The 63,210-nt window shown below is 39.4% G+C and overlaps 3 protein-coding genes across 4 annotated transcripts; 2 read left to right on the forward strand and 1 right to left on the reverse strand.

Annotated features, from left to right (window-relative positions):
- The first annotated feature begins 486 nt into the window (after positions 1–486).
- Positions 487–21,449, forward strand: lrsam1 (leucine rich repeat and sterile alpha motif containing 1). The gene is made up of 25 exons (XM_042395838.1): positions 487–980; positions 4,398–4,596; positions 4,820–4,876; positions 5,408–5,452; positions 5,616–5,693; positions 6,990–7,058; positions 7,154–7,238; positions 7,337–7,458; positions 7,566–7,656; positions 9,468–9,577; positions 9,726–9,755; positions 10,729–10,851; positions 11,425–11,564; positions 11,682–11,726; positions 12,565–12,635; positions 12,909–13,008; positions 13,143–13,230; positions 13,339–13,413; positions 14,741–14,821; positions 15,732–15,827; positions 16,828–16,926; positions 17,011–17,142; positions 17,709–17,775; positions 18,514–18,719; positions 19,296–21,449. Exons 2-25 carry the CDS (start codon positions 4,525–4,527, stop codon positions 19,416–19,418), a joined length of 2,205 nt encoding a protein of 734 aa, XP_042251772.1. The 5' UTR covers positions 487–980; positions 4,398–4,524; the 3' UTR covers positions 19,419–21,449.
- Positions 21,450–23,501: 2,052 nt separating this feature from the next.
- On the forward strand, positions 23,502–35,320 carry ndor1 (NADPH dependent diflavin oxidoreductase 1). The gene is made up of 16 exons (XM_042395311.1): positions 23,502–23,775; positions 23,889–24,037; positions 25,022–25,161; positions 25,252–25,329; positions 25,493–25,590; positions 25,688–25,786; positions 27,165–27,266; positions 27,403–27,606; positions 28,079–28,206; positions 29,296–29,507; positions 29,752–29,859; positions 30,024–30,138; positions 31,246–31,392; positions 31,508–31,626; positions 31,885–31,979; positions 33,042–35,320. The coding sequence occupies exons 3-16, from the start codon at positions 25,027–25,029 to the stop codon at positions 33,184–33,186; spliced, it is 1,785 nt and encodes a 594-aa protein (XP_042251245.1). The 5' UTR covers positions 23,502–23,775; positions 23,889–24,037; positions 25,022–25,026; the 3' UTR covers positions 33,187–35,320.
- Positions 35,321–36,988: 1,668 nt separating this feature from the next.
- ntmt1 (N-terminal Xaa-Pro-Lys N-methyltransferase 1) lies at positions 36,989–43,279 on the reverse strand. 2 transcript variants are annotated; one of them, XM_042395314.1, is made up of 5 exons: positions 43,138–43,279; positions 41,280–41,383; positions 40,844–41,003; positions 39,487–39,739; positions 36,989–37,827 (listed from the first exon to the last, which is right to left on the reverse strand). In XM_042395314.1, the coding sequence occupies exons 3-5, from the start codon at positions 41,000–41,002 to the stop codon at positions 37,571–37,573; spliced, it is 669 nt and encodes a 222-aa protein (XP_042251248.1). In that variant the 5' UTR covers position 41,003; positions 41,280–41,383; positions 43,138–43,279; the 3' UTR covers positions 36,989–37,570. The 2 variants fall into 2 exon arrangements, with proteins under 2 accessions (XP_042251248.1, XP_042251246.1); XM_042395312.1 differs by lacking the exon at positions 41,280–41,383 and having other exon boundaries at positions 43,138–43,278.
- Positions 43,280–63,210: the final 19,931 nt, after the last annotated feature.

Here is a 63,210-nt window from a genome sequence, read left to right on the forward strand (position 1 = left end):
ATTAAAAAAATGAAAAACCCTTTTTTCAAGTGGCTGAAATTGATTTCAATCATTTTCCTTGGAACCAGTATCAACTTGTGTAGTCTTTTCAAGGAAATGTCCTATGGATACATTTACATCTTTAACAATTATATATATGAGCCGTAAAATAAAGAGTTAGCTTTATTTATATAAAACAACCAGGAATATGTGTGGACTGATGCTGACGGTAGACGGCAAACTGGATATCATTTTAGTGGACGAGAGCAGGACGGTACAATTAGGTGAGGCAGTGCCGTCAAATGTTAAAATATTTTAACTTCTTGCAGTCCTCCGCGAAACATGGGCGATCTGGACAACGACAAGCTAACAATACCCGGAATTATAGATCAGAGCTTGAAATCCTATCAAGGATTTAGGGGAAGGTTTAAAGGGAATTTAACATGAATTTTAAATTGTTCAATAGAATATTAAGAGAAAGCTGCATTGTAATGCTTCATGAATTACAAGAATAATTACATAAAACAGAGCCTAAAGGACATGAAATAATTAATATATTTTATTCCACAATACGACATTACCATAGCAACATATCGTCATGCGTGTTTCTTGTTACCGTACCGCTGTCCGTAACGCTACATATTGCATCACCTCAATACATTGAAGGTCATGATACTGCACGCTCCGTGCTGTAGAGGGCGATATACAATTCATAGCTAACTGTAATCCGTTAATAACCAAAAGAAGAAGATAACTTGCATTTGTTATGATTTCATTAGAGCAGCCCTCGTATGGAAATCGGCTGGACAGGGATCATATCGGGAATATTGCTCATCTTTTTGAGTCGGGAGAGTAACGTGGGGGATAGTTTTAGTCTCTTTCCTGCTTTTGACGAGTGACTCGATCAATCACTAAGACTTGACATAAGCAAACATCGGAAGTCCCCCTTTAACCAGCTACCCAGCAGCGTGAGGAGCAGCGGTACAGCATCATCACAGCCTGTGAGTATGACACCCAGTGTTAGTTTAACCTTGTTTCTCAGACAAACGTCGGGTTGTGATAGCTGATGGCTTCCTGCTGACATGCTAGCGTTGTTAGCTTATCGTTGCTATACGTAGCCAGAGTGACAAGTTGTCAAGGGGAAGCTGACATTATCTATCAGCCTAATCTGTGGGACAAAATATACTACGACCTAATATATATATATACCTGCACCTATTATGAGGATAGTCATCGAGAGTTATAACGGTTGTTATAAGGCGCAACGTATGTTAGCTACAGTCGTAACCTTGTGCTATGCTATGTAACTTAGCTACGTAAATTACGGGAACCCCACACCCACACCGACAACATTACACATACATGGACATGGGCAGACTAATTGTGTTCTGCTCGCTGCCATTATATATGTTACGGGAACATATATATACAAATAGAGCTGCTAGGACAGGATGTACAGATGACTGGCTGGTGTCAGTGGCTGAGACAGTGTGGACAGATGAAATTGGGTCAGAATTGGGACAGAGGAGTTGAGGTGGGCGTGGCCTCCAGTACATTACGTTCAGAATCAACCAACTGTAAAACATGTGAAAGTCAAAACTCAACGCTAAAATGTATTATTTCTGTTCAGTTCATGAAGTCAATTGTCTGTCATTAGGAAAAAGAAACACATTAACTGTGTTGTATGTGACTGTGTGTAAATCATTATCTGTTACATAAAATTTATGTTATTTTATTCGTTTCATCAGTGCGGTGTCTCTCACATCTGTGTGTCAGATCCATGGCTGCCTGCAGCTACACTTCCCCTGTCCTCGCGACTGCAACTTCTGTTTCATTTTTTAAAAAGAACAAATTCACAACAGGATTGCAAGTATTATATATTTCAAGAATAACTGTATATTGTATCTAGAGCAGCAATAATGTTTACCTCAGACAGACATTATATAAGCTCAATAATACCTCACTGGAAACTAATTCCTGAGTTCAGTTGACTCATGTTTATATCTGGTTCACTTCAATTTTACAGCAGTTACATTTTCTTGTTGAAACAACTGAACCAATGATTCAAACAGGTGGCTTAATTTTTGAATGTCAGAAGGATTAAAATGTATAGAATAACTCAGAGTGACATCAGACTCTAACTCTAATCATTTGTTATTAATATTATGAAGATCAGTTTGTACAGATGGATCAAATAGAGAGATAGATGGGTGGCTCTGAAGATGAGATGAAGTGCAGTGTCAGTGCAATAGACAAGTGAAAACACATCAGTAATACTCTTACAAACAGGACATTTTTTAATAACTAAAACAAGGAATTATAGCCTATAAAAGTGATTGGATCAGAAGATTTTCACAGATTTCAGAGAGTAAAAAAAACAACTATTGAGCCAATAATTCATGTAGACTGATAATTTGATGAAAGGCTTCTCTCATTTGAATTTAGGGTCCTCCACATGTTAATCTGGTGACAGCAGCAGCTTGTTATGTTATTAATTATTCATGACAATCTGGCAGCTTCAAAGGACACAATAGTTCAGTGCAGTATTTCTCAATATTAGTGTATCACTAAATCAGATCTCCTCAGCATTTTTGCCTTCAAGCCTCAAGTCAAGCTGAGTCTCACAGCTCTCATTTTAGCGTGTTCATATTATCTATTACCATTATTTTAATGGTTAATTTTCAGGACAAAAAGGATAAGGAGTCCAAATTCGGCACAACAGCTCTGAACTTGGGACTGTCCCACATTTTTTCGTCTGGTTACCCTGCTGAGACATCTGCTGTCAATCAAGCAAACAACATATTTTTAAAGATCCCCTCCAGACATTTAAAAATACTCCGCTTGGAATAATAACGTTGGTTGGTTTTTCCACTAAAAAAAACTTTATCCTACTTCACTTTAAAGTCCATTCTCAGTGTTTGTGCACTGGAGGCTTCAAGTTTCAACATCACACTTATGTACATTGAATATTGGACCACAAACCTCTCCTAAAAATCATTCCGCTGTGATGGTTGCCTATTGCATGGGAGCTGTAATGGATGTTCATTTCTGTTTTATAATATAAAGATAATATTACATTTAGAATGAGCACATTCTGAAGCCTCTTTTAACGAAAACCTTCAACTGGTTCAAGGGCATCTCTGTTGTTGGTTTTTATTCTTGCACTGGATGGAGTCCAGCACCAACTATTTGATTTGCTGCGCCGGCTTTTAGTCCTGGATGGAGGCTATTAGCTGTGTCAGTGGTCAAAACCTTTTACAAGTAGATTATGTCACCACACAGTTTGTGCTGCTTTGTGAAACGCTTCTGCTTGGTTCATTCTGCATTTTGAAGAGGAAGGGTTCAACAGTGTTGTGTTACACACCCTGCCTGCGAGGGCTGTTTTTGAGGTGGTTTGTTGCTGTACAATACAGATAAAACTAATTCATATGCTGAGCTGCCGGATGTGTTGACTACCATGAACAGCATAGCCACAAAGGACAAACTCTGCACTCAATAAAAGCTGGCCTATATGTAGGTTGCATGTTATATATTACCACTCCTGTTTTCAGTAAAGCAAGTTGAACCATAGTGAAATATTCAGCTTCAGAGAGCAGGGAGAGCAGTAAAACACTGTGGAAAAGCCTCAAAGCAATTCTTCTACAGAGACCCTTGTCTCTGCTGCAACTATAGCTCATGCATTATAGACACACCCTTCTATTATCATATTAGAGAGATGGAAGATGCTGCATGAGGAAGAGAAACAAGTTGATTTAAAGATGGTAGAGCTGAGCAAAAAGAAAATAAAGACAGCCAGTAAATAATAAATGAGAGAGTTAGGTACATTAATATATCATGTGAACAATTAACAGTTTTGGACGTAAATTGAATAATTGAGTTTAATTTGTTTTTTAAAATACATTTAAAGCTACACTAATCAATCAATTATTTAAAGCTACACTAATCAATACTTTTTTATATTTAAACAATGACTCACTTGTATTGACACTTGTATAAGACACCAACTTATCACCAACTATGTTTCCCTCAGCTCTGATAAAGCCACTCCACACTATCTGCCCTGCTCTGAACAGCAGACAGACAATGTTAGCCGCTAGCTGGAGATTAGCAGAGTTACTGGAGACCAAAACAGCTAAAAGCAAACTGATTATTGGTCTTTCATTCATCAGGTGGCCAGAGATTCAATTCTATATACATTAATGCTAATGTCACTATATAATTATAATGCTGTATGTCAGTGTTGTGTTTTCAGCTTGTTCCACTGTTCCCAAGTGGCCAAAAAATCTATTAAATCTGCTTTTAACTGTATAGTCCCTGGATTTAGTTATTGTTTTGACTCATACAGCAACATTACAATATGAGCTAAACTCACATCTGATTAATATCACAATTAATATCTCACTTTCCATATTTTTCAGAGTGCAGGCAGTGTCTTGAGTGTTTTCCAACCTGTCCATCGGTCCTCTGGAGCAGCTATTGTTTGACTTTGCGGGGCGGGAGGGAAACCCAGCAGGCAGAGAGACAGCAGGACAGGCAGGACGCAGAATGCCTCTGTTCTTCAGAAGGAGGAAACCCAGCGATGACTCCCAGAAGAGACTGGAGTATCAGCTGTGCCGGGTATGTATGTTACAGTGCGTACCAGCTAACCTCCAGCCACCACCTCACAGCTTGGAAAAAAGCCTTACTGCTGGTGCTGAAGGTCACAACAACAACAACAACCTGTTTGATATTGCTGAGACAACCTGTAGCCATTTTTATGGGATTATGATCATGCGTCACTTCTGTCTAAAATAGAGAATATCTTTCCCATACAACTTTTTGACTGTCTCTTGTTCTTCAGTCTAAGGAGGCAGGTGCTGATGACACCCTGGACATCTCAGCATGTGAGCTCTCAGAGGTGAGAAAGTTACTTTGAACAGATGTGAGGGAAGCTTCACTGATGCCTAGTTGTGAAATTAGATCTATTACTTGTATAATAGATTTTTGAAATCATTCACTCTGTTTTAGAACAGGTTTAGTTCCACCAAAGTGTACTATTAAGTTAAGTTAATAATTAAACAAATCTGGAGGTGTGGAGTTAGAAAGAAGTGAGGTTACCAGACCTCTGTAAAAAAACACAACATCTCTGGTTCTGCTACATCAATTTTTACCCTTTTTAAGAAGGGTTTATCAGTAATCAGTGTTCTCTTTTAAAGGGATAGTTCAAAATTTTGGGAAATTTGTGTATTCTCTTTTTTTCTGTCAGTGAGAGAAGATCAAACTCATGTTTCTTTTTCTGGATTTGGTTAGCCTAGCTTAGCATAATGACTAGTAGCAAGGGCAGTCATGGGAAACAATTGTTTGAAAAAACAACTAGTAACTAACCAGTAAGTATTGTATGGGTAGTAATGTAGATGCTGAAGCTTTGGTCTGGTCTGTTATGCCACAGGTTCCCTCGAGTGTCTTTTCCATTTGCAAGGTGCTACAGAAGAAGGTAAGAATGCAGCATGGAGCTGAATAGTGAATGAAGCATATTCAAATTCAGTGTGTGTAATAAATACTGTATTAGCAATATGTGTAGAACTCACTAGTATTAGCATGTCCTTGCTTGCACAGTCAGCAGTTAGACAGCAGTTTTGTCTGTGTCTCTCCTACAGGTCTTTATCCTCCATAACAATGAGCTGAAGTCACTGCTGCCAAAAGGATGTGAAATCAGCTCTCTCGCCACTTTAAAGGTAAAGTAAAACAGACTTTACTGGGCTCACTGAATGGTTTAATGAGTATGAAAATAATGAGAATCATATGTCACGGCCTTCACAGTTTCCAGATCTCAACCTCACTGAACACCTTCTGGAGAATGCGTTAGACAGCGTTCTCCACCTCCATCATCAAAACACCAAATTAGAGAAAAATTTTTGAAAGAAAAGTGTTCATCCCTCCAGTAGAGTAGAGACTTTGACAATCTATGCCAAGAAGCATTGAAGCTGTTCTGGAGACTCATGGTAGAACCACACCTTACTTGGAACAGTTCACTTTCATTTATCAAAAAAGGTTATAGAGGTCATTATGAGGTGCTAGTGGTAACTGAAGAGAAACTAGTGGTCCTTTAGAAGGCTCTAGAGGTCTGTTGGGTGGTTCTGGTGGTCCTAGTGGAGGTTCTAGATTTCCATTCAGTGGTTCTAGTGGCCTTTTGGGAGGTTCTAGATGACCATTCGGTGGTTCTAGTGGTCATTTAGGAGGTTCTAGTGATCTAGTGAGGTTCTAGAGGTCTGTTAGGTGGGTCTAGTGGTCTAGTGGTCATTGAGGGGTTGTTTAGGTGGTACAATTGGTCCTACAGGAGGTTCTAGAGGTCCATTAGATGGTAATTGTAGTCACTGAGGAGGTTCTAGTGATCTAGTGAGGTTCTAGAGGTCTGTTGGGTGGTTCTAGTGGTCTAGTGGTCATTGAGGGGTTGTTTAGGTGGTACAATTGGTCCTATAGGAGGTTCTAGAGGTCCATTAGATGGTAATTGTAGTCACTGAGGAGGTTCTAGTGATCTAGTGAGGGACAAAGGGAGCCCTCCTATCTTATAGTTAACCTGTGATTTACAAGCACTCCCCTCTGTTGATAATAATTGACACTGGCTCAAAGCACCATATTTAACATTAGTTGAATTGTGTACTAGTTTTATTTTGTTTCTGTCTTTTTAGCACCCACAGTTATCTAACCCACAAACCTCGTTAGTGTTAGTTCCATGCTACATTTGACCACACAGCTGCCAATATAAGTTTAAAATCATCTTTCCCCTCATGTTTTGCTCTCAGTTGTCACTACATGTAGCAAAAGCTCAAACTATCAGTCAGTCCCAGAGAGAGCTAAAAGAGGCTAAAGGGTTTCTCCTCAGTGTTTAAGACAGAATAACTTGAATTCAAACCTGTGAAAGAGCTGAAAGAAGGATTTGTCTCTGATAATATTGCCTCTTGAAGCCTGCATACATATTTGAACTTTCACATCACTCAAATAAGCATGACTGAGCCTGTCTGACTCCTTAGGTTTTGGATCTGCATGAGAATAAGCTCACCTCACTCCCAGAAGACATTGGGAAGCTGGCGTCACTGCAGGTAATGCTATTCTGAACTCGACTCCTGGTACAGAGGAAATGAGTGTGAATTGATTTAACTCATCATCCATGTGTGGCCATGTTGTGTCCTGTCAGATTCTGAATGTGGAGAAGAACCGTTTGAAGGACCTGCCAGACTCCATCGGGGATCTGCGGCTTCTGCAAACACTCAATTTGAAGGGTACGCTGCTTACTGCCCGCTCGCCGGTGAGTGAGAGGACATGAACAAGTCAAACTGAATTAACTGTCTTTTTTTCCTCATCACTGTGTGTCTAATAGGTAACTGTCTCAGCGAGCTGCCATCCTCAGTCGGCTCTTTGAGCAGCTTGCGCACCCTGGACCTGAGTGACAACAACATCGTCCAGCTTCCCAAAAATATAGCCTACATCCGCACCCTGGAGGTGTGTGTGTGTGTGTGTGTTTTGGGTTTAAAATTTACAGTACAGCTAAAACCCTAAGATATGATATGACAGAAACCCTGTGTATGTGTGTGTTTGTGCTGTGACAGAGCTTTACACTCGATGCTGCCACAATGTCCTATCCACCTGCATCCGTGTGTGCAGAAGGAACAGAGAGCATCCAACGCTTCCTATGCACCGGTGAGGGTTTACTCAATGACTCACATGTATCTCCTCCACTCATACCCATCTGTTTCTGTGCACTTTTTTGGCTTAAAATAGTTTTCCATGTAGGTATTTTATTTGTCTTCTATGTGTCTGTAATTGATTTGATTGAATTCAGCAGCTGATAACAGGATTATAATCTGTTTTTCTCCAAGTTAACAACTGCACAGGAGCAAGTTTTCCACTTTATCAACAGAGTTTTATATGGTTTGATATCACTGGGACTGAGTTGCATCAACAGAGTTTAGAGATAATAGATTTTTTTTTAAATTCAAGATAATAATAATAATAATAATGTTTTGCACAATTCAATCTGATTAACAAACCTAAGAGTACTAATTAATTTATAATAATTCATGTCATTTTGTCACCATATTGAATTATAAGATTAGATCAGATCTGTGCAGACTGGAGTCAAAAAAAGTTATGATATAATATAATTATTATAGTAAAGATGTAGGAAATTTGAAATCCACAATCTGATGAATTCCATGCAGCTGATTCATATAATGTTAATGGCTAAGTCTGGTGTTATATAATCCTATTAACCACAAATCTCATGAAAGGACCAAAACCAGCGATGAGATGTATCTTTATAATAAATACTCGGGTTAGCCACAGGCTGATATTTGTCTGATAGGACTATTATCATTAAAACACACTAAAAATACTGACACTGACCTCTACTGATGTACTGAGTGACATTTTCCTTCATTGCATTGAATACGGTCGACCACTGCAGTTTAAAAAAGAAGAAGACACTGTGTCTGTGAGCATGCTGAGTAATGTCTGCACCACACAGATTTTGTTCTAAAGATTGAAAAGTGAGTTGTGTGGAGTTTCAGAAAAAATACGCTAGATGTGATCATAGGAATTGTGAAAAGGTTGCTTCTCTGGCTTTTCATTCGGCCTTGTTCCCAACATTACTAGTATTTTTGTTATAAATCGCAAATTTCAGTCCAATGTTTCTGTTCATTTATCATGTTACACAAACAATGGAATATGACTTTCAGTTGAGTAGCACAAAGTTATATTTTGTTGAAGAGCTTCAGTCTGGTTCTGTCTGAGAGTGGTGATGGTCGGGAAGATCATCTGCTCAATCAGTGACTACGTTTACACGCACAAAATATTCCAGTTTTTGCCCTTATTCCGAAAAAGTGGAATATTCCTACTAAGCTGCTTACATGACTAATGAACATGAATATTCCAGTCATATTCCCGTTTACACACAGAGGTTTTTCAGGGTTTCTCTCTGCACCAGTGGGAACAGGAATCACAAGATCTCTGCAGGCAGTGAAGTAAACCAGCGAGGGATTCACAGGAAATGATGGAGGCATGTTTTGGATGTGATACAGAAAACAGAACCCACTGCTCCTCTTTAGGCTTCTTTAATAAACCGATGTGAAGCGATGAATCTCCTCAGCCCACTGTGTGTTTGGTTGCACTCTATAAACAGCTGTTCTTCTTCTGTGGCTGATAAATGTGTCATCTTGAATGGAACTGGCACCTGTATTAATAGATCACACTTGGTGCATCAGTACTGAAATCTTAAGGGTTATAACTTAAATCCAGGTTTACAGCTGTGTGCAACAGGTTTTAGGAAATAATAATCCTTGTTGGTGCGACCCAGCCTCAGAGTTGTAGGATTTCACACAGACTGGTAAAGTGGCATGTAATCCTTCAGTGGAAGTGAGAAAATGAAAATCAGGGTGTGAGGTATTCACATGACATTATATCAGACTGTATATGAGGACATTGTTGGACTCTTTGGATTATCTGGTTTTCAGAGCTGGGAGAGGAGTACTGCCCTCCGTCCCAGTACCTCTTGCCAGTGCTGGAGAGTGACTGTGGCAAACAGAACTCAGACTGTGTGGATGGCTTAGAGGAGGCCTGGCAGGTAGGTGACACACAAACCCACGTACAGTAATAGAAATCTGCACATGTATACAGTATGTAGCGCTGTTAACTCGTTAATTTACTTGTATTTACTGGTTTCTGTCAATGATTTATTCATTCATTCAGTCTTTCCTCACTTTTTGTTGCAGAACAAATTCAGCGACTACGAGAAGAGAAAGGTGTGTTACTCCAGCCGACACAATCGCTGTCAGATCCAGCCTTGTCTACTGTGGCACATTTTACTTTCCTCAAAACATCCACAGTTTTTAATTCAACTCATGACGCACTTCAGTAGGTTTGCTTGTAGCCTCACAGTCACTTGGGAAGTAGGTTTTAGAATAAATGTAACGGGTGAATCTGTACTGAATTACATGGGGCATAAAACTACTGCAGAATGATAAAAAAAAAAGACGCACATGATGAGTGCACTTCTGTTAATGCTGTTAATTGCTTTTCTATATGTTTGTTCCTTAAAGGCCACCATACCAGACCCAATCAGTGATGTCACAGCAGGTATTCTTCCTTTGACACCTGCAGTGACATCACTGATTGGAGTGAAACTCAAGAGTAAAACATTGTTGAATGTAATTTTCAGTCAAAGCATGTGATAATCCAGACTGATGCTGAACACTCTTCTGTCAGTGATTTCACTTCCTGACTCAGATTCCCATGAAGATGGTTAATGCTAATGCTAATAGCGTTTGTCAGCTCACAACATTAATAGTGATGATGATGCATGATGATACTGAAATTGAGACTAAGCTGATTTACTGTCCTTAAAAACATTTTACAGGTTTCTTAGTGTAAAGCTTGTCGCTTATTGCGTTCTCATACGAACACAAGCACAGATGCTGCACAGTTTAACAGTGCAAGGACAGACAGTTCTTGTCAGAGGGTTGTGGTTGTGTGTGAATCTGCAGAAAGGGTATGAAGCCATAAAGATAATTTGCTCGGAGGCATTGGCTTATTTTACTTCCTATTGGTTAATTTCTATTCACAGATTTTTAGTTTTTTTTTATTTTACTAGCTGAAACTTTTGATGTGGCAGCTGCAGGAAAGGCTCGTGTTATTCTAAACACAGACACACTGTACAGTATTCACATGTACACACACACACATTTAAACTTGCCCCCTCACCCCCCCCTACCTCAGATGAAGAAGCAGGAGGAGAAGCTGGCCTTCGAGCGGCACCTGGAGGAGAAGCAAAGGGAGCACGCGCAGCTTCTATTCATGAACAACTCCCGCAAGGAAAAAATCCTCAACTCAGTCCGTGAGGTACACAACTCCCTGATTTTCTCACACGATTTTTGCTGACTTTTGTAAGTTTGAAAGGTGGCTCTGAAATGTTTGTAGCTTGCTCCTTCATCTTTAGACAGCAGCTGTAGTCTGTTGGATTCACAGCAATTACAGCGGATTCTTACAACAGATTCACAGCAAGAGGAAAATATCAACAACAACACTCACACAAACTTCTTAAAGCACTCCTGCAGAATAATCCAGTTGTTGTCTGTTGATCTGTATGTTCATTGTGTTCCAAACATGCATCGTTTCTCCACAACGGAGCTAAATAGATTGTCTCTGTATCACCTTTTCATAGCACTGAAGCTCGCCCGTTGTATTTAGCTTGGAACTTACTGAACATCCAGATCAACAGCAGAGAGATGGATGATGCTGCAGGAGCGACATGAGAGGTTTCTGTGGATGTTAAGCCCGCTAATTTATCAGAAATTGGGTTCAAAATGTAAAGTTTTGAAATTGGAAATTGAATTCCTCACTCCTCTTATCCGTGTATTTTATAAGCTACTTCTAGATGTGTTTAAGTTTTGATCTGTGTGCACTGATGTTTAGGAGCAGGAGCGTGTGGAGCTGGGGCTCTCCCAGCAGCAGAGGGCCCTGGAGGCTGAGAGGCTGATGGTGCTGGAGAGAGTGCGACTCGCTGAAGACGGCATTAGCAGTCGCATCAGCAACATGCTGATGGACAATAAGAGGTAGGACCTGAAAGGGACAGGCTGTCTGTGGTGGTGAAGAGTTGGGGTGTTGGTCTGTGTCACAGATTAGATGCTTGACCCCCGCTAAAAGCAGCATATTTATTTTTATCTCTCCAGGAAGAAAAAGAGCGCAGAATTTCTCCAATCCATGGAGGAAGATCGGTGAGTGACATAACAGATCTGTTACAGCAAAGAGATATGAGGCACTCAACACATGGCCGCACTTATCTGGTTGTTCTCCACTTACCAGACTGAGCCTATTTATAGAACACTTTCCAAATAAATGCTTCCCAGAGGAAGGACAATAAAAACACAAGAACAGGACATAGAAGGCTTTACTACAATTGTGCATCTTTTTAGTGTATAAGTTCCTCTTTTATCATTGAAGATGAGATATTAAAACAGAGCTGGTGCTAGTCAGCATGATCTCTAAGTGGAAGGCTGTACCAGAGATGCAGAGCCACCATTAGCTTTAAAGGATAGGTTAGGTTTTTTCAAGTCTTTCGGAATAAAATAGGGTAAATAGAAAAGGTCCCAAGATTGATCCTTGTGGTACTCCATGTTTAGCCTCAGCAGTTTGTGAGGTAAATTCACCAACAGAAACAAAAAAGATCCTGTTGGCTAAATAAGAGGAAAACCAGTCCAGAGCAGTTCCAGTAGTACATGCCCACTGTTTTAGCCTGTTTATAAGGACGGAATGGTCGATGGTATTAAATGCTGCACTGAGGTTAACCAATAGTAACACAGAACATGCACTAGAGTCTGCAGCCATCAGTAAATCATTTGTAACTCTAGGAAGAGCAGTTTCAGTGCTGTGTAGCTTACAGTGAAGTGATTGTCATTTACAGTATATAAACTGAACTGAATTATATGACAATTTTGACATTTTTCCAGGTTTTTATATTTTACCATGCATTTCAGCTGTCTGGCAATATGGTTACTGTTTAATGTCAGACATGACTATGAAAATATTGTTGTTAACAGTTTATTTCCCCAACAGGATCCGTATGGAGCATCTGACCGCCATCACACAGGAAGAAGCCAATTCGCTGAGGAAGAGGGAGGTGGCCGGTAAGCAGCTCAGTTGATACTTAAACTTTACTTGCTTTATTAAAGCAGTGGTTGTTGTCCATACACCGAAACATCTTTATTGTTACAGATGTGATAGGAATATATTTTTCCTTCTCTAATTTGATTTCTTTACCAAAGTATCAAATGCCAGAGATATGTTTGTGTCTCCAGATTTTTGTGCTCTCCAATATCCCCCCCCCCTCTGCTTGTGGACTTAAAATGATATTTCCTTGTTGTCTTCATCACATTTTTTCCTCCTCTGTGTGTTTGTAGCGGCCATGCAGAAGATGCTGTCAGACAGCTGTGCTGTGAGCCTCCTGCAGGAGGCCAGTGACTTTCGCAGACAGAGCCTGGTCTCTGAGACCTGCAGAAGGTTCAACACACACACACACAAACAACCAGACACCACATCTGAAAGGAAGGATGTTAATGTTGCAAATGTGTTTTTAGTAGCCAATCGACACTGTATAAAACCTCGTGTGGTCTCTCTTCCCCGTCTTTGAACAGTATGGAGAATTTGGACAGGCAGTTTGATAAGATGATGTCCCTCCAAGTCTTGGACAAATCTAAAGCCATCGCCCACATCTTACAGGAGGTTTGTGTTCTGTGTCTAAAGCGTTCGTTTCTCCTTGACTTCACTGTACTCATTTAAAAGAGAAATCTATCTCAGTGATCAGTCATGTCCTCTGATTGTACTCTGCAGGAGGAGATGCAGAAAGCAGCGTTCCAGGCCCTGCAGCTGCAGAAGGATGCTGTACACGGATACATCCGCAACCAGGTCTGTGTGGACTGGTGGAGATGGGTTGGATGAAGGTCAAACCCGTCACTGATCTCTGTTTTTCATGACACTGGTAAAAAGCTGCATAGTAGAAGATGTGGACTGGTGTTTTAGTTCAGACTAAAGCCAGTTGAACAGCCTTCACATGAAAAACATTTCAGTTTAGCTTTTATATGATACTTAGTTTATTTTCCATAAATTATGTGACTAAGAAAAGATCTAATTCTAGAAGGAATGAAAGTACCTAATCAGATTTTTCTGTTTTCCTGGGAGATTCAAAAATATTAGTGAACATGACACTGGTGAAAGAAGTATTTAAATAAAGCATCACCAGAGCCATGCTCATCACTTATCACTAGCCTTTCAGTCCTCAATTTAATGTTCTGTATGGCTCATGTTACAAGAACCTTCTCAGTTTGAAGTCCTTTTAAAAACATCAGTGAACAGCTGTCAGCATGATAAGACTGGTTGGCTCCTGTGTGTGTGTGTGTGTGTGTGTGTGTGTGTGTGTGTGTGTGTGTGCGTGCGTGCGTGGGTGCGTGCGTGGGTGCGTGCGTGCGTGCGCGTGTGCGCACGCGCCAGAGTTCACAGTGTATCATGTGTGAGGTGTCAGGCAGAACAGGAACTGACCTGTTACCTGCAATAATCGCTGAATAAATTCTTGATTAGTTGATGTTAGACCTGTGACTAGACCTGTAATCAAATAGGCTCAGAGCTTTTTTCTAACATAAACAGTATAGTGTAGGGACACACTGGCCCAGAGAAATAAACTAGGCATCAGCAAAAAAAAATTAAGTAAATGCTACACGGTGATTCAGAGCAGAGGCAGAAGCACCCACCTTGCTGTCAGTGGATTATTTCCACTGCAAATCACATGTAATGTACACACAGACAGCAGGATTTAACAGAAACTGTGATTTTCTTCACACCGGTGAGCTGTTCCAAAAGATTCCAAGTTGAGATACTGAATTTATTTGGAGTATAGCAGTGGCTTTTTTACTTGAGATGACATTTGGGATCCATATAATAAAACTGTTGAAGATAAAATTAGAAAGACTGCAACACCAGACATTATTATCTTTTTTTTTTTTTTTTCTTTTTAAAAAATGTTTTACTTAACCCGCTGCCTGCCCATATCTAATAAATATTTACCCATGGGTACCTGACCTGGTGCTGGACTCACCTGACTCCTGTACCCTGTGTAATATAACCCACAGTCAGAAAATCATTTCATCAAATCATCACGAATATTTTCATCCTGACATTGCGTTCAGCCGCATGTGCCTTCTCCCTGCTAGCTTCATGTTTGCTTCTCCACTGTTCCCAGATCAAGCTCATAGAGGGTGAATTAATGCAGCTGACTAGACTGGAGATTAAAAGACGCAATCTGGATGCTGAGAACCTGCAGGTGGGTGTCACCCCCTTCTTTCTTTGCCGTCCCTCATTTAACTTAATTCTTTCTTTCCTCCTGTTGATTACCATCATTTCTTTTGGTTATTTTTCATGCCATTGCACCACCAATAATTTAACATTCCACACTCTGAGGTTCAAAAAAATAATCTGAAGTAAAGCAATATTTAATTCATGACTTCAATAGAGTGATAAAAAAAATAATTATAATAGGTATCATGGTGTATGTTTGAACTTTGGACTGAGCCAAGCTAACTGTTTCCCTGTGTTTCTAGTATTTATGCTAAGCTAGGCTAACCACGTCCTGACTTCAGCTTCCAACACACAGAATGATATCAATCGTCTCTTCTCACCCTTGGAAAGCATATAAATGAATTTCCTGAAAATATTGAACTGTTCCTTTAAAGCCACTATTTGTAGTTTTTTTTTAAAGTTTGTTGTGATTCTTCTCTTTGAAAGAAAAATGTAAAGTTCCTGGTGAAAATTGCTGCAGTCTCATAGCTCTCATAGTTCATCATAGCTGTCTGCTGCAGTGTCTCAATGCTACCACCAGGGGGCTTAACGTCAGATGTTTTCAAATTCTATACATAGTGGCTTTAAATTTAAGTAAAGATCTGTTTTTGCAGTAGTTAACTAAATATTTAAATAGATTCTTGTACCTTAGTTCATATCAATGTTCAGATTTCAGTAGGAAGTCTATTGATGGTTTATATATTTAAAATGTAACAGGTGTACTTTGAACTGCTTTCATACAGGAAAGTACATCAAAGATGATGATTTTGCCCTCCTATCATTGAACTGTGCTGGAGATGTCTCTTTACTTCTTTACTCTTTTGTTTTATTTTCCGGTAATTTACTAATGAGTGTGCATTGTTCCTGTACCTTTATATGATGGTGTGTGTGTGCAGGAGGTTCTGGTGGAGCAGCGCACGGCTCTCAGTGATTTGTTGCAGCAGCTGCTGAAGCAGAAGGTGCAGAGAGAGCAGGAGCTGCAGCAGGTTCTGGTGAGGAAACTAAAAACGCATATATGTTTGTTGGAATGCTATTAGCCTAAAATCACTTTTAAGTTCAGTGCAGATTATGGTGGATGGAATCTCTTTCTTTTTTAATGAGACACTGAGTATATTTGATGAGTCTGAATTTTACAAATAGTCAACAGCTCAGCCGTGGTAACTGACTTATTTAGACTTCTAGTAGCTAGTTAGTGTCGTTTTCACCTCAGACTATGAATTAAATTATTTCAATTAGGAGGATGCATCACTACATGTAATCATATTTGCTCTCACACTGCTGCTCTGCTGTCACAGCAATACTTCCCCTGTGTGAAGTCTTTGTCCTGCACATGCTCACATCTAAAAAGCCAGTTAGAAGTCAGAACTCCAACACAATACAACACAAAACCAGCCAGGGGAAATCAGGCTACTCTAATCTCCTACCCCAGTGTTAGAAAGTGGATTTCCCATCTATATTACATTAAGTTTAGGAACAGACCTTCCTCCCTCAAAATTGTGCTTGTCTCAATTCTAGAACAAGCTACAACGAGTTATTTTAGTCACATCCATCAATTGTTCCATTGCTCTCTTTTGATCTGAGCTCAGCGGACTGTACAAATGTCACCTGTGAGTGTCCCTGGCTGACTGAAGGTTTGGAATGATCATGGAATGTATTCCTGAATACATGACAAGTGATATGGATATAACAAGATCTGAATATTCATCAAGAGAAAGACAGATAGAAGAGAAGAGAGGTTATACTTAACACCTCCACTGTCCCATTGTGTCATTCCCGCGTCAGGCAATGCCTCATGCTGTCTTCTGTTACATGTCATCATAATATTCCCTCTCTAGAGGCAGAGATTGCTGACATTTGCTTTCTGTTATGTGCTCACACACATCTATTAGTGGTCATTTGAACTGTAAGGCTCACCATCTTTCTTCCACCACTGTCTTTCTCATTCTTGGGTCAAGTGTTAAACGAGAGCAGTAATCACTTTGTGTTTTCCAGGTGGAGATGGAGCTGAAGTCAGAGTCCAACCAGCAGAACTACTGGATGATCCAGTACCAGAGACTGCTGGATACTAAACCACTGGCACTGCGCATGCAGGTACACTACAGAGCAGAGCAGGAAGGACACACAGAAGCATCTGAAAACCAACTGTGCAGATGAATAACTGTAATCTTATTGCAGGAAGCAGGTGTGGAGAAAGAGTTGGTCAATCTATTGTGCAGACTGTCGGCTCAGCACTACCTGCCCATCCTGGCTCACCATCGAGTGACAACAGCGGCTCTTTGCCACATGAACTCCTCTGACCTCAAGAAGGTCTGTGGTCTCACTAACGCTCGGTTTCAACATCCGCCGTCTTATTGGTCACATATAAAGTCCTTCTCTCATCATGTCTTCTGCACACTAGTTGAGTTCAGTCAGGTGTTCAAGCATAGACAGTGTGAAAAGAATCAAAAATTAGGTCTTAAGAGATATTAGTTTTTATGTTGGTCCACATTTTTTACCCACCTCTAATTATCTCAGTCTCTTGATATTTCTACTGTTTCATTTCATTTTGGTAATGTCTATCACAACACTGTTTATGTCTAGTTAGCTTTCACATAGCAATGTGTGCCTCTGTTTTTGATTAAATGAGCTACTATAAGCTAATGTTAAGTACAGTATGTATGTGCAGGAAGAGAGAAAACTGTTATGGTCAGTCTCGTGGCTCCATATCTGCTTTCAATGTCGTGAATGTTAAAATGCTGGCAGATTGCACTGAATCTTAGGCTGTGGACTTTGAAGGACAGCCTTAATTTGTGTCAGTATGACAGAGAAAGAACTGTTAACTATCTGTGAATGTGCACAGTAATCAGCATTATTCCTCTTTTCTCTGTTTTCAGATTGGCATTAATGAAATAGGCATCCAGAAAGCTCTTCTGAACTGGGCTCGGGATCACCAGCCTGAAGGTACACCTATGTCCTATATGACTATATATTATCCAGATTCTTATACTGTACACACTGCATGTTGACAGTCTGCATGCTGATGTGTGAGTCTTCAATTCAGTATGAGAAATCATCTGTTCCCAAACTGTCAGTGCAGCAAACAGAACAAATCAAATTCTGGTGACTGACAGCAGCTCATGCAGTGTTACTGAATTTAATGTGTTTACCTTCTGTAGAGTCACAAACATATAATTGATCATGAACATGGTGACCTCAAACATATCAATAGCTTTTCTGAACTTATCGACTGACATATACACATACATCTGTGAGAGGCTAAAATTGTCTGATAATATCAGCCATGCTAATATATTGGCCAGGCTGTATTTATATATATTTATATTTAATTATGGCCTAAATATCCCCAGTAATAGTGTAAAATGCTTTGTTTCAATACAGAACACTATAAAAAATAGGAACAGAAAGGATATTTACTATGCAAGTTCCCACTGATTGTGGAAGTTTGAGAAATCCAAGATTTATATTTATCTAATAATATATTTATTAGATTCTCAAAAAACATTTTACCAAAGAGATAATGTTTAGATAGCAAAATATATTTTTCGGCCTATTTGAAGGATGAAAGAGGGCGTTTAGGTTTGAAAGCACATGCAAAGTCAATGAAAAGCTGTCCAGTTTTACAGCATGTGCAACACTGCAGCCTGTTTGCTGTCCACTGATCGTCTCCTTCTCCACTAGGAGCTTGTAAGGCCGTGCAGCAGGACGAGGAAGAAGAAACCGTTGCCACTGCTCTGCCCCCTTCGTCCCCACAGTTGCCTCCCACTGCCCCCATCATCCAGATGCCCAGCCCACCACTCACCCCAGGGACCCCTGTCACCCCATCTGCCCCCAGCCCTCTGGAGGGACCAGGGAGCTCAGAGTGTGTGGTCTGCATGGAAACTGGGGTAAGAAAAACACTTTAGTTATTGTTGTGTCTACTAGATTAACCTGTGAAAAGCCGCTTTTTATATCAAGGATGAGGCATAATATCCTGATTACTCAAAATGTCTACAGCCCTCATCTTTAGATGTGATGCTAACATGTGTAAGCAGTGCCTTAACTTTACACTAGGAGCGAGACATCAGTGCTGCGTATATGAATTAGCTACAGTCCTTATCTTGTGGTGTGCCCCAAGGTTCTTTACTGGGTCCTATATTGTTTGTATGCTATTAAGATAAACTTTTACTGTGCTTTATTCACTTTCAGCAACACTTACAACAGCCATTTTTTCAAGTAGGCTACATCATAAACATACAGAAAGAATGCAGGTGTTTTATATTTATTGGTTACTGGTTTTGGAAAGGTAAAAAAAAAAGATACCACCCTCCAAACTCTTTAAATGCAGAGTATTACTCTTAAATTACACCAGAAAAATCACCCCTGAAAATATTTGCAGTGATGACCTGCGAATATATAAACTTTAGCACACATGTACACACACTCTTCCAGATGACTGATTGAGTGTCTTTTCCTCTTTCCAGGCTCAGGTCATCTTCCTGCCGTGCGGTCATGTGTGCTGTTGTCAGGTGTGCAGCGATGCTCTGCAGAACTGCCCTCTGTGCCGCAGCAGCATATCACAGCGCATACGCCTCTACCACGGCTAGAGCCGACGGCACCGTGCTGCTCCTTCGTCTTCATTTGTGCATGATCGTAAAGCTGCTGCGAGCTGACCTTGTCATGTATAGAAAAGCTTTTAGCGGGGTTTTCAAAGAGCTGAGCCACTTTCCTCTACTAACCAAATAATCCTTTATTGTATATGCAGAACCATGTTTGAATACAACACTTTTGAAAGGTTTTGTGTTTTTTTTGATTGTTTGTTTTTGTGTTTTTCACCGTCACCCATTCCTGTTGTATTTTGTTGTTCTTTTTTAATTCTAAAATGTTTAATTTGTATTATAGATACACTATATTAAGAGCCTAGTGGATTACACCACTCACTGTTTTCTTTAAATGGACTGTTCTTTGCCTTATATACCTTTTCAATTGATGTGTGCCTTTTTCTGGAAACCTTTTTTTAAACAATACTGTTTATCTGTGTTGTCAACCAAAGTAACACCTGTCTAACATTTATTATTGTTATATTAACATAATCTATTGATTTCTATTGCTTTTAGTTATCATAGCTGGTTGTGATTGTTTCACTAAAGCAATCTCATGTTGTTGTTGCACTTCAGTCCATTTCAGACACTTTGTTTTTGCCCTAACTGCCAGAGGCTTCTGTCCTTTCTCATCTAGGCCCCTCAATGCCAGGTGGAATCATTATCTAGTGTGGGTCAGTTATATTCTACACGGATGCATACGAAGACAGCTTGGAGAAAAACAAATTTCTTAAGATGTTTGTCCTCCATTTATTCTGTTCTTGACATCCACCTCACCATGCCTGGATTAAGCTGCTAGGGAGCCTCAGGGCAAAAATGAGCTGCTGGGCTCCTATAAACATCCACAGTTCCTTCCATTCTCTATATTATATTACTATAATACTAATACTATAGTACTGCCCCCAGGTTTACTGCGTAAGAAGATACATAAACGTGCACCATGTGAGCACAATTACAGCTGAAATAATGAGGATTCTGAAAGGAGAACTTCAACAGTTTTAACACATTAAGTTTAGTTTTAGATGAAATTACTACTCAGCCTGTAAAACAGTTGTATAATATTTTCTATGGCTCTGATGGGAGTCTTGGAAAACAACTGTAATGATGTCATCAGGGTTATATTATCTCCATTTAGAGGATAGAATTTTTTTTAACAGAAAGCCTAAAATATAGAATGAGTGTATTTAATTTGAAAGTTGTGGTTGGGATCCGGACAGGCAGGATCTAATTTAAGACGCTATTGAGTTGCATTATGGGAATTGTAGGATCAAGTGTTTTTGGAGCATGATCTGTACTAGTGACTAAAAGTCAATATAGATATCAGCCTCTGTTGCATCAGTTTTGATCATTTTTTGAAAATCTTCCTCTCGCAGGTTTATCAACTTCTGAATGTACGATACAAAATCACTGGAGTTCTACTTTAAAACTAGATCCTCTTTATGACAGAGCCTCAGATGATAAAGCAGGACCCACCTTAAGAACCTTATTATGCTACTTGATACGGTGCTTCAATGGTGCATGTATTCATATTCTCCCAAACAAAGCTTCAGTCAATCAAATTACCACCAACCAACTGCCAAACAGTACTGCTTACCAGGGAGATAATCCAACCTTGGACCTCACTTTAGTTTCTTGTCCACTTGTCTCTGACATCTTTTCATCCCACTTATTCAAATTGCTATACATTATATGGTGCATATGTATGAACTAACAACACATCGCCTGTTTGTAGCCATCACTATTGCTACTCTTTCAAGTGCTCTTAACTTTAACATCTCTGCATGTTTCAGGAATTAATCTTTGCTTACTGTGTATGAATCTCTTAAGTGTAGTATGTAAAAGATTCCACCTCTATATATGTCTGACATTTCATGTCAACAGTCAGTATGATATAAAATATATATATGTGTCATTTTCCTGTACTCAACTTGTGGTCAGTGTCAAAGTTTTGTGTTGCTGAGGAGATACACTGCTCCTACACAGGCAGCAACACCGGGAAATGTAATGAAATACACATTTTGAGAATTGCACCTGGAATCAGAGAGATGTTGTTGAGTCTGAACACAAATATACACATACAGTATATTAATATTGTTGGACACTCGCTGTCATTTGATATACTGTATTACCTTAAAGTTACCTACAGCTGTCTCGCTCAACTGTAATATTCATATCAATCAAAGGCAAAGCACTGTGTAGTGCATACAATTCACACTTTAGATAGAAATAAAATGATGAAAAGTAAATATAATGGAGTGCACTAGGTAGCCAATTAGTAATGTCTGAACCAGTGATGTTTTTTTTTTTCCTTTTTGGCGGTAAACTGAACCTTAATGTTTTGAACATGCTGATAGTATACCGCAATGGAAACTTTTTAAGTTAGTCAGCAGGAAGATGTAGTATCAGCATTGCAGCATTGTTGCATCCTTCTCTTAAGTAAATGTACAAGTACAAAAAAGTACAAATACATCATTACAAGTATAGGTCTTGGATTCAAAATCCTTCTGAAGTCAAAGTATCAAAAGTAAGTGGTTCCATAGGAAATGGTTGTGACTAATATATAATAATGTAACATATTACATTGCATTGTTAACCCTGATGCATTTTTACTGTTGTAGCTGCTCTAGGTGGAGCTAATTTTAACTACTTTATATACAGTTTGGCAGTTTAGTCCATTGGTTCCCAACCCAGGTGTGGTGTTCCCTCCAAAGGCTCACAAGATAAATCAGAGAGGTTGTGAGATGTGGTGGGAAAGAAGGGAAAAAAAGTTCTGATACACAAATTTGTACTCACTTTTTGGACTTTAATCTTTGCTTTTTATGAAATATTGGACACCTCTTTGGGCCTCAGACAGTTATTTAAATAAAACCACGTGAGAAGGTTAGAGGGGAAATACATATCTGGAGGAACTGCTAAAAATTAATAGACATCTGAAACCTGACAAGGGGCCCCAACCAGACAATGCTTTTTTTAAGGGGCTGCAAACCAAATAGGTTTGAACCACTAGTTTAATCTTTAACAATGCATTGTATTTTATAAGATTATCATATGTTTTTTAAAAAAAAATGTCTATCTGTAAAGTAACTAGCAATTAGGGGTGTGTCTGAATACAAATATGTTATTTGGTAAAGCACAAATAGTGTTTTTTTTTTTTTTTTTACAAAGATTTGTTTCATACAAATATTTTAAAAATGATTTGTTTTCAGGAAGAAAAAAAACCAAACATGTCAAATACCAGCGCACAGGTGGGTTACATTGCTATCTCAGTGTCTCTCCTCTGCTCCGCTGTTACATCTATCAGCAGGTCTCAATGAGTCACATCCACCTGCTACATGACGCACATTTCCCTATTTGGACATCACTCCTGGATTTGGGATGTTCCCCGGAGATAAAGCTGAGCTACTGACACAAGCGAAGTGCTCCTAAGGGACTCTCCATAACCTGTTGTAAAAAATAGGCAATACATGAAAAGTGCAAAGCAATAATCGCCTTTGAAGTTCTTCCCTACATGTTAAACATTGTGCTGTCTCTGGGTTATGGGTGTATAAATAGATCTGCCTGCAATGAGGCGATGAATAAAGTTTAGCTCAGTAATCAGTGCAGTTGTCTATGATCTGGGAGACTCCAGTTAGAGACCTGGTGCAGGGACCTCCTTCGTAAGGTACTTTATTCATGAACACTTATTGTAACACTTAAATTTTCTAAAATTAAAAGCGTCATAAAAACAAAAACAGGATTTTTAAGTCTCTTTCCACTTTTATTTGAATACAAATACAAATAATTTTGCTGCTTCAACAAAAACAGATACAAATACTGGGCCCTTTTCATATTCCTACCAGCAATAACATCTGTCAGATAAATGTAGTAGAGTGAAAAGTACAATATGTCCCTCTGAAATGTGGAGTACAAGTATAAAGTTATAAAATGGAAATACTCACATTTTTGATTTTGCGTCTCAAAATGATGGTACAAAAAGTAATTATCCCATGCTTGTGACTTAGTGAGTGAAATTCAAATCAAGCATTTCATCAGACTTTTTTGTCAGTCCTAATATTGCATCGTTTTTTCTGGCAGAAATGGGCTTCCGTAGACATGTGATTCACTTGTGAAATACATGCAGCATTTGGTAGCAGCTTACAGCACTTACTGTGGACACTAAATGAATTAGACACGAGCTTAGTAACCAGTTATATTTGAGTATATTTAAATAGTGCAAATTAGAAACCAATACCCATTTTGACCCAATGGACCCAAAAGACGAGCTATAAAACAGGACAGAAAACATATAGAACCTCCTTTTACACCCAGTAAATGACTAGTTGCCCGCAACTCAACATAGTACTCCTCTGATATAAAAATTGTTGTATGTATGATTATTTACTGTATTTCTGACAGTATTTCACAGACGGTGATTTTGTGTTGGAAAGTATTTTCAAGTAATGTTCTCCGATCTTTCTTTTGCGGCTTTGAATGTAGCGTCAGGGTACGAACCAATCAAAACGCGAAATGAGACTGCCGTAAAGCGTGACGTTGATGTTGAGAATGAGGAGCTGCTTGATTCACTCAGAACACTTATCTGTCTCTTTTACAATCGTTTAAGGCCACTGTTGACGAAGACAGCGGCGGTAAGTATCTTGTCTCACTGGTGTGTGGTGATATATGTGATTTATAGCGAAGAAAAAACAAATATGAAGAAATTATTGACCATATTTCCTATCCAGCTAACTAGCCTGCTAGCCGCAGTAATGTCATGTTAATTACAGAGAAAAATCATCAACTAAGATAAGAGGCTAACTCACTGCTATTTAAGACAGTCACTCTTATTAAGGTAACGTAATATTTACCGTAGAAGAAATTTAAGTATTTACTGGTAGAGGTCAAGGTGACTTTTATTGAATTTCTGTGTAGAAAACAGACATGTCAGTATTAAAAACTATGTAAAGCACACTTGCGAACACTAGCCTGAACTTACGTAAAGTAGCCTGATTGTTAAAACTATCCTGCAGTTATCTGTAATACCTGCATGTTAAGTAAAGGTCATGAATTACCATAATACTATTCACAATGCATGGCATCTACTTGCACAACCTTTGGAAACAGATGTCCCTGAATATCGATCCCTGCTCCCATTCACACATGACCCCATGCAGGAAATGTTCCTGAACATTTCAGGGATAGACTGCACGTGTGAAAGGGCTTAAGAAGTCTAAAAACAAAAGGAGAAGTGGGGATGTCACTGCCATTGTCCTGATAATGTGTATTTGAGTTGAGTATTATTTTTTACTAGTCTCATCTCTCAGTATGGGGGTAGGAGTACAGTATTACATTGTCAGACACAGAGTGGGACAAAATTGTGCAAAATGTGAGAAAGACCTTCAGAGAACTCCAAAGCAAACTTACAATTAAAGCAAGTTTAATTTGAACAGTTTTGCAGGTATTGACTTTATTCAACACCTGCAAAACTGTGTAGTGCTAAATTAAGAGAAAACACAGTGCCCCACAATGATTCCATGCTCACCCATTCACACACTTGTTTAGTATTTCTTTCACTACTCCTAGTCCTCGTCCTTCTAAAATAAATCGGCATTTTATAATTTTGTTTCTTTCAGTCATAATGTCAAACCCGGCTGTGCTCGTCCTGTATGGCAGCCAGACTGGGACGGCTCAGGACACGGCTCAGAGGATTGCCCGGCAGGCGCAGAGAAGGCGGCTGCAGGTTCAAGTGTTGCCTCTGGATGACTACAATGTGGTGAGTGTGTTTTTATGAAGTAGAGGAGGGAGAGTGGATTATAAGTCCATAGAAATCACATTAAAATGTGTGTTTCCTCTCATCAAACAGGCCAACTTGATCTCAGAGTCTCTGGTGGTTTTTGTGTGCTCCACCACTGGCCAAGGAGACCCTCCTGACAATATGAAGGTAAAAACATAAGAAAAGGTAACAAAACAGGACATATGGTGGGAGGAAGAATAGAAAAAAAAAGTGGAATACTTACTCCCCTTTCACCTCTGCTGCACCCACAACTATACATAAGTTTGACCCCGTTCATGTATGTTTTTCTGTCTGACTTCTTTCTCCAAAGAACTTCTGGAGGTTTCTCTTCAGAAGGTCTTTACCTGTCGGATCTCTGTGCCGGCTGGACTGTGCCATACTGGGTCTGGGGGACTCCTCCTATCCAAAGTCAGTGTTTTTCAGGGTTCACAGTTCTCACGTTACACATTCAGAATGATCTTTGTCATTGTTCTTTGTAAAAAGCATCAACTGCTTTTGTTTGTAGGTTCAATTTTGTGGCCAAAAAGCTTCATAAGCGGCTGGTGCAGCTGGGTGCCAGTGTGCTGCTGCCTGTTGGGCTGGCAGACGACCAGCATGACCTGGGGTAAGTGGGTGAATCATGGGGTACTTCATTAGCTGGGGAGGAAAAGCGAAACTCAAAATGCATTTTTATGTTAAATATTTTATTCTATTTTATTATTCTTTTGATATCTGGTATAAAATATTACTGATTTAGTCACAGTGTTATGGATGATTTAGTACCTGTGTACTGTCAGGTTTGGTTCCTATATTATGTTTCTCTTAACTGAGGTTTCTAAGCAGTAAAATGTGAAAGAGAATTATATGCTGAGCAAAAGCAGGCTCAGGTTATAAAAACAATATCACATAATATTTCATAACTGCTAGTTATAATTAGCTATTGAGGCCACTAAAGGCTAAATAGGAAATAAATGTAGTTAATGGAAAGAAATATTGTTCATAAAACAGTTTAATTGCAGGAGGAAACTGATCTAATTGCTCCATCTCTGAATTTTTTTAAAATATATTTTTATTGAATAATTTTTTACCTCTTTATCTCAGAACGACATCACAGATTTGAGTAAGTCTCAATGTTAACTTTGGCTCTGGGCCATGTAAGAACTGAGAGAACTGATTAGTGTTCTGTGCAAAGCTGACTCAATAGCACCACAACGTGGCCTTTAATAAAAAATCTACATTATGGCTCAGAACTCACAACTTGAAGCATGTGGTGTGAAAGCAGTATTTTTTGTCTAGCTGGATTTTTTGGTCGAGGACAAATCTGTTTCCAACTATACAAATTGAACACCTTTGAAATTAAAAAAAAAAAAAAATCCTAAAAATCATCCAGTATTCACCAAGTTTGCTTCATAATATATTTGGAGGAGGCAGAAAATTTCCATTATTCACTCCTATTTATTTGCTTATTTGACACAATTTTTCATATTATTTTACAGAACGTTGCATAATTCTTGTATGTAGGTGTGTCCTATTGGACAAAACCTAGCCTGCAACCACAGTTACTGTTTTAGAGTTGAATACACAGTACATAGCAACTTAGAGCTCCTATAAAATGACAGCATTTCGACCATAGGTGTCACTACAACAACATGATGACATAACTGTTAAAAAACAGCATTTTATTCTCCAAAATCATAAGGATTCTCTATCCTCTCTACTAGCTCCAGATCCAGATTCTTATTTGAAATGAAGAGTTTGATTCATGGGCAGCATTAAATAAGTAAGCCTTGGTAAAACACTGGAGGGGGTAAATGAAGGTAAATGAGCTACTGTTTGAGACTGTAACAAATTTAGGATTGTGCAAGTAGATGAATCCTCATATGTTCTTTGTCTTCTATGTATTGACAATCGTTATTAATTAGTTATTATTATACCAAAATCTAGGTGTTTTGAATCATTATTTTTGAAATGTTTAAAAGGTTTTTAAAATATGTTTTAAACAGGTCAGATGCTGTGATTGACCCGTGGCTCAAATCATTCTGGGAGAAAGTGTTTGCTTTGCACCCGTCTTTGGCAGATGTGACCCCACTGAGGGAGGATGAGCCGTGAGTATCAACTTTTTCTGCTGTTACATATTTGACTTGGAGTGTGTTACGTGTCCTATAAAACCCTGTTTGGGTTTTATGTCGAAGCATTCAGATGATTCCTATTCAGATTTTTCTTGTTTGTTTCTTGGTTCAGGCTCCCTCCAAAGTACACTTTCCACTTCCTGGAGGATGTGAAGGAGATGACAGATGACAGGCTGAGGATTCCCTCAGAGCAAACCGTCCCCTCCCAGTCACATCCCTTTCCCGCCAGACTGGTGTCCAATGAGAGAGTGACGGACCCGTCTCACTTTCAGGACGTGAGGCACATCGAGTTTGACATCACTGGATCCAACATCCAGTAAGTAACCTTGGAGTGAAACACCATGCAAAGGATTTATGACATTTGAGCTCCATTAGTGTCCATTAGTTCACATTAGTGAAGGATGAGCGAATCAACCAGCCAATCAGACACAAGTGGAGTCATTGCTCAGAGTCTGTCTTAACACCCACACTTGCAGTGTTTGAGAGTAGTCAAGTCCCTTCTTGTGTGACATGTTTCCAGTAGCTTCCACTGAGCCCAAGTGTCTGTTAGGACAGCATCATGAGGAGGTTTATCAGACCTCACTGGTACTGGGACGGATCCTTAGTTTCCGTCTCAATCAACCCACAGCATGAATAGAAATGAACAATACCCAGATTTCCTAGTTTTTATTTTCTAAATTTCAGTCTTAAAATGTAGAAGAAGAAAACAAACTTTTTTCGAATGCAAAATGAAAGTGAAAAGCGTTGCACAGACTTGACACATCATTAGTTGTGGTGTTGCTGTGTAGGTTTGCTGCGGGTGATGTGGTGATGATGTATCCTTGTAACGCACCAGAAGACGTACAGCAGTTCTGTCAACTGCTGAGATTAGATCCAGAGGCTACATTCACTCTCACGCCCACAGACAACACTGCAGGTAAGTGTGTGTTTGTGTTTAACTGTACACATTAGCCAATAAAATCTGTTAATAAAGAAGCTACAACTGGCTTTAAATGTAAGAACACACAAATTTCACATGTGATAATGTCTACTCTGATGATCCCATTAATCCCTACATCTGATCATCTCATTTAAATGAATGAATTTGAATGAGTGAATTTCAATGAATGAGTGAATTTGAATGAATTTCAGCTGCTGTGCCAAACAGCCAAGTATTACCTTGATATATAAACATCACTGTCACTGGCTATTGACAGCCATCAGCCTTTATCATATGGAGTGTTCAATATTAAATAAATAGATATTATGAAATAAATGCTGTAAAATAAATGAACCAGTAAATTGTGAAAGAATTAAAGAAAGTACGTTAATTAATAAATTAGTAATTAAAGAAAATGTGAAATATATATCTAAAGATGCGTATGTATACCTGAAATAATAATATGTCACCATTCTTTTTTTCATAATAATGGATTTCTGTTTTATTTCAAAATGCCCTTTTTCAAAAAATTTCATAATGACACTTTTTATAATGTCACTTTTTTCCATAATATTACTTTTCATTTTAGTGTAATCAGTCCCCGCCTCCTCACCATTCAGCCAATCACATGCCACCAGCCGACAAGCCTCTCTTCAGCAAGCAAGCTACCAAATTTAGCCAACATTAACTTTCAGTTGGAGTCGTATTTCTGACCACCTGATGAATGTAAATCTCTCCATCTAGCTGAGTTTTGGTCTCCACCTGAGAAAAATATCTAGCAGCTAAATGCTCCACTGTGTTCACCAGCTAGTGGCTGAGCAAGTAGTGTACAGTGGGTTTATTAGCACTTTTTCACTGAAAACAGCTGCCTGCTGAGGTTGATGAAAGCGATGAGACTTCATTAAAATAGTAAAGTTGTGGGCTGTTAAACTAAAACAATGTGCTAAAAGAGGCTACAGCAGAGCTACATGTTGTCATTTTACCCATTGTTCATATACACATATTGATCAGTGCAGCTTTAAAGCAGAATAGTCACTGTAAAAGACATGTGACTGCTGAGACATGACCATTTCTCTGTGTATTCAGTCCCAGCCAGGCTTCCTCAGCCCTGCACTGTGCGCCACCTGGTGGAGAGCTACCTGGACATTGCCGCTGTGCCTCGCCGCTCCTTCTTTGAGCTGCTCTCTACCTTTTCCACCAACGAGCTGGAGCAGGAGAAGCTGGTGGAGTTCAGCTCAGCGGCAGGCCAGGACGAGCTGCACAGCTACTGCAACCGGCCTCGACGCACCGCACTGGAGGTTAGACTCAGTTTAAACCTATTATATTCACAACTTTAAATCACTCCATTGATAACTCTGCTTTTGTTTTAGCTTTTGATTATTTTAAAGGCCCTATTTGTTGGATTTTCATCTTTATTTTGAAAGTATTTTACATTTTTGTTTGTATCTTTTTGCTTCTATCAGACATTTTCAAGTCCTGCATATTTTTAAATATATGAACCTGTCCTTTATCTGCTTACTGAGCGTGTTGTTACTGCTGCAGGTCTTGACAGATTTCCCTCATACGACAGCAGAACTCAAAGTGGACTACCTCCTGGATCTCTTCCCTGAGATCCAGCCTCGCTCATTCTCCATCGCCTCCTCTCTCCAGGTAGCTCATCCGTCACAACTATTTAATTGCTATTGAAAAATGTGATTGAGTTTTGTTTCACCCGGTTGCCTTAAGCATACCTGTAAATGAAGTAAGTTGATTGAACAGTAAAGACAGAAACAGATGTTGCAGATGTATTTTAGAGAAGCCTTCTCTCTACACAGGCTCACCCACACAGGCTTCAGGTCCTGGTAGCTGTGGTCCGTTACAAAACCAGGATGCATCAACCACGGAGAGGCCTCTGCTCCACCTGGTTAGCCTCCCTGGACCCCGCACAAGGTCTTTCACCACACTGTATAACACTCAAATTAATTGTGCTCATACCTCAGCCTCAGAGAATATTCAGCTCTGATTGGTTGGAATGTGTGGCTTAATTTCCACAACAGCTATCGGATGGGTTGCAATGAAAGTTTGTACAGACACTCATGGTTCGCAGAGGATGAATCCCAATGACTCTGGTGATCCTCTGACTTTTCCTCTTGTGCGACCATGACGTTTACGTGGTTTTGTGTGAAATGTGCTGTCAGATGAGTTGTCATGAAATTTGATAACAACATTCATGTTCCCTTCAGAATGATTTGTAAAAATCTCTTGATTTTTCATTTATTGCCATCATTGGGACAAAATTTTAATTTGTCCAATACTTTGGTTTATGAGTAAATACCTGTAAAACTAATTACATTCATCAGCCTCCGCATCAGCCTCTTAGTACCAATTAGCAAAGGTTAGCATGCTAACACACTAAACTAAGATGGTGAACATGAACATTATACCTGCTAAACATCAGCATGTTAGCATTGTTATTGCGAGCATATTAGCATGATGATGTTAGCATTTAGCTCAAAGTACTGCTGTGTTTAAGCACAGCCTCACAGAGCTGCTAGCATGACTGTAGACTCTTAGTCTTGTCCACAATAAGCACTGATAAATCGTTACGTATGATTATGAGGTCATTTAAATTTAAATCGATGTATGTTACTAAATGTGGGTAAAACCTAGGTAATAATGTAACATTTGACAATCACTGGATCCACTGTAGAAATTGTCAATAGTTGTCAGTAGCTACCTTAGCTTCACAGAAAATACTGACTACATTGTTAAGAAAGCCAGAAAGAGAGTGTATCTACTTAGGAAGATAAATGGTTTTAATGTTGGTAGACAAACTCTGGAAATGGTGGATACAAGTCTGGTGAAAGTATTTTACTCTTCAGTATGGTCATGTAGTGTGGAATCTGAATGTTAGGAACTGAAACTGCAGAGAATAGTAAACATAGCTAGCAAAATTATACGTAAGTTTGTTCTCATCATTGTCCAGTATTGTCAATTATCTTGTATTCCACAACGTGAACAATAAAGTTCCTGACTAACTAAGTGTTGTTGTTGTAGGGGAGGTGTACGTGCCTCTGTGGGTGAAGAAGGGAACTCTGAAGTTCCCCACAGAAAAGGACACCCCAGTGATACTGGTTGGACCTGGAACAGGAGTGGCACCCTTCAGGTCGGCTTTACAAGAGAGGACTGCTGAGGGAAAAACCGGTGAGATCTTTTACCTCTCTGACTTTGTCTCTCACGTTCCCTGAATGAGTCACCTCACTTCACATCATCACAGCTCTGACATGAAACACCTCCTCTTCGTCTCCCTGCTTTTCAGCCAACGTCTTGTTCTTCGGCTGTCGATCGGAGTCCAAAGACTTCTACTTCAGGTCGGAGTGGGAGGACATGATGAAGGCTGGACAGCTGACCCTCTTCACTGCCTTCTCACGAGACCAGGTCAGACCTGCTGTTATTTACCTTACTATTATTCCAATTGATACATGGAGTTTTGTGACATCACATATTCCCAACCATGGCTCCACTTCTACGTCAACCTGACAGGAGAAATTGAAAACACCTGTGAGTGTGCAGGGCCAGAAGTAAAGCCAGAACAGTTTTCAACCTTTACTACAATACCCAGGATTCATTGCTAACAGTGCCTCTGTGTATCTGATATCCTCTGGTGATACTGATGAAATGTGTGTGTGTGTTCAGGAGGACAAGGTGTACGTGCAGCAGCGTGTGAGGGAGAACGCTGAGCTCCTGTGGGACCTGATTACAAATAAAGGTGCCTGCTTCTACATCGCTGGGTGAGTCCAAACCTCTGCTTTGTTCACATCTATGTATTTATTATGTATGTATTTTTAACTATATTTATGCTGATTAATGTGTGGAGAAAATTATTCTGATAATCCCATTATTGCTACATCGAATCATTTTATTTAAATGAAGGTGTTTTCAGTTCTTGTTATGTTTTCTGATTTTCTCCTCTTATAATGACAGTAGTTAACCCAAACACCTGTAGCAGTGCTGCAGTGGGTTTTGAAGAGGTGTGGGAGTGCATTAAATAATCCAAAGCTGAGCAGCTGTTGTTTAACTCTTCAAAAGACTGAGATGTAACACAAATGGGGACAGACTGAATGTGAGGAGTGGGTGTTGGGGTAACGACTGGTCTGTGTGCACGTTAAGATACCACGATCTTAACAAAAATGGCAGAGACCATCCACTGAGACTTGAGTCTGACTCTGCAGGGACACCAGGCCTCTGTGAAGACTGATAAGGAAGACCGAGCCTTTGAGAATTTCATTTTCAGTTTGAGATTTCGATTTTTTTTCCTATTAAGAGGTGAGGAAGTGCCACTCCTCATGCCTCCCCCCCTCCACACCGCTCTAGTCTGGTGTTATTCTATATTTCTCATATTGTCAACAAATCCCATTAAAAGATTAAAGCTAACTATGTCTCCTCTCTAAATACTTTCTGACATCCCTACAGTGTCTGTGGCTCTCAGCACCAAGCCCATTGGTTCCTGCTTGAAGACATAAATCTTTAAAAACAACTCGCAAATATATAATTTCATTTTTTTTAAAAAGACACTGTAGTTTTTATCAAATGTTACTCAAACAGGAGGAAATAGTGCATTTGTTGGGTACTATTTTCAGTTGCAGATTAATACATATTTGCTGCTCTAGTGAGTATTTCTGGAAGCAGGATGCTGTGTGTGGGATTGGTTTAAAAAAAACTGAAATAAATCTACCACCTTTTTTTTTTTTTTTTTAGCGTTTGGTGCTGGCATGTAGCAGCAGTCCTGTTGAAAGCAGACAGTACAAACACTAAAGCAGCTGTGAATATTCTTGATTTTTTTCTCTACGCAGCAACGCTAAACAGATGCCAGCCAGCGTACGTGACGCACTGAAAGAGGTGTTTCAGAGGGAGGGAGACGTATCCGCCGAGGACGCCGAGCAGATGCTGGAAGCCATGGAGAGGACGGGCCGTCTCCAGAGTGAGACCTGGTCCTGATCACGTGACCTGAGCCACACTACTCCTTACATTCAGCTGCTGCAGTGTTGAACACAAAACAATCCCTGCTGTCATCAAAATGTATTCATTCATATCAGTAGCAGCATATCTGAGTTTGGATCATTTGAACTTTGGCAAAGCATGTGTGATAAAATAATTTAAACTCAAAACTTCACTTACTAGCTTATTCTGAGCTTTTAACTGCATCTCACCGTCCTCAGCAAATGGAACTTTGGTCACATGGTAACAGGTAGATAGTCAGAGAAAGTTCCCACCATGCCAGACAAACTGCAGGAACAAAAGAAGCACCAAACTCAGAGTAAAATATAGTCATATTAGTTTTAGTAAACATCACTGAGATTTATGGAAATGGATTGCATGCAGGGACATGCTACTGTATCTCAGCATATAAACACATGAGCAGAGACAGTACAGGTGTCAGGATAATGTATTTCCTGTATTTCACTGTGGGAGACAAGTGGTTGGACCCATTCAATGACTGATAACAATGAATATAACTGTTGCTTCCCATTGTTCTAAATGGCGCTCAGCACTAGACGGCAATGCCACTGCAGGATGTCAGTATGGTGATGAGATATTCAAGGATAGTCACAACACAGTACACGGACCTTTGAGCTTATATTATTTTGTTACATCAGCGTAGTTTTGTTCATGGATACGTAAGTGTTACAATTTTAAATATTGCCTTATCTAACAGATTCTCATGAACCAGTGTGACTTACTGATAATAAACTATCATTTATTCATGCCTGCCACTCTGCCATATCCCAGTAAGACTCCTGTATTCACTGCTTATAATCATTTATCATGATAGTTAGATCTTATTTAGTGGTTTTGAGAAATGTTTCCTCTTAAAAATGTTGAAATGAGTTTTTTCCCTTGCAAACAAAGCTCCATCAATCTCTTCACATGATACTGTGTAGTGTATTTCACCTTCGTGGAGACGTACGCTGAGCTACTGAAAGAATTCTGAAATCAGTGAACTGACTCAGTAATATGTAAAGTTAGCTAACTGAGATGACAGAAGGGGCTTTACCTGTTCACTGGTGTTATTGGTGCCAAAACTTTTGCCTTAAGAATGAAACACTATTGTTCTGATTGACCCTAAAATCAATTTGTCTCTTGTTAGATCCGCTGATGTGTCCAAAGGTGAGTTTATAAAAGCAGTGGAGGCAGCAAGTTAGGCTGTTTCCATGTAATGTGTGCATTATGCATGAAGCAGCACAACAAGCAGGAGTACGCGCTGGGACTGTTTCATGAAGGACAGACAGGACAGTTACTGGAGGTTAAGACCTGATTTGAGCTCATTTTTCAAGTAAGAAAATGAAACATTCTTCATAAAGAACATATGAATTATACATTTCCTAAAACAAATGATTCAATATTCAGTCCTGCACCTGCAGTTTGTCTCTAAATGTGTCTCTAACAAAGCTGCAGTGGATGATTTGAGGATTTGAAGATTTATTCTGAATGACACAGTCACTTCTGCTAAAGCTGTGTGCACTCTCTTCAGGAATCACAGTAGAATTTTACATTGTAGCATCAAAAGACTGATGATGAGGAAGACCAGTGAAAAGTTCTTTGCATTAGTCTGTCCTGCTTGATTTAAAGGATGAATTAGCTTTCCGCTAGCTTGCTAGCTCGGGACCCTGACTGAAAATGTGAACTTTTGTTTTGTGCTCACGGCTGGGAACAAAAATGAATAGGATGATATTGAAAAATCCATTTAATTTTAAAATTCTCATGAATAAATATCCCATTTGCAATGTGTTTTCAATTTATTCCAAATATTTATAGGAGCATTTTCATTCTTATTGAACAGTTGTAATTATGTATTGCTGAGCGTAACAGACACAAACAATCTATGTGATCGACTTCAAAATGCCAGACTGCCAAATAGAAGATGAAAATGTAAAATGAGTACCTAAAAGCTCTGTGTGTGTGTGTGTGTGTGTGAGTGTGTGAGTGTGAATCCTAACTACAGGAATGTGTAAACCATAAACTTGACTGGCTGATATACAGTATAATGGACCAATGGCTCAGCAGTGTGTTGATAATTGTGACAGATTGTATAAAATATGTCATAATAAAGCATCATAATCTGAAAACTACACTTGTTTGGCTTTTCGTCTCAGTTCTACAGTAGTTTACTGAAAATGAACATTGATCAGAATAGGATCCGTTTATTTATTGTAAAGATTTCTGTTTTTTGAGAAGCCGTTCAGATTCTGTCAGTTAATGTGCTTTAGTGTCAAACAGTGGAGACGTCTCACTGTGTTTCAGAGGCCTCAGTACAGACTGAGCTTCATCCTCTCAACATGCTGCAGTCCATAATAAAACTCACTCACATAAACTGAGTAGACTGAACATTAGCTACACACACACACACACACACAGCTGTGTGAGGATCGTGCCCCCTGCAGATGCTGCTAATTTGGTAGCAAAGCAAAACTTCCAATTAGCTACTCAGTATAGAAATCAGTGGAGAACAATATTGAAATGAAACACTGAATAGAAATGTAATTTTCCATTTGTGTGTGCATAAAGTATGACAACATGAACATTTTTATTTTCATGTTTTAAGTGTTTTTGGAGGAGGTGATTTATATCCTCATTTGAACTTGTTCCTGGATGAACAAGTCCCAGGCTGCTCATATGAAATTATCGTCAACTGCTAAGATGACCATTAAAAATTTTACATTTAAATTTCAAAAGAAACGAGCAAAAATTTAAGACATTCAGTCAAACATTCACAAACATTCAGTCCATTTTTCATGTTTGGGCTGCACACACACACAAGTATTTTCACCATCATCATGTCAGTGCTGTTTAGTTTTCATTGTTGAGTTTATTATGACTGTAACTGCCCTTTTTCAAGCATGAACATTGGATATAAAATATGTTTTATTTTAATGTCTTCATACAAACTGTGCACACAAATGGAAAACGAATTTTACATTTGATTCATTGATTTCATCTCAATATTGACAGCCATTCAAAAGACAAACCTGTCTTCAACTGCAGGCTGAAAGTTGAGGAAGTGTGTATTCAATGATACACAGGAATCTAGGATATCTTCACCTGAAGCGGTACAGCCGTACGCCTGTTTGATTTCCTGACCACACACACTGATCATACAGCTTCACTGAAGAGCTGGAACTGATTTTCTAAATGTGATGTATCTGACCCTGTTCACACGCTGTGGAAGTGTGCCTTGAAAAGTGAACCGGAGAGAAGGAACACACACACACACACACACACAACATTGTCTCAATTTCCTAATTTGTTTTTCTTTATCTCTGAGCTTCCCTGAGGTAAATGAGTTGCTGCAGTCACTGTGACTGTGTGTCACGTCGCTGCTCCTGCAGGTGATCTGCTGGGCCAAAGTCAACCAGATGACTCGCTGCTCTTCTCTGCGCTCTGCTGCTTGTAAGCATCAGCTCTATTTTCACTGGAGCAGCTCGTCTCTGAAGCATCACTTCACAATGTATAAAAATGTCTTATTGTCAGTGGATATGATTTCCATGTCAAGGGAAGGACTTCTACGGATAAGGGCTGCAACTAAACTATTCTCTCAATTAACTAATTTGTTGTTTTGTCTGTAAAATGTCAGAAATCCCAGCTTCCCAGAGTCCAAGGTAATGTCTTCAAATGTCAAACAGTCCAAATATATATCAGTTTACACTGATATTAAACCGAAGAGCAGAACATCCTCACATGTGAGAAGCTGGAACGAGCAAAAGTTTGGCCTTTGTGCTTGAAAAATGACTCAAACAATGAATTGATTATCAAGATAGTTGCAGGTTATTTTTCTGTTGTCTAATCAATTAATTGATCATTTCAGCTTTTTGCTAATATACACTGTTCAGGAAATACAGATAGAAACACAGTAATTAAAATCACAGCCACAAAATGATCCACATCGATCAGACATGAGCTGCGAACTCTAAACTATATTAAAAAGATTCATTTGATGCAGCTGCATCCAGTGGATATCCAACATAAGGTACAGTCACATTATCCTTATGTTCAATCACACTGAAAATCATATGATGTTGAGCTTCCAACATGTGTAAAAAAATAAATATTGAGCCGAGCGATCATAAGCTGTAAACTGTCTGTAGGAGTGATGCTGCAGTTTGTAGCCTGGTAGAGTTACAGTATGTAAGGCCAGGAAGTCCAGATGAGATGAGCCGACAGTAAGCACAGAGCAGAACACTGATGCTTGAAATGAACAACACACACACACACTCCACAAACACGTCAAACTGCAGATTGCTTCTAAACAGATAATAAATGGACTGCTGACTAGAAAAACATCCTTTCCATATTAGAAATACTTTGTATACAAGGAGGAGCAGTTCTATCTGAGAGCCAGTGTGTGGACTTGGTAGATCTCCTTTGGGAAGTTGACTTGTTGCTCCTCGTGGTGGATGCGCAGACCTGCTCTGCCCACCAGACTGCGAACTATTTCCAGGTCGCGGCAGACGCTGCTGTCCACCTCGTCCGGCACCACGCCCTCGTACGACACATTGTCCTTGATGACGATGAGGCCGTTGGGCCGCAGGGCTTTATGGCAGCGGCGCAGGAACTCCACCAGGTGGTCGTCTGTCAGGTGGCCTGAGGGGGGCAGAAGAGAGGAGGGATGGTCAGTGTAGAAGAGACAGTAGAGTAGACAGTAGCTTTTATAAGAACCTCTGGCTGGTGTTACTGTATGATTCTAGTTTTTATCTAGTAAATACAGTTTACCAGTACGCTGCAGCCCACACACTTTCATTAGAAATAAGAAGGCGATCAAGCACCATTTTGCTTCCCGATGTTGACAAAATTCCTGAAATATTCCTTTGGACACAGTTTGGAAATTGACCAGAGGATGCTGACTTCATATAGCTGATGATCACAGATGATTATAGTAAATAGTCTCCTGTTAAATCTACACACCTCGTTTCAGAGGACGTTGCGTACACACAGCTTGGATTGCAGGAGTAATCCCCCAGTAAGACTACATCTGCTAACCCTGGTGTTTGTATGATTATAAATGTAAAATGTGCATTCTGATGGTTGATGCTTAGAGAGAAATATCTTGTGTAAAACTTTACCTTTGGCCAGTTTAAGGTTGTGTATTTACTAGGGATGTGCAGAAGGTCCAGTATTTGTATTTGTATCTGTATTTGTTGAGGCAGCAAAATAATTTGTATTTGTATTCGAATAAAAATGGAAAGGTTTAAAAATCTTGTTTTTGTTTTTATTACGCTTTTAATTTTAGAAAATTAAAGTGTTACAATAAGTGTTCATGAAGTGTTCTCTTAGGAGCACTTCACTTGTGTCAGTAGCTCAGCTTTATCTCTGGGGAACACCCCCAACTCCGAGAGTGATGTACAAATAAGGAAATGTGCGTCATGTAGCAGGTGGATGTGACTCCCCTCATTGAGACCTGCTGATAGACGTAACAGTGGAGCAGAGGAGAGAGACTGATATAGTGATGTAACCAACGTGTGCACTGATATATAACGTTTTTTTTCTTCCCGAAAACAAATCATTTTTTAAATATTTGTATGAAACAAATATTCGTAAAAAAAAAAAAAAAAAACACACTATTTGTGCTTTGCCGAATAACGTATTTGTATTCGGGCACACCAAATGACACAAGACACTTGCACATCATCTCACTACTTCTGCTATAGAATCACTGGACCTCATTTGCCCTTTATATTTACATTTATGAAAGTGTTTTGATCACCTCCACTGTGTCTACAATCCCCGAACTCATCTAATCATTGAAGCAATGAATCATACATGAGGATAACAGCACACAACTTCAGTCTGTCTTCAAAATAAAAGCAGTTTCACTCAGTTGTTCATGTGAAAAAACGATGTACTGAAAAATGTCACACAAATAAAGTATTTGTGTGAAGAATGAAAAAAAGAGAGCTTGAGAGAGAAGTTTCAGGTACAAGATATGTGGGCTGTAGCCCCACCAATTCAAAAGAGACAATCTGACACTTCATATGATGCATACTGAGGCCTTTAAAAGGAAAAGTGACACATTTATTGTTTTAAGCAAGACAAAAACAATTTAAAAAGTCATTCTCAAACACTCTCTTAAACACTGTGTTCATATTTTGTGAACTCCAGATGGATTTAAACCAAACTTTTACCAGCTTTTATTGGCTGAATTACTTCTACTAGCAATAATACTTCTACAGCTACATCTAAATGAAGCCTGATTAATTAAACTAACTAACTATTATCTGATGGCGACCAATGAGTCAGACTCACCGATGACCCACTGGATCCAGATGACATCATAGCGTCCGTCCTCTGGTACAAACTCCTGCAGGCCGCTGCAGAAGTAATTGCCCACTCTCTTGCCGTCCTCTCCCAGGTACGTCTTGGCTTGGTCCAGGAACTCCTGCGTCACGTCCACCAGATCCACCGTTTTGAACAGAGGCAGCAGTAAGCGCTTGGTGATCCTGCCGATGCCGGCTCCACAGTCCAGAGCGCAGCCTGAACCCGTCTTCCCCTCCCCTTCCTTCAGCCGCACAAACACACAAGACGTCACCGGTGAGTCAAAGCTGCCGAATAAATCCTGTGTTTTCCTGGAGTCTCATAATCTTATTATTATATAAGAATATCTTTCCAATATTGATATATAATACAGTTTATTATGATATGTTACCTACACCATCATGGGACTGGAGCCCATCCCAGCATGCACTGGGCAAAAAGTATATAAAATAATCAGTTTATAGATTCTACATTGTAACCTTAATGTAATCCAAAGTATCTGCGTGCTTATTGGATTGAAATGTCATTATTTTAAACATCTCTACAGAATACAGTTTTTCTTAAATATTCAGCAACATTCTGTACATCTTGGTTAGAGACATCCTGCAGCTGACAGAACAGTTGTAACAGCTAAACACGCAGCAGAAGACTCAACGTACAGTGTGACTCAATGGGGAGGTTTAAATAGCTGTTTCCTGTCATATCCTCTCTGAGAATCCACAGCTCTTTGCACATCAGAGGTGAGACAAGGTTTATTGTTTTGCAAGTCACAAGTAAGCCTGAAATCTTGCCGATGGAAGTCATGAGTCAAGTCTCGAGACCAGCAAGTCTCAAGTCAAGTCCAAGTCTTGTGTTTTGAGTCCTAAACAAATGATTATGTGCCCTTTATGCAATTTAACATGACTTTAGGTTTTTAAAGTTAGTAAATGTACAGGAATGATTAAATTCTGTATATTTAACTTTGACAATCATCTATAATTTCCGTCTCTTTTTGTCGAGTCCCATCCTTTCCTTCTGTTCATGCAATGTGATTGGCTGCTCTCTGACTGGACGTTTATCTGTTGTCAGGAAAATGTAAAGTTGTTTCACTGCACATATTTTTTATAATTTTCCAAAAGACTAAAGTCCTCTAATCACAAGTTATTGGCGTTTAGTCGAGTGACAAGTCTTTTTTGATCTTGTCAAATCTAAAGTCATAAGATTTATGATTCCAGTCTGACCCAAGACCAAGTCATGTGACTGGAAGCCACACCTCTGGATCACAGCCTAGTTAACATGCCTTGACCCCATAGGTCAGACACAGCCTGACACATGTACTGTATCCCAACATCTTAAAGGAGTTCCTTACACCGAGGAACTTCTGCAGGAAAGCTTTGGATCCATTGATATCGATGTTGGAGATGCTGCCGTAGCCTCCCAGCATGCCATCCACCGTGGGGGGAACCTCCCTCCAGTAGTCCTCAGCATTGGAGTAGAAGGTGGCCTCATTCCTTGCTATGTCACCCATCCTGTCAACAGTCCACAGAGCATACGGTTCAATCACAGGAGGATGGACCCGAACTACAATTCTCCACTTCATGATGATAATACAAGACAGCAGCTGCAGGCAGTAACAGCAGAGTTTCCATGAATCAAAACCTTCCTGATTAACAAATGTGATGCCTTCATGGTTTGTCAAAATAGTTTTTCTAATGAAGTGAACAGTCTGGTGTCCCACCTAATAGTGAGCCAGGCTGGGATGTAACTCAACAGCTGTGGTGACCAGATCATTAACGTAATTTTACCAGAATGCTTCTCTAACCACTCCTGGAGGATACTGGTCCTCTGACTGGGAGCATTAGAGGCACATGATGTCCATGATGAACCAGGGCAGGTTTCCCAAAAGCATCTTCAGGCAAAGATCATAAAAAAATGCATCTAATAAGCTTCTTAAACTTAAGAGGTGTTTTCTAAAAGCATCATAGCTTAAGACAGTCTTAGAAATGATAATGATGAGTGATTTCTATTCACTCGTAGAGCACTAACAGAGTCAAAAGAAGCTCCAGAACCTGCAGGAGGAGCCGGAAACAAGTTTCAGAAGACATTTTGATTGGTTTTATTCATTGAATTGCATTTATAAGCCTACACTTGCTCTCTGTTAAAGGTGCCCTGCAGAGTTTTCTTGATGTTGTTGTTGAACTATGTTTCTTGAAGCTTTACCGCCACCAACTGTCAATCAGCAGAACACCATGCAGAGTTCAGCAGGATGTGCACCAGCGTGCTAACGAGTGCATGTGTGTCATTGTGTGTGTGTGTGTGTGATACAAACTAAATAGGGACCCAGTTGCAAAAACATTGTTTTACATTGCTGCTAGTGGTCAAAACCTCCACAGCAAACCTTTAAATGTTGTTTGATGTAAAATGAGTGATGATACTTTAATTAGGAAATAGGCCTTACCTAACCTAACGAAAACTAATGAATTCAACAATTATCGATTTACACCAAACTGGCCACTTGTCATGTATCCACTGACTGATTTACATCTGCCAGTTTCTGTCTTCAAGGCTACTTATTGTAGGTGTGAGCTGCCATCCACCTGCTCTGCAAACTGCCTTCAACTATGTAATTAAAGGCCATTCATCCGTATTCATTCAAGTCTGTAGAGGCTGTATCTAAGAAGATGTATAATCAAACTTCATACTTCAGCAATGTTGGACGGAGACTGGATGCCTATCACTTGCTCAGCACACACACACACACACACACACACACACACACACACACACACACACACACACACACACATACACTCACACACACTCACACACACTGCAGCCAAATCTGGCTACACTTGGCAGTAGTTCAGCTGTCAGCACCCATCTTGTAACCAGGGCAGAGGGCATACATTTCCTGTGAGACTCTGACCAACATCACAGTGAGATCAGGCAGAATGAATGAAACTAAAACACTTTAAAAAGTCGCTGCATACTTGCTGTCTTTAATGACAACAATTTCAAAGATCTCTTATTCATAATTAACTGGCGAGTTACACAGCTGCTGATAATCAACTTGATTAGGAAGTCTAAACATCACACAACTAAAGGACTTCTCAAAACAATAAGCCATCCCCATATTAACACAATAATTATTGATAAGTATTAATATTAATCTAATTATTATGAGATAACACTAATGCATATGCATTATGTATACTATAGATAGACAACACAGTGTTGAAGTGGCCTTTATAGGACGTCAGAAGCTGTTAAATGTGTATTAACAGTAGAAGACGTTTAAAGCCACACACTGATAGAAATAACCTCACTCAATGAACAGCCTACGTCATGACCACTTCATGCACGTGGAAAAAGTTGGACAGTTGTAAATTTTACAAAACATTTTAAATTATGACACGTGTAGCTTTCGCATTTCATTTCCAACATGAACACTTCTTAACACATGACTGTAGGGACCAGACTTTTATGTCGTCGTGACGACAACAGTTAGTAAATTTATACAATTCATTTCTTTGCATACGCCAAGTTAGATGTTGTAGTTTTATCCAACAAGCTAGTTAGCCGCCGACAGCTCTGTTTCAGGCTCAAATACTAACTCTGTGATATCTAAACTTCATGAAAGCGATACTTAATATTGACACATACCTCAGTTACAGTCCGCTTCAAGCCCCACACCCTCCTCTACACCTCGTAAACCCCGTCCCGGTTTCTGGGCTTCAGTTTTCTCTGCGGGACCATCGCAGCACATGCAGCACGTCATTTCCTTATTTGGTTCCTGGCAACAGCAGCGACAACAGCGCCCCTGCTGGCTGCCTGCACGCATGTCCTCACACACACACACACACACACACACACACACACACACACACACACACACACACACACACACACAGTCATACTCACTTTAAAAATGATCTTCATAAAGAATCACGTAGGAGTAAAATGTCTTCATACATATTCACTTGTAAAAGTATCAGTGTGGATAGATTGAAACATTATCCAAAATACTGAAAATGAGGAGAAATCAAACTAACAAACAGGTGACATGATACATGCTGATACAGTACAAGGCTCACTTCTTGTTTATTAATTTGACTGATTTTATTTCATTCCTAGTTTGGGGAGGAGGCGTCACAATGAAGATCACATTGAAAACACAAACACAGAGCTGTAGTCAGGATTCAGTCACATTTAAGACTCCATTCAAATCTCCAGCCACACTTGTATTATGAAGAACAACTCTTTTTCCAGCCTGTCATGTTTGTGGTCTTCATCAGGGTCATCATTGTCATCATCATACAACACTTTACAAAGAACATGATGATCCTAATGACGGCCCCAAGCTGCTCTCTCTTCTCATGCACCTTCCAAGCAGCTAAAGAGCACATGAGCTCTGTGTGCTCAATGGTAGCGATGGTTTACATACAGTACTTGCTCACTGATGCAACACTGACACTTTGTAAGAATCTGTATTTTCTGACTGCAAACCGCCACTGCTCTTAATGCATTAACTTGAAACAGCAGAGCTCAAGTCCCAAATCCTCTGTATGACTCAACATATGGCTGCAAGTCTAACATTATTATTGAAAAAGCCACCATTACAAATGCTTTTTACTAAAAAGATGTGCTTGTTAAAATACACAGATGAGATCAAATATAAGCAAACTGGAACATTCACGTGTCACCATCCACCTTGGCTGTTACTGTAACCTTTACTAATTCATTAACTCTCAGTGACAGTATGAGGCTGGCTGTATGGAGCAGCTCTCAGGTGTGAATGTGTGTAACTCTGTGAGTGTGAGGAATGTTAAATGCTCTGGGATACTGACCAACTGCTTGTTTAAAGTCCTGATGCTTTCTGCACACAACAGGCGCTGTCGTCATTACAAAGAGGTGCAGCTGCATGATGGAGATTCTTTCACTGGAGCTGCAGTGTAGTAAATGAACCACAGGAGGGCAGTGCAGTATAGAGGAATTAATGATCAGATTCTTTCCTGTCTTGGTTTGTGAAATCTTTGTCAGATTAGCTTTGTGTCAGTCTCGCTCACCATATTGCCCTACTAACATCTGACATAAGATGAATGTTCATATTTTATTAGTCTTAACTAGTACCCCAAGAGCAAGGCCTCCACTATAAAAGATGGTATAATATCATGTGAATATTTGACTTTTAGTTATCCAGGCCTGCAAACACACCACCACTATCATTTAAAAGGCTGATGTGCTTCTGAACACCAGCTCCACTCCTTCACCAGCACATGGTGAACGTAATGAAAGGCTTCTTGTGATATAGATGCAGTTTTGTCGTTGAATTAATTATAGTAAGTGTGTGTCATTTTCAGGAAAGGACTGTGAATGTATAATGTCATTCTGTTCACAATTGTAGTGTAAGTTTATACAGTGGATCTATTTTATGTGCTATGTAATAGAGGTGGAAATTATGATTCAGTCCGCTGAGAACAGTCATTTCAGTACAAATACTTCCAGTCACTGACTGTGTTTCCATGACGACTAAGCAAATTCTATTCTGTCTGATGAAGACTGTGAGATGCAGTTGAAAGCTCCAGAAAAAGAAAGCGAGTACATGGACCGCAAGTTACCATAATTTTGTCTAACTAACTATGTAGTTACAGTAATGCATCTTTTAAAGCCACTATGTATAGAACTGCTGTTTGCCACAGTGTTGTTTGAACTACCACTGGGGGGCACAAAAAATTTGAAATGTTCAAATTCTACACACACAGGCTTATCTCTGAAATCCAAGTCTTTTGCGTGTCTTTGAGTCTTGACTGATCGTACAAATGGGGATAATGGTGCACACTTTTTCTCGAAAAGTGACAGAAACGTGAAGAATGGAAGAAGAGAGCTTGAGAAGTTCAAATCCTGCCTTTCTGTTTCAGAAAGCTACAAAAATTCTCAGATGCAGTCCCTGTTGAGTTCACTATCAGAAAGGGAAGTTCACACATTGTTAGATGATCCAAGAAGTGCTTGGTTAGAACCATACTGAGGCCTTAAGATGCTGCGATTCTGACAGTCTTCAGTTTAGTATTGGATTCTAATCAAGTTCAGTACAAAACTAGGACTATATAAGCACTTTTTTAAGGTTAAGAACTCAGCAACCCCTTATCTGCACCTGACTTCTTGCTCAATTGTTTCTGCAGTGTTTGCAGCCTTTTAACTAGTAAGCAACACACTTATTGAGCTCAGCTGAATGTCAGCACCTTCAGTCACCAGTGAGGGGAGCTCTAGTGCAAAAAAACTACTTTTTTTGATTTTGACACTGGTGGTTCAGTATACTCAGTTCAGTTTGAGGATTTGGTGTTAAAGATCTGATCATTTCTGCACTGAACACAAAATTTATATACAGATGGGTGACAAATTAAAGGATAAACCAATATAAAGTGTCTTAGGAAGGTGTTGGGTCACCATGTGCTGCCAGAACAGCTTCAATGTGCCTTGGCATTGATTCTACAGTCTCTGAACTCTACTGGAGGGATGAACACCATTCTTCCAAAAGATATTCCCTCATCTGGTGTTTTGATGATGGTGGTGGAGAGCGCTGTCTAACAAGTCGGTCCAAAATCTACCAAAGATGTTCAACTGGGTTGAGATCTGGTGACTGTTAAGGCCATAACATATGATTCACATCATTTTCATACTCATCAAACCATTCCGTGGGGGGTCACAGGCATTGTCATCCTGGAAGAGACCACTCCCATCAGGATAGAAATGTTTCATCATAGGATAAAGGTGATGACTCAGAACAACTTTGTATTGATTTGCAGTGATCCTTCCCTCTCAGGGGACAAGTGGACCCAAACCATGCCAGCAAAATGCCCCCCAAAGCATAACAGAGCCACCAGGTCCCCTCACTGTAGGGGTCAAGCATTCAGGCCTGGACCATTGTCTTGTCATGGTCTATGCCACACATGCACTCGCCCACTTTTAGAGAATATGGTGAAGGATGACTCATCTGACCATATCACTTTTCCACATCTCTGTAAACCAGTACCTATGGTTTTTGCACCACTGAACTCTCAAATGTGCATTCATCTTTCTAATGAGGGGTTTATGCGCTGCAACCTACTATAATATCTCTCTCTATGTAATTGTCGATGGACTGTTCTTGCAGACAGTCTGATCACATCCTGCATTGACATTCTCAGTCACCTGAGGAAGAGTTTCTCTTCTGTTTTTCCTTACATATCGCACTAATGCACGAGCATCACGGTCATTGAATTCACGCTGTCGACGACGATTTCCGTCCCTATCTACTGATGTCTTTCCCATAGATGTAAATGCGGATGTTACTTTAGTCACTGTTCCTATTGAAACACCAGCCAGTTGAGCAGTCTATGACTGAAGCTGCTGCCTCTGTGCCCCAACAATGAATCCTCTTTCAAAGTCACTTAGATTTTTTCCTCTTGCCATCTTGATACAAAATCAGAATCAACTGAGTCTGCTCAGTATCTTTAAACCTGCCACAGAGCATGATTGGATGTTAATTGCTTAATTGTACCATGCAGTGCACCTGTGTGGAAGCATCTGCATTCGTTATGGTTCTCCTCTCATTTTTTCAGGTTTTTCCTTTGTCACCTGTCTGTATATAAGGAGATATCAAATAAACATGTGAAATCTGCTATAGGCTTTATGAGCATATTATGCATGCTTGTATGTGCAGTATATAAATGAAGATGTGTGGGTTCATAAAAGAAAGATATACACACAGTATGTGAAAAATATCACAGATGAAGATGAGAGATAATACTGTACATAAAAACAGCAGGAAGTAGTGGGGATTGTCATTCCGGTAGGTTAAGTATGCGATACAGACAGATACAAAGATTAAAGCTGTGTCCCAATGTCATACTACGTACTAATAATATACAGTATGTTTTCTATACTGATTATTGTGGTATACTACTTTTGCAGTTAGTATACAAGAAATCAACAATATTCACTGTTTTGTACTAACAGGAAATGATGCATTTCCAAAGATTTAATACCTACTTTTTGAGATCTTCCTGGAGATATCTCACCACCACCCACAACTGATGTAGATGTTTTATAGCTGTGTTTAGCTCCTCAATGTTTGTGCATTGCCTTGTGGGATAACAACAGCACACTCAAAATGAAGTGAATTTAGTATATATACAGACATTTTTATGCATACTTACATTTGTCACTTTTCCAGTGTGAACACACATGCTTGTGCTCTAAATCTGTAAGGTATTTTAAACCATCAGTAACCATAGCAACAATACTCATGTTTCACAGTAAATTACCAGTTAACTCACTGTTGATGCTACTGTAACCTGACTATGGGTTAAACTGCACTCTTTAAAACAATGAGTTATGGTTTGGGAACAGTCTGTCTTGTACTATTTTGGTAAGTAGCCGTGGTAAGAACATGATCATGTATTATCAAGGCAGGAAAATATCATGGTGGAATGTTAAATGTGTAAGAGATGCTCTGGTTTTGGAACAGGCCTGTAAACATGTCTGCAGGGCTGTGTAGCTGCCATTGAAGACACTGAAGTCATGTCTTCCTCATTATTTCAGGGAATTTGAGGGTTTTAATGACCAGAGGAGGGGTTTTTGAGGGCTGATTCAGACAGTCCCGACCAAGTATCTTGGCCACTTGGGGGCAGCAGAATCATTCTGTGAACACGATACTAATATACTGTATTATTGTCTTTTAAGTTGACATGGTGAACTTCTTAGTAAACAGTTGCATATTTGCACATCTAGCAGGTAACTAGCAACATTAGCATTCATTTAGTCATGTTTCTGTCCAATATTCATTCTCCTTCTAGCTCTGTTTTGGTCTCCACCAGCATTTGAAAGAAATATCTGGCTATTTAGCTGCAAAATGTTCCACAATGTTTACCAACTGGTTGCTAACTTTGTCTTTCTGCTGTTTGGTGCTGAGCAGGGAGCAAACAGTTACATAAGTGTTTGCTGTTTTTAGAGCTTCTTTTTTTTTTTTTTTTTTTTTACAGAAAACAGTTGCTTGCTGTGAATGAAAATGATGCTATGATAGCACTGAGACTGAACCAAAAGAGTGAACTTGCAGCTCAGTAGAGCTGAGGGGAACAACAGAGTCAGGTGATAATTCTCTGTGGGTTCATCACTAAGAGCCACCACTTTCACATACAAGAAGCCATGTGATACCTTGTTAATAGAAAAATATTGATTACATTTGCCTTAAATTAAAACATAACAAAGGTCTTTAGTATTTCTCCACCACATTAGGGATGTGAATTCTTTATTCTGTATGCTTTTGAATGATTCATTTATTTTCATATTCGTGGTGCTAAAATTGTTCCTTATGTATATGGACTGATCCAACATTGTAAATAGTGGAATTCAACCAAGGACCAACCAAAAGTCAAAGATCTTGGATTCAGGTACACTACTTTTAGCTATAGAAAAGGTTGGGTTTAATGGTCTCCCTGTAGAGGAAAGGCTGTGTGTGTTATAGGAAGGGAACCTTTTATGTGGCAGATTTTATTTTTAGAGGCTGAGAGAGGAGACAATGTTCTTTGTTTTCAATGTGATGTTATATGTAAGAACAAAGAAGTGGAATTTTGGTGTCTTACAAGTCCATGTGGGTTGGGAACACTCAATAAACAACTATTAAACAAGTTATATGTAAATGCTGCTGCTAATAGATAAGGTCCTATCAAAACTCTTACATAATTAAGAGTGTGACACGAAGGGATTAAGCAACTGATGAAAGGTTCCTATTATTGAGAAGCAAACATTTTGAAAATAGTAAGAAAAAATATAGACAAAAAAGATACAAAAAACCACATTCACATAACAAACTGACAGAAAGTTGAGAAAGGACGCTTCAGGGAGGGGAGAGATAAGCAAAGAGAGACAGAGAAAGAGAACTAAAGCCTCACAGTTGTGGCTGCTGCACAGGTGCATTGGTGCATTTTCTCATAAATATTTCAGGGAGGTAAACTCCCCCTCAACACCTCCATCCTGCACTCACTGCCGTGTTTTGGACTGCAGAGAGAGAGAGACAGAGAAAATAAATTGACCTGACCATTACCTCAGCTCTGACATGATTTTTAAATAACAACAGTTTCTGCGGAGGAGTGGAAAACCACCCCACTTTCCACTATTCATAGCATGCTAAACTACTTCAGGGGGTTTTGGGGGATCCATAGCATTTCTGGCTGTATGTTTAGGCTATTCAGGCAACTTCAAAGTAACCTCAGTCATTTCCCAAAACAGCTGGGCACTGTAGATTTCATTAAACATTACTCAAACAGGCGGAAATTGTGTTTTTGTTGGGGACTATTTTCAGCAGCGGATTAATACATATTTATTACTCAAGTGAGTATTCCTGGCAGCAGGACGGTGTATGTGCATTGTGTATCTTTGATACACACAATACTCCAATTTATTGCTGGTTTTGGTCTTTTCATGGGATTTGAAGTCAAATTGAAAAATACAGAATACCAGTAGTAAACATATTTCTATTTACAGCAACATATTACATCACATCAGGGATGTTCAAGATCTAAAGTAAAGCCAGAAAATGTAGCACAAGTTAGCTAACAGAAAATCATAATTGATCAGACACATTTTTTCTTTAGTTCTTAATACTTTTATTTACATGGCTGAATTAACATGCTGGGGGGGGGGGGGGGGGGGGGGGGGGGGGGGGCACCTCTCACTAACCCTGTTCCAGCTGCTTTCTGTGAATTGCATACAGTTTTTCTGCACCCTAATTTTCTGTGTGCTCATTTCGTTAAACACATTAATTTAGGAATATGCAACTTTATGAGAACAACAATAAAGAAGCACAAAACAAAATTGTACTACTTAGCTTGCTGAAACAGTTGTATAATGTCAACTGTGGCTCTTGAAAGGCTTTCAAAAGTGAGAAAATATCCCCGATGATGTCATAGTGATGTCATTGGGATTATCTCGGTTTGGCCTTGGAGACTACAAATTTATAACAGAAACCATGTGTTCCAAACTTGGAGCATGGAGTTTCAAAGATGTCGGCGTTTCCCAGGCAGAGGGCGGCTAATTAAAAGATGCTATTAGTGGCATTATGGGAAATGTAGGATCCAGTGTTTTGGAGCTTGACCCATACTAGGGACAGATACTGAACCCCAAAGTGCTCCTGGTGGCTGCACTGTCGGTGCGTGAGTGTGTGTGTGGGTGGGAGGGTGAGCATTTGAAATATTGTAATGTGCTTTGGATAAAAAGCGCTGTATCGTTCCTGATGAGCAGGTTGACACCTTGAATGGCAGCTTCAGCCATCACTGTATGAATGTGTGTGAATGGGTGAATGTTGGCATGTGTTGTAGAGCACTTTGAGTGGTTGGTAGACTACAAAAGTGCTATATAAATGCATTCCATTTACCAATTACTAGGAACTAAAAGTCATTATATCTCAGGCTCTGCTGCTTCAATTTTGAACATTCTTCAGTCTCTTGTGAGTCCCCTTACTTTATGGAAGTGCAGTACTAAACCACTAGAGTACCCCTTTTAGGTCCTTATCTTGTCAGTTCATATTGTGCTTTGGTGACACATATTCCCAAACAAATGTTCAATTAATTTAGCACAAACCAGTTGACACACAGTAAGCCTGGAGCTTTTGGGGGTCACAGTTTTGGATCCTGTGATCTACCCAGTTGGTAATCCAGACTTGTTAATTAATGTAACTAGATCTCTAGTGGTGATGCAACCACATTTACTGTTATTAACACTGGTTAGGAGTACACTAGGTGTTACTCGCTCTTTAGAAATGACTTCACCTCTTGGCTTAGCAGTGACCCTAATAGCTGGTGTAAGTCAGTCCAAGCCTCCACAGGCTTCCATTAGCAGTGGACACAGAGACAGATGGAGGTGTGGACCACCCATGAGGCTACAGAAAGGAAGACAGGCGGAGGGGAAAAAAAGACAAAGAGACAGCGAGAGATGCACAATGAGACAGACAGAGATACACTGCTATTCAAACTTTGCTATTCTATCCCAGCCTTATTGGAAAACCGTCCACAGTGAGCTCAGCACTGAAATTAGATATTGATCCTTCCATCTCCTCCCCAGCATCCCCCCTCTTTCCACCTCTCCCTTTCTAGCTCTGGGACTGCACGCCTCCCCTTCTGGTGATTCCTTCTCTTTCATTTAGTCCTCGCTCTCTTCCTCTTTCTCTCTGTCACTCTTGGGATTCTTCTCATTTATGTATCCTTGCTTCCATCACTTGCATCCTCCCATTTAGGACATGAGGAGAGATACAAGGATGAGATGTGAGAATAGAAGAATCGATGCAACACATATGTCCTGAACAGTGTTGGGCAAGTTACTTGAAAAATGTCACTTACACATTACAAATGACTCATAAAATGTAATTACATTACTTAATAATCAACCACAAAAGTAATTAGCTACATTACTCGTTACTTTACATTTGTTACTTAGCAGCTCTGTCAAAGGTTCTTTTAAACAACTTCAAAGCCTCCGTAATCACATGTTCCATCTTCTGTGTTTAACACGTGTTGAAAAAGAAAATGAGATGTTGTGTTAACAAGCAGCTAGCTGACAGATGGGAGGTATTTGCTGACCATCAACAGCTAGCTTAGCATTAGCCGCATTGTTCTCATACCCTCCTACTCTGAATTAAACCAGCTGATTCAACTTTAGAGTTACCTGAAATCACATTTCTTTTTTCTTTGGTGGCGGCTAACCACGTCCCTTCACAAAGCTATTAGGTTACATATGGGACCAGTCTGTCCACTGAACGTACGGAGACCAAAATGATGTCAACTCTCCATCAAACTACAGGTAACACAACTAACAAGTCGACTCCCAAATCGTCAAAGTAACGGCGCATTACTGGGATTAGTAACTGTAATGTAATGTAATTACTGAATTTCAAATTTGAATCCTCTATATTGCACATTACTGAAAAAAGCAATCACATTACTGTAACACATTGCTGTTACTGTCCAACACTGGTCCTGAATGGAACATTTTTAGATGTCAATTACTTATGAAATACACGATAAAAGTTTAGATTTTATTCATTTCCTTCTACAGAACTTATGTAAACATAAAATATTAAATATTATGTAAACTAAGCATGAAAGTTCATTCTTAAACATGGAAATTGCAGTTTGACAAAAAAAAATCCAAACAAAAAAACTGTATAGCTTTTTATTAAAGATAGATAAAGGTTAATATAATATTTCCCATAGAGGTGCCCTACGTAGTTTGGATAAGAGCTTAAAGGGAAATTTCGGTATTTTTCAACCTGGACTCTATTTTCCCATCTTTTTGTGTCTAGGAGACTAATGGGGACAACTATTTTTGAAATTGGTCCAGTATTGAGCGAGAGCGTTTAGGCCATAAGCTGCAAAACGGCCTGCAGCGTAATCTGATGGGACAATAGCGCCCTGTCAATGTATGTCACTTAAAAGTGCTTGTTTTTGCTACGGACAGGCTCAGATTGTTATTATAAGTGTCTGACAACATTGTGGAAAGGACCATACAGAGAAATATTTTTTTCTTTATCTTTCACTTGATCTGTCTGTCTGTTTGTTATTGTGTCTGTTGTTATTGAAATCAGCAAAATATTCAGTCATTACTTGGAAAATCTTTTCGATACCACTAAGTTATGCTTTCTGTATTCCAACACAACAAACTCCTCCTGGCACTCCTCTCTCCAACTCTGTCATGGCTGAATATTTAGCTGATTACAGTTTTGCCTAGTGGTAGGAAGTGGAGAGACGTCATCCATATTTATAGACAGTCAATGGTCTTGATGCTTCTCTATGCTCTCCACACAGTAACTAATGTGATCTAATGCTGATATATGGCGTGTTGCTGCCCCCTACCAACAAAAATACAAACTGCTGTTATTTAAATAACAATAATGCTGTAATATCCAAAAACACACGTTAGCACATCTTTTTTGTTTTTAAAAATGTTTTTAATGATGACAATATAAAAATATGAAATCATATAAATCTAATTGTTTGGTATAAATGTGGGCTATAGTTTACCGTAAAGATTCTGTCAATGCCTAGCTTTCATCTAACCCAGAATCTGCCTGGCTAAATATAGCCCACTTTTAGACCAATCAATTAATTAATTCATATATGTGCATCTCTGGACATTAAAAGTTGTTTAGGTGATACTAGATATGTAATAATGTTTGGGCTAAAAGTGGGCTATATCTAACCTCGACATAGCCGGACAGATTCAGAACCATGGAGAAATGACAATTCAAATTATTTAAACTCAATATATGGACTTCAGTTGTGCGTCAACACTACAGTTGTTAGTGTGATATATAAATATGTAATAAATGAGTTAAACTGCTTGGGCTAAAAGTGTGCTACATTTATCTGGACATATTTTGGGCTATATGAGAGCTACGACATATGCTGTAACCTCTCTAACCATCACTGAGAACACTGAGGTCATGTCCAGTAGTGGCTGCAGTGTACCAGTTGACTACATCCACTTGTATTTTGAAATACATATTCTGTGATGTATATGGCCTTATATAACCATAATATATCCAAGTTCTTTTTTAATTTGTGGTTCTGGTTGAAAGAAAATGGTCACAGATGGTATACTAGCTATATTTACTGTAAATTTTACCGTGTATTGTTTGTTTTCAGGAGCACGCTCTATTTGTTTACATGCTTATATTTTTTGTAAAAAACTTTTTGGAACTTTTTGGATTTTAGGAAATGATTCTAGATGATTCTAGTGTAACTGAGCATACTGGGTTTGCCTAACTGCAGAATTAATAAGAAAACAATAAAAGGGAAATAGAGACATAGTAGCATGTGCAGCAGCAACCGCTACTTTATTTTCTCTATCATGCTTAAAGTAGAAATCCCCCAACAACTGCTGCCCTACGGTAACACAGTCTGTTACAGCGGTATGACTGCAAGCCTACCTCTTAGTCATGTTTTAATCAAACAAGGCGATAAAAAACATGTCTATTCTAAAAAGACCCATGACCTCACAATTTAAAATAACCTGTCACATCATGAAAATTATTGTGCCAAGTAAATACAGAAGAAAAAAACTTTGCAGGATGCAACAATGTGCCTCAAAACAACAGATACATTCAGTGCAGGTGGGCAGTGCGAATGAGAAATGTTCATTGTAAAAGTTATAGTTGCAAACATACAGCTTAAGGTAATAGTTTGATTTTTATGCTTTCTTGCAGAGAGATTACATGATTTGGCTGGTGATTTTCTATATTTTTGTTATTGTCAACAAATCTCATGTGCAGAGCCAAACCAACAGTAAACTCAGCCTATAAACAAGTATTGTGTGTGTATCCAAAGCCTGATGTAACTTATTCCTCCATGCTGTAGACCTCTGTTGTTTTCCAGAAACTATTAAAAACACATCAGTGAGTCACATCACTGCACTGGGTGACATGTTCCTTCATCCATGAAAAGTTTGGCCACTGTAGCTTCCAGTCCAGAGGTTGTGATACCGTGTTCCTGCACATGCACAGTGGAATGTTACTATCTTATCACTGTTTTTACTATATGGAGCCTTTTCTAAACAAATTACGGTAACCAAACTCTTCATGGACGTGGTCCCCAAAGGATGTTTCCTAATGACTCTGGTGTCATGAACTAACCCTGATTAACCCATGAACTATAATTATTTAGCGATCCCTGGACTTTTCCTGCAGCCCCACCAGCAGAGTCTTCATTTATTTTGTCTTTTCCTCTAACATCACAGTGGGGTTGACATTTTTTGGTTTTTAGTAAGATATCTCAGCAACTATTAGGTGGATTGGTACAAACATTCATGTCCTCCTCAGGATGAATTGTAATTGTAACTTTAGTGGTCCTCTAACTTTTCATCTGGGTCAAAATTTTAATTTATCCTCTTGTAGAATGTGTTGTCATGGTTACTTAGTGACTTCATGGGGGAATTCACTTCTGGAAATAACTACAGGAAGTCAGAAAGAGTAAATAGGATGTGTGAGGTTGAGGCTAATTAAGAGAGCTGCAGCAAGTTCAGCAAATGGTGTCCTGTCGGATTTACTACACACATTTACACCAATACTGGTGTAAATGGTTTATGACCAAGTACCTGCAAAACTAATGACCATCAACCACATTCCCATCAGCTTCAGCTGTACTTTGTGTAGGGGACTGCCAATTGGTCCAATGGCCCATTATACCAAAACTCCAATAGTCTGAAAAATGTCCCATTGGACTGAAAGCCCATTAGTATGACAACCTGTTATTCTGAAAACAAATGCCCATTAATCTGAAAATACACACTGTGGAGTTGTTGGAGCTCAGTGACTGCTGGCCTCACTACTTTCCAGTCCCTGTTAACATATTGCCTAATTTAACAGATCTGGGTTCTCTGTAACACAGATAATACTCCTAAATCATAACATATGACTTTGTATGACTCCTAAAGAAAAACCTTTCATTTCGGCTGATATTTAACTTTAACAGCTCTTCTGTGAACTAAGTTAAACAAACTAAAGATAGATGTGTAACGTTACTGTTTGCCATCGTGAAACACCGTTAGTCAGCACGTCCACACAATTTTTATAACATGTGATTTCATTAAATCAGAGTTCTGCTTTGTGAAACATGACACCGAATTTATCAGAAGAACTGAGTTAATTGTGAAAAGTCTGTTTCATAAGTTAATTTATATTTTAAATTACTGAAGCTGTCGCAGCAACACAAACATGCCAGTTTTCACTATGTAGTTTGGCCTACAGTTACCTGCGTACTAATGATAGATTGAAAAAAGTATTTAAGTTATTTTTGTGATTTTAATAATGTTATGCTGTGAAATAACTTTATTAAAGTAAAAGTCCTGCATTCAAAACATATGTAACAGTAAATATTTTTATCAGTTAAATGTAGTTAAATATCAAATAAAGTCTTCAACTGTTTCCTACTGTCGGAGGAAAACCTCCATTAACATATTAAATTTAACAGAGCCAAGCTTTCCGGTTAACATCTACTCATTCTCAAGGACAATTTATTGAGCAGCTGTGGCTCAGGAGGTACAGCGGGTCATCCACTAATCGCAAGATCGGTGGTTCGATCCCCTGCTCCTCCAGTCCTCATGTGGAAGTGTCCTTGGGCAAGATGCTGAACCAAACTGGTGTGTGAATGCATTAGATTCTCCTCCTGATGAGCAGGTTGGCACCTTGCAAGGTGCCATCAGTGTATGATTGTGTGTGTGAATGGGTGAATGTTGACATACAGTGTAAAGTGCTTTGGGTGGTCAGAAGACTAGAAAGGTGCATATAAGTGCAGTCTATTTACCATTTATGAAACAGACACTAACTAATTTGGTGTTAACTGTAGCTCCATGTAAAGTGAATAAACGTGATATTTCTCAGATAATGCTCGTCTCCCTTAAAAACGCAGTTTACACATTTTTATAAGTGCTGATTTATTGGAGTTCTACTGAGTGAAACATGACGTTGAATTTAGCAGAAGACCTCAGTAATATATAAAGTCTGTTTTGTCAGGTAACAAACATAATTAGTGTCTAATGACCAATAATGGTGCACTGCCATTATTTATAGTTAGGTGTTCTGATTAGGCTACCTCTGTCATCTTTTTCCCTTAATATATTAGTGTATTTTGATGTGCTTGTTAAAAAATAACTATGTTTTATGGTATGACAACGCTGTGGTTAAGGTCTGGTTAGGTTTAGGCACAAAAACCACTTAGTTAGGGTTAGGGAAAGATCATGTTTTGGGTTAAATAATCACTTACACATAAAAATTCACTAATATATTAAGAGAGAGTGTGTATTTTCAGAGCAACAGGCCTTTTGAGCAGTGGCGTTTGTTTTCAGGATGACAGGCCATTGAACTAATGGGCTTTTGGTCCAATGGGACATTTTTCAGACTACTGGGGTTTTGGAATAATGGGCTGTCAGACCAATGGCATGGCACCCTTTGTGTTTAGTGTTAATTAGCAAATGTTAGCATGCTAACACACTGAACCAAGATGCATTTTGAATGAAGAGTGTTAGTGTTGCTCATGATGAAACAATAAGCCAATGAAAACCTAAAAAACACACATTTTATTCAACATTTAAGGAACTTAGTGTAAGAAGGCTACTGAGAAAGAAATTAAATCACAATTTCTGCTAACACTCTACATGTTTCTGTGTGCATACATATAGTGCAGTACATGCAGTACATGTTTATATATGTTTATTTTCTGGCATCAAAGCAAACTAAAGACAAAGAAGTATGATACATATAATCTGATGCAGTTTAAACAGATTAAATCTTGTATTATCAAGAGTTTAAATGTGACATGAAATCCACATTCTGACACGTATTGACCATTGATGTAATCATCTCGCACTCTGCTGCACATCTCTTGTAGTTTTTTGATTAAGAAGGAATGTTACAGACCAGAAATAGAACAAGCCATGAAAGCTCGCCAAGAAGAAAATAAAAACCCGCCTTCACTCCCCCTCATCTCTTCCTTTCTCTTTCCTCTCCTCCTATCTCCCTCGGGCTCACCTTCACTCATCACCTCATCTATTTTTCCCCTTCTGTTGCCAGGCAACAGACAGGAAGAGCATCACTTGGAGACGTCAAAACCACAGGAAGAGCTTGCAGGAAGACACATCACGCAGATGTTCCATGAAAGATCCAGGGTCCATCAGAATAATCAAAAAAAAAAAATCTCTCTCCTTCTCCTTTCTTACCACTTGTCCTTGATGGAAAATGTCATGAGGTCTGGGAAAGATGTCAAGGAGAATGCCTGAGCAGTTTGGAAAAGCTATAATAAACCAAAATGGGTAAAAACATATTTTGTCAACTGTCATCTAACACAGACACTGTGAGAGCATGAGATGACCTCTTGGCTCTAAATATTTTTACACATATACATTTTTATCAAAGCCAACTGTTTATATCACATGTATAAGTCATTGGACAGAAAGGGGTTGAGAATGTCCACACTGTGAGTTTCCTATGTCTGGATCGAGGACTGTGGGATTTGCTTTCCTTTCATACAGGGTATTTCCAAGGCCGACAAAGAGGAAGCACTGAGGCTCAAATGAAAGTCAAATAAAATTTTAATAAATAAAGTACATAAAAAAACAACTTATTACATTGCCATGATTATATAAAATATTTTGAACATAATTAGTGGGTAACCTAATTAAATTAAAATGTAAACTTTAATTAAAGAAACCGATGTTTTATGCAGTGTTGCCAGATTGTGAAGTTTTCAACCCAATTAGGCTACTTTTTATGTAATTTGGTGGGTAAAAATCGTTTTGGGCGGGTTGTAATAATTTGGGCTACTTTTTGTATTTGGGCATTTGACCATTTGGGTAGTTTCCACTGATGAAAAGCTTGGCTATATTCCAATAAATTGGCCCCTCCTCTCCTTACTAGGAAATCTACTGATTGAGATTGACAGTGCACTGGGTCCACATGTAATGACTGTCAAAACCAAATGCCAACTGAGTTTATCACAAATAAATTTAACGTTTTTTCCTATTCCAATTATTATTCTGTCATTGTTCTTTGATAAAACATCTGTTCGTTCATTCAGCTGAGTGGTTCTATGAGCTGCGCTGATAACTGCAAAGAGCTTTCTAGCTGGAAGGAACCAAGTAGCCTTAAAAGAGGGGGGGGGGGGGGGGGGGGCGACTGTGTGTAGCAGGAGAGTTCAATACCAATAAAAACATACAGAAAAGCAACTTTTGTTTGTGTAATGTTTATGTATGTTTAAGGCTAATTAATACACTTTTGTGAAATTAGAATTCAACAATTTCTAAAGCCATCCAATCTCAAATATTTGAAGTGGCACATTCCCCCCTCAAGCTAGGGATAACCCTAACCCATAGGCATGAAGATTCTGGTTTCAAGCATACCCTGGCCTTTATTGTCACAGGCTTGGCCATCCTTCCTGGTCAGTTATGATTTGCACTCATTGTCATCTGCCACAGTGTATTTTTTCATACTACCACTGAAGGGCGCCAAAATCAGAAATTCAACACAACAACTACATTTAAACAGATTTTAGACTGGGGTGCATGTGCCTCACACATTTCCAGATCACAGCAATTAAGTTGGTTTGTAAACCATGAAAACTGGGGTCATGATGATGTGAAAATGTAATTTTCTTTATGGTTATTGTAGATTTGTGGAAACTTTTGAGACAGGTTTTCATGCATGTCCTGATCTATTAACACTGCATCAAACACAGGTAATTGCACCATGGAGGCACCAGTGGGGCACAAAGCTGCTGACAGAGGTAGGTTACGTGTGGTGACAGTAAGTATGTAGAAAAGTGGGTGTTTCAATAGATTACTATGATGTGCTGGTTTGGACAGGATAAAGTTAGGGACAGCTTCTGGGACTGTCACAGTCTCTGACACAGTCCAAACTCCGGCTCCAAATTGATAGGTAGATTTTTGCTGTTAGTATAACTGTCACAGAACAGGCACAGAAATAGAATATTATTTAGAGACTGGAGGAGGCACTGTTGTACTCCCTCCATATACCACAGTCTTCATGCTGAGTGCTTTTCAGATTGGATACATACTAAAACCCAAGAGATGGCCTTGGAAATGGACAATGTCCTTACCTGCAACAATATGCAAGCTATTGCAGCTGTGTTAGCACTTAGCATTGTTAATCTCCCTTATCTTGAAAATAGGTCCAATAAGTAAAAGTGAAAGATTGACACATTAACTATTACTATCGCATCAGCCACCTTTAGCTAGCATAGATTGTGATGACTCTCATGGCCGTTACACTATGGATAGGTCATACAAGGTGGAGGACCTCCACCACCACCATCTCCATATAAGCTGGAAGATCATGGTGGTCCCGAGCCTTACCAAATGGAACCTCATGCCACGTGGACCCGAGGCTGCAGCTGGCCTGGCAGCGAGTCCATGGAAGTCCAAGAGAGGACAGGAGATGATTCAGTTCAACTCACTTTCAAAAATATTTTGGTATTAGGTACCCTGACAACAGACATTATATTCTCATTGGAAAAACCAATGTTCTTTCTTTGCATACTTGGTAAAACTGCAACCACAGTTGGGGCTGGAGGTAAATGAAGGAAATGTACCTCCAAGTCTTGACTATGTTGTCACAGTTGAGGGGCCACAGAATTCAACTTAACTGACGCCCCCGAAAAATATTCAGTTCACTGAATGATGAATAAGATTTTAAATCAATTTGCGTCTCTGTTTCCTTTTTAAAACAAAGACAAAGGCACAAACTGGTGTTTGTGTTTTGAGCAGAAAAAACGGTTTGTGCACACAATGTGTTGTTAGAACAATCACCTGTATTACACAATACGCTAACAAGAACCTACTTTATTATGTGCACAGCACAAAAAATTATAATTTAATATGGAGTATTATGGAATACTTTTTAAAGTACTGGTTTGGTCAACTGGCAAGGTCCACAAGAAGTGCCTCACTTAACTACACTAATTAATCCAGGGGATCAATTTCTGTGCTTACTTTTGGTTGGACTCAATACAGGTGTTTGAAACGATTTATGTAAAATTTGAGTTTATTTGGAAAGCTTTAGAAGGCTTGTGCCCTGATATACTGTAGTTGTTTTGCTGGACCCAAATCACACAAACTTCAATGGAGGAGGCGAGTGCAAAGTTAGCATGACCCCTACTCAGAATGAGCACATGAATAACACCCAAGTCGGAAAGTTTCTCCTATTGTTAAGCACTTCTGCTATCTTCTTCTCCTTGTTCTTCTTCTACCTCTTAACAATAACAATGATTATAGGGTCTATGTATGTACACGTGTCTGCACTGCAGAGCAGGATTTGGTTGCCACTTGGAGTGTGTGTGGTGTGTGTGCATGCTAATGTGTAAACCCAACTCACTCTGCTCATCAGTAACTGTGTGGTGTTTGCTGCTACTACGCAAATGTCCACATATGAGCTATCTTCAGTCAGTAATGTGGCCCCTTTTCATGCAAGTAAAATTCATCCTTATCTCTCTGCAGCTCTCTTTCTCTCTGTGCGGCTCTGCTTTTGATTCTTTTTTTCTTCCTCGTGGCAAGCACAGCAGCAGCATTTCCTTCTCCTCTGTGTCACCTCCACTCCCTCCCTCCATCGCTGCATCCCCCCATCTCCTGCTGCTTCCACCCTCCCTCCCTTTTCGCTGTGTGTTTGCAGATGAAACGGGCAGCCTGCCAGTTTTTCATATTTCTTGGCAGCAAAGCGGCTAGCCAACTTCCTGGGGATGGGGAGCGGGGGGAGTTGGGGCTTGCAAAAGGTTACATTTGCACAATGTGTCTGTGAAAAAAACAGCAAAGAAGAGGGAGGGAGGGAGAGAGTGAAAAAAGAAAGAAAGAAAGAAAGAGAGAAAGAAAGAAAGAGAGGAAAAGCTGGGCTGGATCAGCTAAACTACTCCACTGTTCTGAGTTGATGGAAAAAGCCCTCTGGGGGAATATTCAGTATGCAAGAGTATCGAGTTGCATGCAGTCATTACAATGATGTCTGTCCCTCTCTGTTTCTCTTTTTGTCTGCCTTCTCTGGAATGTTCCCCCCCCCTCCAACACACACATAGACACACACACACACACCTACCTCACCTTCCCTCCCTCTCTCTGAGTCTGTGTGAAAGTGCTCTGTGAGGCGATAGCTTTGGGATGGGGGAGCTGGTCGAATCATAGCAGTTTGACGGGTTTGTGTGTGTGTGTGTACTGGGGCGGTGTTACTGCCACTGATTATATACCGACAAATATCCTCCACAAAACAACTGTATGCTCTGTCCTGCTGTGCTGTCAGGATTGACTGAATGTGGATAGATGTTGTGAGACAGAAGGAGAGTTAAACAGTAAAGTGGAAAGACTGAGCGGGAGAAAATTCAGTTGTTTACCTCTACACTTCACTTCTCCATCCACGTCTGTCTCTAAGGAGAGAGCTGGGGAGAAAGACTACAATAAAACATACAGGAGTGGTGAAGGTATCTGTAATGATATTGCTGAAATGTCTTTAGGCTCACTAGCTAAAACCAATTTACATTCACAGTTTGACATGCACACCACTCATTACAGATTTTAGCGAATAAATAATGCTGCTTGTAGGAATGTTAATAGAAGGGATTTAAAATTCTACTGAAAAATGTAGTTTATGACTCATGAACATTCTGTCATTTGAACTTTCATTTTTGTATTTAATCTGAAATGTGAAATAAATTAATGAACTGATATTCCATTCCGGATTCAGTTCACATTAAGAACTGTTAATGACATGCAAATCATAGATCATCTGAAAGGTTGCAGTGGGAATACGTAACCAAACTATTAGTTTCAAAATTTCCTAACAATATTATTGTGTTACATTGCAGTACTATTTGAATTCATCTGATGATCCATATTTCCATTGTGATCACAAAGCCATAGGCTATTGCTGTGGTTATGATAAGTCATTCACGGATCATTGCATTTAATGTTAGAATACCTATCGGAGGCTAGTTAGTTCCCTGTGCTGTGTTAAGACTGGCTGCTCATATGGCAGGCAGTGATTGTGACAGACTGTGGCTATGGCTGAAATAGATGAGGCTGTGGTTGTAGCTGGGATTATAACTATGGCCAATGTTACTATTAGGTGCTGTAAAAAGTAGCCACAGCCAGAGAAACATCTTTAGTTGCAACCATAGCCATGACAATAGCCATAGAAACAGTGACAGCTGTAGCCATAGC

This window comes from Thunnus maccoyii, chromosome 19, assembly GCF_910596095.1.
Source record: "Thunnus maccoyii chromosome 19, fThuMac1.1, whole genome shotgun sequence".
NCBI classification, from domain to species: domain Eukaryota; kingdom Metazoa; phylum Chordata; class Actinopteri; order Scombriformes; family Scombridae; genus Thunnus; species Thunnus maccoyii.

Bases quoted from the DNA above. Each gene is read 5' to 3' on its own strand.
- lrsam1 (XM_042395838.1), top strand. From the start codon at position 4,525: ATGCCTCTGTTCTTCAGAAGGAGGAAACCCAGCGATGACTCCCAGAAG. The intron at 5,453-5,615 runs GTAAGAATGCAG...TCTCTCCTACAG, and splicing joins GCAAGGTGCTACAGAAGAAG to GTCTTTATCCTCCATAACAA. The intron at 7,059-7,153 runs GTAATGCTATTC...GTGTCCTGTCAG, and splicing joins GGAAGCTGGCGTCACTGCAG to ATTCTGAATGTGGAGAAGAA.
- ndor1 (XM_042395311.1), top strand. From the start codon at position 25,027: ATGTCAAACCCGGCTGTGCTCGTCCTGTATGGCAGCCAGACTGGGACG. The intron at 25,787-27,164 runs GTAAGTGGGTGA...TGTTTTAAACAG, and splicing joins GACGACCAGCATGACCTGGG to GTCAGATGCTGTGATTGACC. The intron at 29,860-30,023 runs GTAGCTCATCCG...CTCTCTACACAG, and splicing joins CCATCGCCTCCTCTCTCCAG to GCTCACCCACACAGGCTTCA.
- ntmt1 (XM_042395314.1), bottom strand. From the start codon at position 41,002: ATGGGTGACATAGCAAGGAATGAGGCCACCTTCTACTCCAATGCTGAG. The intron at 39,740-40,843 runs GTAAGGAACTCC...GTGCGGCTGAAG, and splicing joins TCCTGCAGAAGTTCCTCGGT to GAAGGGGAGGGGAAGACGGG. The intron at 37,828-39,486 runs GTGAGTCTGACT...TGCCCCCCTCAG, and splicing joins CTGGATCCAGTGGGTCATCG to GCCACCTGACAGACGACCAC.